This window comes from Hordeum vulgare, chromosome 1H (genome assembly GCF_904849725.1).
Source record: "Hordeum vulgare subsp. vulgare chromosome 1H, MorexV3_pseudomolecules_assembly, whole genome shotgun sequence".
NCBI classification, from domain to species: domain Eukaryota; kingdom Viridiplantae; phylum Streptophyta; class Magnoliopsida; order Poales; family Poaceae; genus Hordeum; species Hordeum vulgare.
The window spans coordinates 204,740,577-204,812,665 of NC_058518.1; the positions used below are offsets into that span (position 1 = coordinate 204,740,577).

The 72,089-nt window shown below is 45.3% G+C and overlaps 2 protein-coding genes and 1 long non-coding RNA gene across 3 annotated transcripts; all 3 read left to right on the forward strand.

Annotated features, from left to right (window-relative positions):
• The first annotated feature begins 8,454 nt into the window (after window positions 1-8,454).
• LOC123428791 (ubiquitin carboxyl-terminal hydrolase 9-like) lies at window positions 8,455-41,059 on the forward strand. Its single transcript, XM_045112936.1, has 13 exons — window positions 8,455-8,771; window positions 10,829-11,050; window positions 12,496-12,640; window positions 13,147-13,206; window positions 13,322-13,417; window positions 14,135-14,533; window positions 14,609-14,749; window positions 17,949-18,119; window positions 31,959-32,216; window positions 32,312-32,457; window positions 39,490-40,038; window positions 40,134-40,410; window positions 40,532-41,059. The coding sequence occupies exons 1-13, from the start codon at window positions 8,623-8,625 to the stop codon at window positions 40,709-40,711; spliced, it is 2,793 nt and encodes a 930-aa protein (XP_044968871.1). The 5' UTR covers window positions 8,455-8,622; the 3' UTR covers window positions 40,712-41,059.
• Window positions 24,777-31,082, forward strand: LOC123428801. Its single transcript, XR_006622600.1, has 2 exons — window positions 24,777-29,830; window positions 29,912-31,082. It is a non-coding gene; the product is annotated as an uncharacterized LOC123428801 (long non-coding RNA).
• Window positions 41,060-42,358: 1,299 nt separating the features above from the next.
• On the forward strand, window positions 42,359-45,135 carry LOC123428809 (protein FAR1-RELATED SEQUENCE 5-like). Its single transcript, XM_045112950.1, has 2 exons — window positions 42,359-44,271; window positions 44,354-45,135. Exons 1-2 carry the CDS (start codon window positions 43,302-43,304, stop codon window positions 44,410-44,412), a joined length of 1,029 nt encoding a protein of 342 aa, XP_044968885.1. The 5' UTR covers window positions 42,359-43,301; the 3' UTR covers window positions 44,413-45,135.
• The last annotated feature ends 26,954 nt before the right edge of the window (window positions 45,136-72,089 follow it).

The window sequence follows — 72,089 nt, forward strand, 5'->3', positions numbered from 1 at the left end:
CTCCACATATGAGTTATTTAGTTCTATCCCGATTAGATACACGACAATATTAAATGTGGTTAAACATGCCAAGAGGTGAAGCGTAATTAATCTACCTATCTAGGCATTTTAAATGAGGTCGGAAATGACTTATAGCACCTCCGAACGACCTCACATGTTAATTTACATTTCTATCCAGATCTGAACTAACACATTTAATTGGTTGTTAAACAGCAAAACAAATAGGTTCACATGATTCTACGCGTCGTGACAAGCAATTTACACATAGAGAACATCTCCAACGGAGCTACAGATCAAAAGATACGGTCACCGCAAGATATGATGGCATGAATGCAACATGTGTGCAACGACGGACACAAGCACTTCAAAACATACAACCAGCAAGATAAAATGGAACTACACGAGATTCTAAGCAAGTTTCATATAGGACACGATCAAATCGGAGCTACGGTTCAACAACTATGAGCAAAACAAGATATCACTACAATCTGCCAAAATCAGCCACATAGCATTTAATACACCCCACAACTATGAGCTACTCAACTCCAATATGCTCAACCAAGGCATGACACGATAGAGGGCAAGAAGCACTACAACATACAACCAACAACACCTACATGGCATCAAGGAACACTAGGAAAAGAAGGCACAAAATGGCTTCTCACACACAGTTTCAGACTTAGTGAAAGTAGAAGTTTATGAAGCTGCAATTTTCGATCTGAAGGCATATTGACAGCAGCAAAATCATAAGCTACATGACTTCAAATGGCATGAAAATTCACAACATGCTAGAGAATCACAAAGTCTGCAACTATCTCCATTGCACCAACCTCAAAAGAGCTAGAGATCACAAGATAGAAGCAAGACAAGACAACAACAAAATATAACAGATTCGAGACTTAGAAATATTTCAGCACCTCCAAATCAGCACTATTTCTAGCAACTTGAGAGCAAGCAAACCACACCTAAACATGCATTTCTATTGCAACCAAAAATACCAGGGGCACTACAGGAATCAGCTTCTTTGCCGTCTGCCATCACAGACGGCAAAGACAATATACCGAACGGCAAAGACAATATCACACACGACAAAGATTCTCACGGCCGGCAAAATTTCTGCGTCAGCCTACGACGGCATAGGACCTTGTTTGCCGTCTGCCCCCCCAAAGCGGACGGCAAAGCTCTTTGCCGTCAGCTTTCCTTAGGAGCAGTCGGCAAAGTGCTCGAGACGGCAGCCGACAGGCGTTGCCTCCGTTAGGGGTTAACGGAGGCTTTCCCGTCTGCCTCCCCCTCCATCTTTGCCGTCTGCCTCCCCGTCCATCTTTGTCGTCTGCCTTCTCCTCCCCTCCCCCTCCATCTTTGTCGTCTGCCTCCCCGTCCATCTTTGCCGTCTGCCTGCTCCTCCCTCCCCCCTCTCTCCACTCTTTGCCGTCTGCCTCCCCCTCCACCCCTCCTCTGTTCCCTCTTCTTTGCCGTCTGCCCATCCTGGAGGCTGACGGCAAAGAGACTACATAGACACCCGAGGATGCACAGCTGGGTGCCATGTGGCACCTTTGCCGTCTGGCAGCTGATGGCACAGGTCTTTGCCATCAGCTGGCAGACGACAAAGAGCCCATATAGTTCCTGTTTTTTTTGTTTTATATTATTTCACATCACATATATATATATATATATTTTACAGCACATTTATATAATTCACAACACATATATGATATATAGTTCACCCCACATATACTTGCCAACACATATATATAATTCACCACACATATATGATTCACCAATGTACATTCCCATATATCCAAAGAACCAACATACCAAGTATTGCACTTTTTATCCATATATACATATACATATAGTTCGACATTGTTCATCAACTCAAATGAAACTAGATGATATACATATAAAGTTCATCCATCGACATTGTTCAACTCCATGAATGCCAGCTTCCATGCATGTAGTATATCCAATCTGCAAAAATGTGAATAAGAAAGTTAGAAGAAGAACAAAATATGATGTTTTTCAGCTAATTATGTCATTTTTAGCGGAAAACAAGCTAAGTATATGTGTGGTGAACTATATCATTTGTTGGAGCTAAATTACCTAATTATGTCTTTTTGAGCTAAATGGGCTAATTATCCCATTTTAGAGGAAAACAAGCTAAGTATATAATATTAATGAGCTAACCAAGGTTCTTATGCCATTTTGAGCTTATTATGTATTTTGGAGCTAAATGGGCTAATTATGTCATTGTTGGGTTAATTAAAGCAAGGATAATATGAAAGAGGAGAAGAAATAGGAGGAGGAGGAGAAGAAGAAGAAATCAAGAAGAAGGAGGAGAAGGAGGAGGAGGAGAAGGACTAGAAGGTCATTGGCCTTCTCCTCCTCCTCCTCCTCCTTCTCCTTCTTCTCTTCTTCTTCTTCTCTTCTTCTTCTTCTTCTTTTTCTTTTCATTTTGCCTATTTCTTCTCCTCTTCTCCTCTTGTTGGAGCTAAATTACCTAATTATGTCTTTTTGAGCTAAATGGGCTAACTATCCCATTTTAGAGGAAAACAATCTAAGTATATAATATTAATGAGCTAACCAAGGTTCTTATGCCATTTTGAGCGTATTATGGTATTTTGGAGCTAAATGGGCTAATTATGTCATTGTTGGGTTAATTAAAGCAAGGATAATATGAAAGAGGAGAAGAAAGAGGAGGAGGAGGAGAAGAAGAAGAAATCAAGAAGAAGGAGGAGGAGGAGGAGAAGGCCCTTCTCCTCCTCCTCCTCCTTCTCCTTCTTCTTCTTCTTCTTTCTTTCCATTTTGCCTATTTCTTCTCCTCTTCTCCTCTTGTTGGAGCTAAATTACCTAATTATGTCTTTTTTGAGCTAAATGAGCTAATTATCCCATTTTAGAGGAAAACAAGCTAAGTATATAATATTAATGAGCTAACCAAGGTTCTTATGCCATTTTGAGCTTATTATGGTATTTTGGAGCTAAATGGGCTAATTATGTCATTGTTGGGTTAACTAAAGCAATGATAATATGAAAGAGGAGAATAAAGAGGAGGAGGAGGAGAAGAAAAAGAAATCAAGAAGAAGGAGGAGGAGAGGAGAAGGAGGAGGAGGAGAAGGATAGAAGGTCCTTGGCCTTCTCCTCCTCCTCCTTCTCCTTCTTCTCTTCTTCTTCTTCTTCTTTCTTTTCATTTTGCCTATTTCTTCTCCTCTTGTCCTCTAGTTGGAGCTAAATTACCTAATTATGTCTTTTTTGAGCTAAATGGGCTAATTATCCCATTTTAGAGGAAAACAAGCTAAGTATATAATATTAATGAGCTAACCAAGGTTCTTATGCCATTTTGAGCTTATTATGGTATTTTGGAGCTAAATGGACTAATTATGTCATTGTTGGGGAAATTAAAGCAAGGATAATATGAAAGAGGAGAAGAAAGAGGAGGAGGAGGAGAAGGAGAAGAAATCAAGGAGGAGAAGGAGGAGAAGGAGGAGGAGGAGAAGGACTAGAAGGTCCTTGGCCTTCTCCTCCTTCTCCTCCTCCTCCTTCTCCTTCTTCTCTTCTTCTTCTTCTTCTTTCTTTTCATTTTTCCTATTTCTTCTCCTCTTGTTGGAGCTAAATTACCTAATTATGTCTTCTTGGAGCTAATTATCTCATTTTAGAGGAAAACAAGCTAAGTTTGGAGGAGAAACTTACTGTAGTGGTCATCAAGGAGGATAAACACCACGGTTGCTCGCGCCGGCTTTGTTTGGAGACGGTTGCCCTGTAGAAGGGTCGTGCGATGCCGCTCGGGAGTTATTCTGCAGAAAAATAACAAAAACAGAATCTATCACTATAACAGAAACATAATCTACCACTAAGTAACTAAAAAAGAATCTAGCTACCACTAAATACCAAACAATAAAAAATCAACTTCTTCTTCTCCTTCTTATTTTTTTCTTATTCTCTTCTTCTCTTCTTCTTCTCTTCTTCTTTACTTCTTCTCCTTCTTATTTTTTTCTTCTCTTCTTCTTCTTTTTCTTCTTCTTCTCCTTCTTATTTTTTTCTTCTCCTCTTCTTCTTCTTCTTCTTCTTCTTCTTCTTCTTCTTCTTTTTCTTCTCCTCCTCCTCATCCTCCTACTCCTCTTCTTCTTATCCTCTTCTTGTCCTCCTCCTCCTCCTCTTCTCCTCTTCTCCTCCTCCACCTAACTAACCAAGCTAACTAACTAACCTAACTAAAACTACTAACCTAACTAAATCTACCACTAAAACTACTAACAATAACAACTACTAAAACTACTAAAAAATAATAAAACTACTAAAAAATAATGCGGGTGGGGGTGGGTGTGGGGGCTCACCGAGAGGGGCGGCTGTGGAGGGGCCGGGGTGTTGGGGGTGGCGGGGCGGCGCTGGGGGGTGCCAGGGGCGGCGGCGCGACGGTGGTGGGGCAGCGGCAGCGGGGCGAGGTGGGGAGAGAGAGAGGGGCGGCGGCGGGGGCGATAGGGGCGACATGGGCGACAGTGGGGCGACAGGGGCGGCGACAGGGGCGATAGGGGCGGCGGCGCGACGGTGGTGGCGGCGGCCGTTACAGAGAGAGGGCGCGCGGGGTGGGGAGAGAGAGAGAGGGGCGCGCGGGGTGACCATTACAGAGAGAGAGAGGGGCGGGGTGGGGGAAGGAGCCGTTAACGGTGTTAGAGCATTGTCGTCTGCCGGCGGACGGCAAAGAGTCTAGACTCTTTGTCGTCTGCCTCCGGACTCTTTGCCGTCCGCTAGCAGACGACAAAGGTCCGACTCCAGTTTTGACCTAGCCACCCCGCGGTCAGGTGGGCCTATCTATATCTTTGCCGTCTGCCTCTGGACTCTTTGCCATCCGCTAGCAGACGACAAAGATGTGACAGGATGGTAAAAAGACTTTATGCCATCAGCCTGTGCTTTGCCGTCTGTTTTGCTGAAGGTGACGGCAAAGACACTCTTTGCCATCAGCTAGCAGACGGCAAAGACTAGGCAGATGGCAAAAAAATGTTTTCCAGTAGTGGGGCTAGAGTAAACACCAAAGGGCAACTCTCTAGTTGACAACTCCTTCAAACGAAGCACATAATAAATCCTACGAAATAGACAAAAGGGCAACATGGCAAAATATCGCGCGAACTAACTTACTCAAAAGCTAAAACTAATTGCACCGAAAACATATAAAACATGTGAGGTTGCAACACAAAAATATTACCACACGTACATGCGAGATAATAACCTATACACGGAAAATAAACTAGCGGCAATCCCTACACGCAAAATACCAACGTCTACTCTAAAATACATGGAAAAGTGATTCCTAAAACATGGACATTTAATCTACGACATTCGAGCAATCCGGACACGCACGTAAAAATAACTACGGGCAAAAACATTATAGACATCACATGTTTCTAGGCATACGGCATGCTAAACGACGTCAAACAAATATGCAAGTTGCAAATTCGGATTCTATGCGAAATTCTACACCAAAACCATATACAATACGTCGCGAACCGACTTACAGAACTAAAGTTACGGGCATATTACTATACGTCTATAATCTGGAATTTTATCGAATTCGACAATCACCTAAATACTTAACGGGCCGGACAGGGGGCGCAAATTATTTATTCTATGCCTATGGCGCGACATAAGGCGGCATGGGGCGATTACCTCGGGTTGGGCCCGGTCCGAGGGGATGCTGGGCCGAAGGGCGAAGGCCACTGGTGGCGAGCTGGGCCGCAGCGGGGGGGGGGGGGGGAGGCCGAGGACGTGTTGCTGGAGCGGGCGTTGCCCCTCGTCGGCGCGGGTCAACGGGGAACGAGGAGGTCCCGACCTCGATCCGTTTCTGGATCCCACGGCGAGGCGGCTCTGAACGGCGGCCTAGTTGGATCTCCGGCGGGGGTGGCGGCTCTTGACGCGAGGGAGGACGGCGGCCTCGAGATCCGATGCGGGAGGAGCTTCCGCGCGGTGGCCGGAGGACCTGGCGGTGGAGGCAGCAGGATGTGCGGGGCACATGGCGGCCGGGCTGGAGGCGTCCTCCAGCGAGGGGCGAGTTGGCCGGCTCCTGCACAGGCGACGGGAGGCTGCGCGGGGCGCCACGGGAGGAGGAGCGACCGCCGGCACGCACGGGGAACCGAAGGGCGACGGGATCCAGCGGTGAAGGGAGAACGGGGCGGAGACGCGATGGGCTTGGGCGGGCCTGCGATGGGCTCCGCGGGCCCGCAGCATTGGGGAGAGAGAGGTTGCGGATCTGGCTAGGGTTAGGGGTAGGTGGCGCGGTTCCCGAGGCAGGGGGGTTGCTGTCCAAAATAATAGTAGGAGGGTCTATATATAGACAAATGGGGGGGACTAGGTTAATCGGAATTCCGTTCTGGATCCAACCGTGGGGTCGGATTCGAACGATTCCGCACGCGGGGAACGGGCGAGTGGCTGTGTAGAGTAGTTAACCGGAGACGAGAGGGAAAACAGGCGACGCGACAACGTATTTTAAAACACCAACAAACGTCCGACGGTAGACCGAATACGGTGCCGCTACGGTCGACCGTTCGGGTACCAGACGGACTCCGATCGCGACGATATTCGACAGGCGGCCTACCTATAACTAATCACGACCGCATGCCAAGTTTCACCCCGATCAGAGAAAGTTTTAAACACACTTTTAAAACAGGGTTTCGACGATGCCGCGGGCGCGTGCGTGTGAGAACGGGCTCACAACGAACAACGACGAGAACCGACAACTAACAACGGATGCAAGTTTTGAAAACTGCGGCAACGGAGATGCCGATGCAATGCAGATGATGCGCATGATGCGATGATGATGCGACAAAAGAAAATAGACACACGACGAAAACGGAAAGAAAAGGGGAATCTTCTGGAACGTCGGCATCGGGCTGTCACACACCATCACCGGAGCGCCGTCATGCTGTCGGAGAACTCATCTACTTCCCCGTCTCTCTTGCTGGATCAAGGAGGCGGAGATCGTCATCGAGCTGTACGTGTGCTGAACGCGGAGGTGCTGTCCGTTCGGTGCTAGATCGGGACGGATCGTGGGACGACGGTGATTTGAATCACGAAGCAGTTCCACTACATCAACCGCGATTCTTAATGCTTCCCGCTTAGCGATCTACAAGGGTATGTGGATCCGATCTCCCTCTCGTAGATGAACATCACCATGATAGGTCTGCATGTGCGTAGGCATTTTTTTTGTTTCGCATGCGACGTTTCCCAACAAACCCCACTTTCATCATTAAAGCTTTCCTCTTATATTCTCAATATCCAGATTGCAATTTCAATTTCTTGCTTGTTCTCCATTTGTATGCAGGAAACAGACCCTCGTGGTCATGTTGATCATGCTCCAGCATGGTGAATAACCTCCTGAAGTTGGTTTAGCAATTGCTAAGGCACGACGTCCTCACACGTTCGTATTCGGATCGTCAAAGTCTACCCCATCGAAAACGGTAGCCACCATCTCATCAAAAGATACGGACAACTTCGCCTCTATCATGTAGTGCGACATAGGTGGAGTAGATCCTCGTAGTGGTCGTAGATGACATAGAAGGAGCTTTCAGACAAGGTTTCAAGCGTCGACGAGCTCACTTGATGCTTGAAACCTTGTCTGACAGCCATAGAGTTCTTGGCGGTAAAACATAGATCATATTTAAGGTAATCAAACTCGCAAATAGAGTTCTTGGAAATACCTTTCAAATAACTGAAATCGTCAAACTGAACACGAGGACGGAGGAGGGCGGCCATGGGTGTTGCTGCTCTGCGCCCTTGTCATCGAATTGAGGGAGCATGTTGAGGGAAAGGTGGTCATGTCGGTGCCCTCGTTGGGGTGTGCTTCACTTGGTGGCACGAGTAGAAGGCAGGTGAGGGACCTTGTGACCAGAATTGTGCCAAACTGAGAGAGATGGGGAGGGACACATAGACCTGGCAATGGCACCCCCTTTAGTGCCTTCTCCAAGGCGCCACAATCCTCTTCTGCTGACGTTCATAACAAGATCGGGTATGGAGGGGACGACCTCGTTCAACGAAGACGTGCATACTCTCCCAAGACGAGACATCCCTCCTTGTGCCTCCTTCAATATAACGCGGCTCTGCTTCTGCCTCGCTCGTGACGAGATAGAGAATGGAGGCGACGACCCATCCAATGGAAGGCTGGGCCGCGACGATGGCCGGCGTGAAAAGAGGGCAGGAGCCGGGGAAATGAAGATTGTGGCAGCTAGGGGTTTCAAACGCGGGAGAAAGGTGAATGGGGCCGTGAATGTGAGGCTCAAATACCTAGAATGATTTTAGTCACCCAGTAGACGAATATGCCCCTTCGGGGGTATGAAATTACACGTGCTGCCACCGCCTCAATCCTGGCCACGGGCGAAACGATCCGACCGCCACAATTGCAATCGACCTGAGAAGCCCCTATTCCGGCACGAATCAAGAAATGAAATTATGGATTATGGATTATATAGACACACACTCTCTCCCGTTGTTGTCTCTTCTCCTTCCGTTGCCTCCGCAGCTCCGCTTCGCCTTTTCCCGTTCCGTCCAAATAAAACGCTCGAGGTACCAAACCCTAGGTAGGTAGGCTCGTTTCGATCCGATTCGACTCGATCTCAGTTGGGCGTGAGATTGGATTGGAGGGGGATGACGATACCTAGTGCCGAGGGATTACTCTCGTCTGCGAGCTGCCTGCCGTGCACAGCGGAGGAGGAAAGGGCGGCCGTCGACGCACTCACGCGGCAGGCCGACGCGAATGTCAAAGACGGCGATCTCCGCTATCTCATCTCACAAAGGTGGGCGCAGTGCAGGATAATCTTCCTACCCACCCTTTTAGTTTTGTCTGCGCATTTCTCCTTGCTCGTGGAATGGGTTCGAGTTTCCGGTTGATAAGGTGGATGCTGTGTGGATATTACGCCGGACAGCAATTTAGGGATTTGCAATTTAGGGCAGCGTCTTAGTCTGTGTTAAGGCCTCGCGATCGAATCTTTGTGTTTTCGGGGCTGTGTTGCGCAGTAGTAATAATCTAATCGTGATACCCCTCTCGATTTGCCTCTGTATCATTTGGAAACCGTAGGTTTTGTAGTGTATGGTCCTATATTATGATAAAGACAAATTCCCTTTTATGTTGGCGATTGCAGATTATTTGAGTGACTCGGTTCTATGCAGGTTGCAGTAACACTGCCTTGTTGTTATAAGGAAAACACTTGGCTTCAGCCGGCGGATGGCACACGAGCATCCGCCGTCTCATCCGCGTGACGCTTGTCGCTGCTTGCTGCTTCCTGCTCGCTTTGCGTTAGTGGGTTTCTGCAGCAATGTATTTGTTGCAAAAAAGTTGTAACAATACGTCTGTTGCAGAAAATAATAAATTGCAATGAGATCTCTATTGCATTTTTTTTTTGCAACAAGACCTCTGCTGTAATTTTTTTTGTAACAAGCCCTCCGTTGCAAACAAAAAATTTGCAACTTGATCTATGTTACAAAATTTTCTGCAACTTTACCCGTGTTAACGAAATTTCCTGCAACACGACCGGTGTCGGTGCGCCAAGTGACAGAGGTGGATGGAGTAAGCTGACGGCCGGTGTTGGCGCGCCGTCAGCGTCGGAGGAGCGTCCCGGTGGTCACCAGCAGGCCGGCGGCGGAGACGAACCCTAAAATCGCAAGAGGAGGGAGACGAGTAAAGAAGTGAGCGTTTTCTCTCGGATGAGACGGTGAATTGGTATTGGGAACTGACCCATCGAGTGGCAAAGGTGGTTAATATGACCGTAAATCCAGGGTTAAGTGCAAAGGGCCATGTATCCGAATCCTGGAAAGCATCTCTCAGGCCGCTGCCACTTGTCCGTGCTTTTTCAGCTAGCTGCGGTGGAATCGGCTGCGTTTATTTGGCCAGTTTGGTTACGATTCCGCTGCCATGCCGCGGAATCCGGTTATAAAATCTGAACCAAACGGGGCCATACTGTTATTCTGTTTGTACTGGATGTATAAAGCCGTACTGAAGGTTGTAGAGGAATGATACCAATGTTTGTTCCTTCTTACCTAACTATTAGTATAACAAGGAAGCAACCTCCCCAGCATACATGTACTTCAATCTAGTAATATGTTCATGAAAAACATGAAGCACATGTTTGGTTCGCTACAACATTGTGCGGACCTTAGGTAGGCAAGTTTTACTATCTGTGCCAGAGTTTTGCTTCATCGCACTTTTTTCTTACCTTGCAGCCAACGTGTCATAGGACAATGTTAGAGCAAAACTCGCCCAAGGCATGGCCAACAGTTTGTTAGCCCTATAAAGTGTGGCTTGTCGCATTTTATCACGACTACATGTGCCACTGTTTGGTAGCTAACCAAACAGGCCTGGAACCAACTGAGGGACTTTAAAGCCTTGAATTTCTGTTCCTGACTTCCTGTCCTTCATTCTAATTTCCATCAACTTGTCTGCATTGGAGAACACTTAGATGTTTGAGTTCACTCTTCAATGTGGATTGAGTAAATGAACTACGATGAGGACCATGTGTTTCAATATTATTGTCTGTGAACACATAAATTGACATCCTATCAATTGGCAGTGGAAATTGCAACTTCCGTTTAAAACCCGGCAAATTAATGTGTACATCAGTGTTTATATTTATGTTGTCAAACAATTCAATCCATATACCCTTCTTGCTCTTGGTTGCTTGTAATTATTACTACCTCTGGATTGCACTTGTGCCTGTAAATATCATATCTTCACTGGAGGTTGTATTGTCGGTTTGAAGTTAAAATATAGAGCTATCTGCTTTTCATTGAATTATTTACATGGACATTTCAATTCCATGCTTTGGCCATTCAACTACCTGCTGTGTAAATGTTGCAGCTGGTGGACCAACTGGCAATCATATGTTGGCTTACTCAGTTATGGGGAGAATGACACTGACATTCCTCTTCAACCTGCAAGTAGACCTGGAGAGATTGATAACAGGAAGCTTGTTTTGGAGGGAACTAGGAGTGGCAGTGATACAGAGCTCCAAAGAACCTTAAGAGAAGGGGAGGACTACACTTTGGTGCCACAAGATGTCTGGAGAAAACTATATGACTGGTATGCAGTTGCAATGGCACGTAATACATGTTTTTGTTTGTTTTTTAGCCCTGTTTACTGCACTTCGTAGCAGGAATTTTGCTAGACCAGTAATATCATCTCCGCCATCCTGCTTGTTGACATTAGTTGTTGGCGTTTATTTTAAACTCTCGCCTGCCACTAGTAGTTTTGGACCACATTATGTAAATACTTCTGTATATATATATATCCCACATATTTTGGTGTGTGTTTGCTCCTTGGTGGTGGGTTGTAACCCATGCACATGGATGCACAATCAATAAATACATGTTGATCAGTTCCATCTTTGAAAGTTGCAACTAGTAGTAGGTATAGGTTGCAGATACTAAATTTCTGATGCCAACGGCATGAATGAGAATGGGGTATATAAGGAAAAGGGGCAAGAAGAATGCTGTGCCAATGAACAAAATTTGGAGAGCTACAATAACTATTTAGTGAAAAAGGGGTAAAAATGCAGTGGGAAAGAACAAAATTTGGAAAACTAGAACAACACATATTGGGAACAGAAGAATTACTTGATGCATCTCTAGTTGACAAACAAATAAGTAATGTTATGGACAGTAACACGGTCTTCAAGGGGTAACTAGAAATTTATACTACTGGTTGATATTTATGAGAAAGAATAATAGTAGAGCCAGCAGCTAGCTATATAAAACTGCCATGTCATAAAAAAATCAGTCTTGTTAGAGCATCTCCAACAGATCCCGCAAAAGCTGGCTGGCCCGTAAGATTCTGTCCGCTTTGTAGGATCTCCGTTTTTTCGCCTGAACGGATTCTGGCCGCTTTGCAGGATGCCTCCAGCGCTATATGTACGGGTTTAGGGTTAGCAAACCCTATCCCCTTATTTAGGATGGGAATGGGCCGGGTCGGCCCGTCGGGTCGCTGACCCGACCCAAAAATTTGAGGCCAATGGGTCATGTGGGTCGGTCTCAAACGAGATTTGTATCAACAGACCCGACCCCGGGTGTCCCGCTGCACAAAAATAGCTGCAATCTTCGTCGAGCTGGTGTTGTCGTAGGACCCGATTTTGCGACACAGTCTGTCCTATAATTTCCGGCGAACGCTTACGTATATGAACAACAATTTTATTTTGATATGTCTTGGCTTGATTTTGCTAGTCGGATTCTATTAAACTGTGCCTAATTTTAACATCTTGTTTGTCCACAAGGCAATGTAAATCAAGAATTTGGGTCGACCTGAAATACTCATCGGGCTAACGAGGCCATTGATTAATTTTTATGTGGGTCGACCCGTGGCCTCTCAAATGTTATTGGTAACTTTTCAAGACAAATCTATCGATATGATACTCAAGCTTCTAGTTTTAAATGTTTAAAAGGATATTAGCGGCCAAAGTTTAGCGTCACTTGTTTGTTAACCGAGGAGTACTTGGATTATCTGTTACTTATGAGGTGGGTTGATATTTTCAGGTATAAAGGTGGACCAGAGATATCTAGGAAAGTAATATGTGAGGATCCAACTTCCAGGAGATACATAGTCGATGTCTATCCCCTTCATTTGACACTAATTGATGAAAGAGACAACTCTGCCCGGACCATCAAACTAAGTAGGAAGGTGAATTGACACTAACATTTTCTTGTTAGAATATGATGATCATGTGTAACTATCTATCAACATACAAATTAAGGCTGTTATGATATCTTTATGACATGTGATAGATGATCTGCTGACCAGTAGGTTACACCACTAAGTTTCGCTAGTGGTAGTTGTAAACATCTTTTTTATTGTATGCATTGAAGATGATAAGTAAAACCCTGACCTTTTCCTTTGGGATGGTAGTGCCAAAAAAGAAAAGAAAAAGAGAAAGAGGCGCAATTGGGCTGGTCTTTCTTTCCTTATTCCTCCTTTTGTTCTGTGGAACACTATCCTGTGTATTCATACTTCTTGTTTGCTGTTGGTGAAAGCACAAATGTTTGCTACAAGATGATGCTACATACTAATGTGGCATGTTTTTTTATTGTAACTACTTTGGATTGGAAGTGCATGAAATAAGATGAATTTTATGAGCAATTTTATTCTCAGTCATTTATTTGTTGACACCTGCATTCTGATGCTTCCAGGCCAAAGTTAATGAGCTTTATAGATTGGTTTGCTCACTTTTGTCTGTGGAGCGGTCCAAGGTATACTCACTACGACCTATGTATCTCACATATTGTGCCTTGTATCTTCAGTAGAGCTGCAGCATTAGTTTGCTTGTACTATCCAGCCTTTGATCCTTGTGTTTTAATGGTTCAGATTCACATCTGGGATCATTACCAAAAGACGAAGAACAAAAAGTTGACCAATCTCAATGAGACACTTGAGGAAGCTCAACTTATGATGGATCAAGAGGTATCGTGTTTCTGTTCATGCACTCCTTTCTTTGCTGAAACATGTGAACGTACCTGTTATGCTCAGCAACAGCATGGCTCCTGTTCATGGTCTGCTGTTGCATGCCACCTGTTTATAGATGAATATAGTGTCCACAATCAAGTAGTGACGAACCCTTAAGTTTGCTTCTCCTCTAACGTTTGTGCACATTTAGTAGGCTATCATATGGTATAAGGCCCTGTTTGGTTTCAATAAGTCAGGTGACTTAAAACCAGTGACTTATAAGTCACGTTTATTTGGTTGTCATCTGACTTATAAGTCACCTTTTCATGTAAAAGTGGGTGACTTATAAGTTTTAAGTTGGGGTGGAGCAACTTATGACTTATAAGTTGGGGTGACTTATAAGTCGGGTCTGTTTGGCAAAATAAGTCACTTTTACACTTTTCAACTTATAAGTTGGTGACTTATTTGGAACCAAACAGGGCCTAACTCCTTTCGTAACACTGGTATGAAGTTGCGAGATGAATATCTATTTTGAGTATTGGTGCTATATGTAAATGTAATAATCGGTTGGGTTGAAACTTACAACCCTTTCTATTTATGCAAGAATGCTTGTGGCCTTCTCAAATTATATACTTTCGTTGTGCTTGATTGCTTGTGTTAACTACAGGCCCGTAACTTCTTTGCTATTTTCTCTAGCTTGGCTGAAAGTCCTTCGTTCTTGCTTTATGCTTACAGATTCTCTTGGAGGTTAGTGCAGATGATATCTGGTCTTCCGATCTTCGTACAAGATCTACCAGCAATGAATTAGCATTACTTCCACTGGAACCCACCACATCATCATTCTCAATTGCTGGAGGCCCTAACTTATCAAATGGCTATTCATCTGGAACTAGTTCCAGTCTTTCACAAGATAATAGCCTTAATCCTTTAGTAAGGGACAGAGAAGATGGGTATAGTAATTTCAGAAATGGAACGAAAGATGACATCCATGGATTGACTGGGTTACATAACCTGGGTAATACATGCTTTATGAATAGCGCCATACAGTCCTTGGTCCATACGCCTCCACTGGTGGAGTATTTCTTGAAGGAGTACACTCAGGAGATTAACACGGAAAATCCGCTTGGGCTGCAGGTACGAGCTCATTTTTACCCATTTGGGCTACATGATGATGTCATTCATGAGATTTGAGGAATTTTGATGGTGCAGGGTGAACTTGCAGTAGCATTTGCTGAACTACTGAGAAAACTTTGGTCCGCTGGTCGCACTTCTGTACCTCCACGCACATTTAAGTCAAAACTTTCTCGTTTTGCTCCTCAGTTTAGTGGATATAATCAGCATGATTCTCAGGTTCGTGTTGTTCAGAATGCATTGGTCCGCATTGGCCCTTCGGATGTTTATGCTATTTCAACTTGGAAAAACTAAACGCATTTATCCAAGTTTATTATAGTATTGGTTCGTTTTTTACTGTGGAATACTAATAAACTTGGATAGTAATGTAGGGTATTTTTTCTTTGGTGCATTTTCTAATGGATCTAATGAATTTTGTCTGTAGCATTTTTTTCTTTGGTACATTTTCTATTGGATCTAATGAATTTCTTGTACAGCTAGGTATATTTTAGATTTACATAGAATCTAATTCATGATGCCCTGTTTATTTTTCTTTTGTTGTTGAGATGTGATATCCTATCTTCTGTGCAAAGTATATTAGCTTTCCAACCTTTTCCCTGCTTTGATCAAGCATGCATCCTTATGGCATTGATACCATATGTCCATATTGCCCTTAGGATTACTTGGTATCATTTGTGACCCTCAGTTCCTGAAACATTGACTATATAATCTCAGTTCTGCCTATTCAAAATACATGCCTTCCATCTCCACAGCTCGTTTCATTCATACCCATTTACTGTCATTGCCTTCTCTTTTGTAATTGTTACCAACTTGGTTTAAAAATATGAAATACGGGGTGCATCTTAAATGTATGGCGGATTTTATAATCTTATGCAAAGTGTGTTGTTCCCTCTATACCTGTGTTATGTATCCTGCTTTATCTTGTATTATCTACATGCATGCGTTGTCTATAGCTCTTTAGATATAGCAATAGTGGTTGCTTAGCCACTTCTGTTTTTGACAGAATAGGTTAGCCACAATCTTGTCTCATTGGTGTAAGTGCAAAACAGAATGCACCCTATATTTTGTATGGATTATTATCTCCTTCCGCAGTTAAATTGATATTCGCCGATGTATGCTTCTAATCTATTCCACTGGGCCACTCTTGCTTCTAATCAGTGTCCTATATAGGACAAATGTTTCCTACGACCGGGTGTAGTTACTCCCACTTTTGTTTAGTATGTTCTAGGTAGTATCTATCATACCGGAGTGTATCTATGCGTAGTATGTAGTATATAAGAACGTTTAGGTAGTATATATACTACTTTGTAGGTAGTATGTACCATATTTTTAGCATACTCCTTTTTATGGACAAATATGTACGTATTTCACAAAAATAATAAAAACTATGGATCAACTTGCAATTTTTTCATGTGACTCACTTCGGAGTATCTTATATTTAGTATATGAACATACTCAAAATGATAAATTGGTATATATACTACCACATGGTAGTATATAAGACATGTGTGTAGTTACACCCGGTAGTAGGATGTATTTTCCCTATATATATATATTTATATATACTATGCTCTTTGTAAGCAGAGCATGTTTCTTTTGAATCTGCCCATCACAAGTTCTCAGTGATTTTAGATGTTATATGTCACTATTAATATTGCATGCACAGTGTGTGCCTATAAATCAGGTCAAACTTATTACAAGCACAACAAAAATAGAAAATCACAAATCACAATGCACTATAAAAAACTTGGAAAACATTTCTACGATGCGAAATTATTTACTTGCACACATAAAAGATAGAATGTTTACACATGATTTTCTTATCCAATATCATGCCAATTCTATCATACGAAGTCAATTTAACCAACCAATGAGAAGTTACTCCAGGATTGTTATTCATCTTGCTACTGACATTAGCATATACTACCTCCGTCTCAACATATAAGACCTTTTTTGCAGTTCAATTTGAACTGCAAAAAACATCGTATATTTTCAGATGGAGGTAGTACTTCCAACTTCCAAGTTTCAAGCAAAAACTGGAACTCACTCATGTCACATCAAGATGCAATTCATTCCGTGTTACTACTCCCCAGGAATGCACAGAGGGTATTTAGGCGAATTTGGAAACATAAGTAGAACTTTACGTTCAGAAGATGCAAGTCAAATGGTTAAGAGTCATATACTGTAACATTCAGGAGTGAAATCATGGTTTTTAAGGCGTCCCCAAAGCGTCGCCTAGTCGACGCCTAGGCGTCAGAGCGCCCGGAGACAGCAAGGCGTCGGGCTCGCCTTAGGCCATCGTCCAAGGCGTCCAGATTCGCCTATTGAGGCGGGGGAGGCGTCGCTCTGGTCCAATTTGGACGCCCTGGCCCAGGTCGAGGGGGAACTGGTGAGGGGTGGGGCTGGAAACAGAAATTGGACGGGATTGGAAAGAAATTGGGGGGCAATCTGAGGTGAAATAGATGCGAGAGAGAGTGGGGAACACACCCGTGACAGGAATCGATCAGAGAAAGCCCTTCCCCCCCTCCCCCAGATCCCGTCCGCCGGCCAAGTTTCCTCCCTCGTCCAGCTTCCTCTCCATCGTCGGCCAAGCTTCCAGGCCTCTCCTCCCTGGCGCATCCCTCCCCCAGCAGGGCAACAAAGTACGACTGCTCTGCTGCCCATGGTCTCTTTCCTCTCCGCCCCTCACTGCTTTGCTGCTGTGCTCTGCTGCTTCAAAAGTGAACTAAGGCGTCGCCTCGCCTCGCGCTTTAAGCGCCTAGGCGTTCAGCCCCCCCTCCCCCCCCCCCCCCCCCCCCCCCAACGGCTGGACGGCTTAAAAACCATGAGTGAAATACCTAATTATATGATTGGAGACCACATTCAGGAGCGTACATATAAGTTTCCTGCACAGATAACAAAGCAAATAAACGGCTATGATAACATCAACCACTTTGTTGCTCCGTAGAAAAAGTTTGTCCTTTATACTTTTCAACATTTTTCGGTCTCATCTCATTTAGCTATAACTCTATTCCTCAATATGTTGTTGTTAGAGGCGTTGATCTCATCCCTTAGTCCACTAGAGATAATTATAGTGGCTTACTTAGTAAGGGTATCTATTTAGTTAGGAAGAGATTGGTTTAGTTAGGAAGATAAAGATATGATTTGTTAGGAAACTCAAGATCAGATTATATTCTTAGGCATCAAGTCGAGTCTTCCCTGTAAAAGCGACATGATAGCACCATGGCACGCCAACCTTCACTCCTCGGAGCTGTACCCCCAACCTTGTTACTTTCATCGGTCTCAGGATCGGTACAAATCCTTGCACATGACACAGTTGTACATACCGACTTGCATTCTGTTTTTGTTTTGCTACATTTTGTCAAACATTAAATATGCCCTTTTTTTCTTATGTAAGAATTGCCTCTTTTTTCTTCAGGAGTTGCTTGCATTTCTGTTGGATGGTCTACATGAAGATCTCAACCGCGTGAAGAAGAAACCGTATATTGAAGCAAAGGATGCTGATGATCGTCCTGATGAAGAATTCGCTGAAGAATGCTGGAATTACCATAAAGCTCGAAATGACTCCATAATAGTCGATAAGTTCCAGGTAAATAATTTTCAGTCTTGAATTATTACATAATCGTGCTTACCTGGAGAAACTATTCTGTTTGAATCCTACTTTATTTTGGATCCTTTCCAAATTATTGGATGCGTGTTACTGTTATTTAGGCATTTTATAATAATGAGAACTCATCAAAGCTAATTTATCTATAATCGGATGTACTAGTGAAAATTAACCACTGCTAGGTGACACAAGGAACTTGTCCATGATGTGAACTGATGCTGTTGATGTTTTTTTTTTCTCATGGTTTGTCCATATATATTAGTTACTACTGGAGTTTATGTGTTTGTAAATGTTTTTTTTTCGAAATGAGAAAAACAGGAACTAGTGAACATCCCAGGTTAGCGGCATGACCACCCCAAGGCCAGTTGCCCCAGCCCTAACCCAAAGGGCTGCCTCCTCTCTGATCCTAGTCGTTAGCAGGGCAATGGAAGGCTGCTCGCCATCGAACACACAAGAGTTGCGGTGCTTCCAGAGCAGCCATGCCGTCAGGTGAGTGATCGTGGCCAGCCCCTTGCGCATGGGCTTTGGCGTCTCCAGCTTGGCGTGCGTCCATCGGTCGTTCGGCGTGGCCTCCTAGTCTTGCGGCCGACATGTCAGCTGTAGCCAGGAGAGCGCCTCATGCCAAACCTGTCGTGAGAAGGGGCAGGTGACGAGCAGGTGGCGCATCGTCTCAGGCTCCTGGTCACACATGACGCAACGCGGGTGGTGCTGCAGGTCGCGGCGGCGCAATCTGTCCGCTGTCCAGCACCTGTCCAGACTAACGAGCCAGAGGAAGAATTTCACGCGCGGCGGAGCCCAACTCCTCCATGTCAGTTGCCATGAGTCGCAGCTAGCGGAGCCGTGGAAGGTTGCCAGGTAGGCGCTGTGCGTAGAGTAAGAGTCGATCGAGGTCCACCTCCAGATAAGCTGGTCTGGCTGGTCGTTGAGGGCAGCGCCTTCTATTTCACGCCACAACACCAGGTATTGACCGATTTCGTGGATGCCCATGTCTCCGTGAATGTCTTGAGTCCATGCATAGTTCTGGAGGCCCTCCGCAATGGTGCGCTGCTTGCGCCGATGTTTGGGGATGCAAGCATAAAGTTGCGGTGCGATCTCACGGACGGAGCGGCCATTGATCCAGCGGTCCTCCCAAAACTTGCCCGTTCTGCCGTCTCCCACGACAAGCGAGGTGGAGGCAAAGAACAGGGCATGCTCCTCCTTGGAGAACTGGAGGTCAAGGCCGTGCCAAGCGCGACCGCCAAGCGCGACCCTCGTCAGTGCGGCCGAGCCAGAGCCACCGCAGCCGTAGGGCGAGCCCAACACGTTCCATGTCCTGGACGCCAAGGCCGCCAAGGGGAAGGGGCCGACAGATACGACGCCAGTTGACGTGGCCATAAGAATCCTCTCGATTTTCTCAATGAGCCTGATCGTCTTCTTCGGAGGGACGAAGACGGGGATTTGGTGAATGGGGATTGCGCAGAGCACGGACCTGACATGTGCTAGGCGACCCGCTTTGTTCACGAGTCTCGACTTCCAGTTGGGGAGCATGCCGCCAACCGTGTCGACCAGGGGCTGCAGATGGGCGCTCGTGGGCCGTCGAATGTTGAGGGGGATCCCAAGGTGCGTGAGCGGCAGGTTCGTGATCTTGCACCCAAGGAGCTCCGAGATCAGCGCAGTGTCACCTGGAGCGCAGTTGAGCATGGTGGTTGAGCTCTTGCCGTAGTTGACATGGAGGCCCGTGGCTCGCCCAAAAAGCTCCAGGATCGCCTTGATCGCGGCGAGGTCGCTCAGGGAGGGGTGGCAAAACAGTACCACGTCATTCGCGTAGAGCGAGATGACCGGGATGGGGCGGCGTGGGTGCAGGTGCTCCAGGATGCCCAGGGACGCGGCCCGCTGAAAAAGGTGTCCCAACGTGTCCACGGCGAGGACGAACAGTTGGGGAGACAAAGGGTCGCCCTGCCGCAGCCCTTGGCGGTGCCAAATGGGGGGGGCTCGTCGTTGATCAGCACCCGCGAGCAAGCGGACGACAGCAAGATGGCCAGCCAGTCCAGGAATCTGCTCCCGAAGCCATACTGACGGAGCACCTCGAACAGGAAGGGCCATGAGATGGTGTCGAAAGCACGCGCGAGGTCGAGTTTGAGCAAGACTTGGGGGGCGCGCGCAGCTGGTGCAGGAGGCGCATCGATTGCCGGACGAGCACGAAATTGTCGTGGAGGGAATGACCGGCGATGAAGGCGTTCTGGTTCTTGCTGACTAGCCTGTCCAGCTTTGGTGCCAGGCGCAGGGAGAGCGTCTTGGCAAACTGGTGGAAGACAGGTGGATGAGGCTGATGGGTCGGAAGTCGCCGATCGCTTGAGCATCCGAGCGCTTGGGGAGGAGAGAAACCATGGCCTGGTTGAGGCGGTGGAATCCTCTGCCCCTCAGCTGGTACAGCTGGTGTAAGACAGCGATGACGTCGTGCTTAATGGTGCCCCCGCAGGCATGGAGAAACTCCGCGGTGAAGCCATTCGGTCCCGGCGCCTTGCACTCCGGCATGCGCGTGATCGTGCCCCAGATCTCCTCCTCCGTGAACGGAGCGTCAAGATCCTGGAGGTCATCGCCGGGGTCGATTAGGTGCTCCAGGTTGAGCATGCACTCACGGTCGGGGGCCGTGCCAATGAGGTCGTCGAAGTGAACGAATGCAGCCTTTGCCATCTCGCTCTGCTCGGTGAGGATCTGGTCCTCCGTGGACAGGCTGAAGATCGTGTTTTTTGCCGTCGGTAGGAGCATTGCCGGTTGAAGAATGCGGTGTGGCGTCCCCGTCCTTAAGCGAGGCGATGCGCGCTCGCTGTCGGGCGATGGTGCGCTCAAGCGAAGCGAAACCCAAGAAGGCGAGCTTCAGGCTCCTGTGCAACCAAGCCTCATGCGGCGATAGCATCCGATCCTCCTGAGCTTTATCAAAGCTGAGGATGAGCACCCTGCAGAGTGCGAGCTTGTGCTTGACGCTACCAACCGATTTCGTGCTCCAGCTGGTGAGTCTCCTGGCGGTGGCCTGCAGGCAAAGCAGGAGGCGGCGGAAAGGGTCGGCACCACCCACCGACGCCCATGCCCGTGCGACTGTCTCCTGGAACCCGTCAAGGCGCAGCCAAAACTCCTCGAAGCGGAAGCGACGGTGGGCTGGGGGCGTGGGGAAGCAATCCAGCAGGAGGGGGCTGTGGTCGGATACCACAGAAGCGAGGCAGTGCAGGTGGCACTTGCCGACGACCTCCTCCTAGTCCGACGAGAAGAGGACACGGTCCGGGCGAACCAGCTTGGGCGGGGATTGCACGTTAGACCACGTGTACCGGCGGCCGTTGAGATACAACTCCCTCAGGGCGAGGTCGTTAACGCAGCGCCGGAAGCGGCCCATCATCCATCCGTTCAAGTTCTCGTTGTTCTTGTCCTCGCCGCGCAGGATCAGGTTAAAATCACCGCAGATCATCCACGGGCCCGTGCAGTCGCGACGCACGTCCCGGATCTCCTGGAGGAACGCGATCTTGCCGTCGTCATCCTGGGGGGCCATATACTATGGAGATCCACCACGGAGTGCCCTCGGATGTGGCTACCCTAGCGGTGAGGGCATTGGTGGTGAACAATGGGTCGGAAATAGTCACGACCCTGCTCTTCCCTCGGATGTGGCTACCCTAGCGGTGAGGGCATTGGTGGTGAACAATGGGTCGGAAATAGTCACGACCCTGCTCTTCCACGCTAGGAGGATGCCCCCGCGCGTGCCCTCCGCGGGCAGGAGCAGGAAGTCGTCAAAGTTGAGGCCCGGGGCCTCCAAGACTATCGAGGGGTCGATAAGTTCCATCTTCGTTTCCTGTAGGCATACTACCGACGTGTCGGCCGTAGCAATGAGCGAGCGAATCGCCAGGCGTCACGCCCGCGCGTTCAGTCCGTGCACATTCCAGATCACAAACTTGAGGTTGTAAGCCATAAAGCAACTAGTTCGACGACCGGATTACAACAGCGGGCTAAACCTCCGCGAGGCAGCCATCACGCACAGGCGTGCAAGGAGCCGAGGTAGTGCTTGCGGGCAGCTCGCGATCAACCAGTTTGGCGATGGCAGCGAGTACGTCAATCGAGATTTCCGTCGCGAACACCCCGTCATAGGCCTTCATCGCATCAGCAGTGATCATCTGGTTGGCGTCGATGATTCCCAGGGTGCGCAGGACCTGCACGCGAGCCCGCCGCTCCGCGGTGGGTGGCATCGAGGCCTCAACCTTCGAAGTAGCAGAGCGGCCACGGCGTGGTGAGAAACATAAGGCGGGGCGACGAGGGCGCTTCCCAGGGGTCGGCAGGGCAGCCTTAAGCTGGCCAGTGGCAGCCGCGAGGAAATCCCCCAACGTCTAGGAGGTTGGACGCGTTTCTGTTCTCGGGCGTGATCTCCGCAGCGTAATAGGCGGCGAGGCGAAGCGGCATGCAGTGGGGCGTGATGTTTCCGCGGTGTAGGGGCTGGCCGGCCTCAACTCAGAGCGGGGCTCAATGGTGGTGCCGAGGCCCAGCCTAGCCGAGAGGCCGCCAAGGCCCAGCCCGAGGGGGGAGGGTGTCTCGAGTGTCAGCCGCGATGGGTCCAGCCTAAGGGGAGTGGGATTTGAATCCGGCTCCGAGCCGAAAGATCGGGCTGGCATGACCGCGAATCGGTCCAAGCACGGGCTGGCAGCAGGTGACGCCGCCAAGGTTCCGCTTTGCCCCGACAGGGCATCCTCCTCGGGCACCGCAGGTGGCAGGGGCTGCAAATCGGGGACCATCTCGTCGTGTGGCGAATTAGGGACGGCCTCGCGATCGTCCCGCCTCGGATCTGGGGTCGATGGGGTCAGTGCGTCGGGCGTGCCTGGCGAGGAGCAGGACGGATCCTGCTCGTGCGCGGAAGGCGACAATCGCGGCTGGTTAGTGGCGGGCCCCGTGCCTGGCGAGGAAGGGCGGTTGGGCAATCGGGAGGCGCCAGCTGTCTCTGCCAAAAGCTGACCCGGTCGCATCTTGGACCGTGGAGGGCCCGGCCCTGCATCGTCTGGCTGTCGGTCCTTCCTTTGCCAGACGCCCTTTCCCTTTTTAGGACGGTGACGATGGCAATGGGCTCCGGCCTGCCCAGGCCACAACGACATCCTCTTCGCGCTGGCAGTGGTCTCCACCGGCGGTGGCGGCGGCGCCGTACGGAAGCAGTGATCGGCGGAGCGCCAGTTGGCATCCATGGCGACACCGTCGGAACGACGCGAGCCTCCAGCGGCGGACCAGGTCAGGGAGTCGAGCGCGGCCAGCGGACGCGTTGGGGCGGCGGCGCTTGCGGCCACGGCGACGTCCTGGGCCGCGACCATCGTTGCGCCCAGGAGGGGGATCTCCATCGGGGCCACCATGGCCGTCAGCGTGGATCTCTAGCGGTGGCGCAGGCCGGCCCAACTCCTCGCGCACCACCTTGATGGAAACCTGGTACGTCAGGGTGCGCACCGTAGGCACCTGGGAGGGGGCGCGCGACGGGATGCACTCGACGATCTCGAGGACGACATGGCGATGGATGGACGTCGGGTCACGTGCGCGGCCTGAGAGCCTGAAGGTGGCGAGGTCGGCTCTGGACCGTGTCTCCGGATGGAGGCGCTCCACCCAACATGAGTCTCCGAGGAGGCGCTCGACCGTGCTCAGGTTCCAAGCCTGCGCCGGGATGGCGCGGAGCTCGAGCTCGACGCAGTGCTCCAGGCTATCGCAGCCGGCGTGGGCGAGCTTGCTCCAGGGGCGGAGAGACAGCGAGAAGTAGGGGCCCTCGATGTGGTGATCGCCACAGATCCTGTCCTTGATTGCCTGCGAGGCGCAGATGATGAGGAAATCCTCAGGGTGGTGGAGGTGGACCGAGAAATCGCCGGGGTGAAGCTCGAGGTTGTTGAAGAGCGCGTCTGCGACCTTGTCGGCAGCGACGGGTGGCCTGGAGCCAGTGATGGTGGCCAGCATCCCGCGCTGCAGCACCGCCTCAGCCTCCTCGATCTCGACGGAGCGAGGGATGAGGACGCGCGCCGGACCCGAGGGGCCGACAACAGGTGTTGTGGCGCGAGGCGGGGGGGGGGGGGTCGGAGTTGCGCGGCGCTGGGGAGGAGCGGACGCCGTCAGAAGGGCACGATCACGGGCCCGACGCGCAGGCGTGCAGTTCCTGGACTCGTGGCCGAGGAGAAGGCAGCGCCGGCACCGCAGCCTGTTAGTGCAGTTGCGGACGGCGTGGCCCGGGTCGAGGCAACGGAAGCAGAGGCCTGCCGACTCCTTCGGCGTAGGGCTGCGGCGGAGCCGCGGCGTGGGAGCGTCCGCGCGGCGGACGTTGCGGCGTTTTCCTGCTCCTCGCAACTCCCAGGCACCACCTAGCGTCCGCTGCGGGCGCCGTCGCATCCTCCACGCGGTGGACCTTCGAGTGGGGGCCAGGCGGGTCGATGCAGGTGCGCGCAGGGGCGGGGCGGGAGCCGCCTGCAGCGGAGGAGGGGTGCGGGCGACGTCGCGGTAGGCGAGCATGCCGGAGGAGGAGCTGTCTGAATCCTTCCAGCGATCCTCGCGGTGGTGGTGGCTTGCGTTGCGGCCGTCGTCGAAGGGGGCCGTGGCGCGGGGGAGGCGGGGGCAGCCGGCGGGCGGGACGGCGGCGGGGGTGCTCGACTAGGCTAGGGGCGCGGGAGCTGGGAGGAGCGGCATCCTTCAATTGTTTCCACGACTTGAACCCGTCGTGTTTATAAATGTAGTTTGCAGAATGTATGAAATTTCAGTTTTCTTTCAACGAGAAAGCCTATCTGTATTTATCACATGATGTTTATCTTAATTTTGGCTGCTGATTGTAAACACTGCATTGTTGTTTGTCTGGGTATCATTTAGTTGTCAATGGGAGAATCAAAGTTGCCAGCACGGTGTTAGGCCACATCGTAGGTTGAATTGGGCTAGGATTGTGGTCTTCTAGTTTGACTATCGACTGTTAAGAGTTGTACCGTTGATCTCTAAACCTGCAGAGATGGTTCAAGTAGGTCCCTCAACTTGATATTTTGGTCCTTCAGTGTCAGAACTTGTTTTGCTTGCTCTTATGGAGATAGTAGCTATCTCATGGCCAAGATAAAAGTTGCCCTACAGTTGCTTACCTTGTTGCTCCTCACAATGTGATAAGAAAAGACACATAAAAGTACAGGGCCCTCATATAAACGTCTGATAGAAGTAAAAAAATTGGTTAGTTAAATTTGGTTTATTTGCAAATTTAGTTAGTGATAAATGCTAACCGAAAATGGCAACATAAAACAACACACTGAAAATTTGATTAACCGACTAATTCGGTTTGGTTTTCAGTTCATACCTAATGCATTGTTTGCTTTATACCCACCATGAAACTATGTGCCTTTCACCACATACACCTCTCCCTCATATAGGCCAGGTCTCTGCCCCCTTCTGATTAGCTAGGCGAGGTGGCGCCATGGTTTTCGAGTCGATGAGTTAGTTGTTCTTGGATAGCGACTCGTGAAGAGGCGAGCTTGGCAAATCAACTAGTCGCGACTAGTCGAGGGGTTTGAGTCAATCCTGGCTGTGCGACTTGTTGATTAGTCGACGACTAGTCGCGCGACTCAGAAAACCATGGGCGGGACTTAATTCTACTGCAGCTGCACACTGCCAAGAAGGCCAAGTATTGCGTTTTGTTTGGTTTGGGCCTTACTGCAGCTGGTTGGCCCATAGGAGAATCAGGCTTTTGGACGTTTGTTCCTGGTCGGATAATCGAGATAAAATACCAAACTGACCGATTTTAACTCGGTTATTGAAAGTAACAAGCTTGGGTAAATGATGAGGGTTGTGATAGGCTTGGCGAGCCAACGTTAAATCTCAGCCACTCTTGTGGAGATGAAAGCAACACAAGGAAGGACCAAGTCCGGAATGATGATATACGAGATAGAGTTGGGGTAGTACCAATTGAGGAGAAGCTTGTCCAACATCGTCTGAGATGGTTTGGGCATATTCAGCGTAGTCCTCCAGAAGCTCCAGTGCATAGTGGACGTCTGAAGCATTGGGTTGAGCGGATTTGACATGGGAGGAGTCCGTATAGAGAGAGCTGAAGGACTGGAGTATCACCAAAGAACTAGCCATGGACAAGGGTGGTTGGAAGCTTGCTATCCATGTATGTGTGCCCGAACCATGAGTTGGTTGCGAGACATTATGGGTTTCATCTCTAGCCTACCTAACTTGTTTTTGACTTAAGGCTTTGTTGTTGTTGTATTGAAAGTAACAACCGAATATATTAGTGCCATGATACAAACCAAAAGAGAGTTTTTTTCGTTGTCGGGGTCGGTTCGGTTTTTTGGTTGGGCGGTTTTTATTCCCACCCCTACTTGTGATCACCTTCTAAGTTTGTGGAACATCCAAGAGACCCTAGGTTCCAGGTATTCGCCATGTTGTTGGGTGGAGGTGCTTCGAGGTTGATTGGTTTCTATAGATACTCTAGTTATCACTGTTAAGTATATTATATCTCCTCTTCCATGGGTTGATAACTTGAGAACGAAAACTAAAAATACATTTGACATGTTATATTTGATTATGTAGAGCTGCAAAATATTTATTGAATATAAGTAGAATAATTGAATGGAAAACAATTTTCCATGCATGATTGAATGTTGTGGTGGGTCTTTCTCCATGCATGGTGGCATGTTGAGATGGGTTTTCCTATTGTCCTGTTTTCGCCTGGGTTTTCGTATTGTTTTCTTTAGTTGCTTCTCTATGTTCCATATTTGCTTCACTTTCCTGCCCCAGCTCTGGCTTGTTAGCAGTTGCTTCTTTGGGTGCATGATCCATTATCATTTTCTCCTCCTTTAGATCAGATGTTTTTGATTTGTCCTCCGACAGCAAGTTTTTTCCTTCACTAGTCCTACTTTGGTAATTCTGGATAGTCTTCCAAGGGCTTGTAACTCCTTTCTCCTCTCCTTTCCTTATTCTATTTTCCTCTGCTTCTGACTGGGTGTTTTTCCTCCATGATGAACTGTCGCTTCCCTGCTTACTATCTCGATTTCCAGTGCTGTTTGTAAGCCAAAAGTTACCTCTATCACTCGAACTCCTGCTCTTTTCTTCACTAAAGCTTCCCTTATAGATGACTGCCCGCAACTCTGGCCCAAATTGTCTTGCTCCTTCCCTTCTGGTTGTGGGTGGGCATGCTCTCTGTGTGTGATGCCGCAACAGTAAGAAAAGTCTGGAAGATGTTCGTATTTGAAATCAACAATCTTCCTCCCTTTCGTTCTTTTATTTTCTTCCTCCGCATCAGTGCCCGTCAACTCCTCGTACATGTCCTCTTGCTCTTCCTCGTCATTTTCAATTTCTAACGTAAAAAATCTTGTTATTGGCACTGTGATATCCATCCGGACCTTGATTCTCATAAACTTGCCCATCGCAGTTCCATCATGATCCAGGTCAATGTCAAGTACTTCTCCAATATTCTTCCCAATCAATTCTCCTGTTTCGGAACTCATCATGCCAATGGGAATACCATAAACTCTGACTCAGATAGGAATAAATTTGAATTCATACTCATCAATTGTTTTACTGGGCACAAATTTTTCCATCACTATCCGATCCTTGTTGAAACTCCATGGCCCACTATCCAGAGCTTTCTTCTTGCTACTCTCATCATGGAAAGTGAATAGAAAGCGATTTCTACCAAGATCTTTGCAGTCCAGCCGAGTAAAAGGGTACCACAAATTTTCTAAAGTTCTACCCACATACTCTGCTTTTGCTGGCCTCTGCGACAGAAGCTTACTGACAGCCCGATGCTTGCCAATCGTCGGGGAGCAGGCCTGCCTTCTACCGATTTTGACACTCTTCTTTTCTGCCCCTGAGAGCCTCAGATCTCTCATTTTGCCCTCCACCCCGTCCAGGGCAAGGTTCCTCTTGTCTCCATTGCTAGATGTCCTCGCTGAATCCTGGGGGAATACCCAGTAGCTGTCTCCAAGCTCACCTCCGCACGCCGGGGACCAGGGTTATCCGGTGCTTACAATCGCCCGAGACCAGAGAAGAGAGGCTTTTGTTTGGGGATTTCTTGATGGATTTGCTTCTCGTTCTTGGTCTGGGAATTTTTTTTTGGACAATCAAATCTCGAGCAGCAGCTGTTGATTGGGTTGGAAGATGATGGGGAACTGGTCTAGGATCTCTCCATTGCTCCCAGCAAATGAGAAAACCAAGTATGGATCTGGAATCTCGATGGATTTGGATCACGCTTTGGGCGGCAGTGTTGCCGAAACAGAGTGGTTGTGAAGTCGCACGAAGTTGCCCGAACAGGCACGAATCGTCACGAGCGGACGTACTACGAGGAGATCGAGCACAAGCTTTGGAGGAGTTGAGTTATTAAATCTGTCTTTCTGGATAGATGGTTAAATGACTATCTCAACAATCACCACTCGGAAGCTACGATTCTGCGTGGAGCAGTGCAACTAGGCAACAGCAGATATGCCACCCTTGTTAGATTGTGTGCGTAGCTGACGGGGTTGTCTTGATTCGTTGCCCACCGCTATTAAGAGCCACATTTCTCATATTGTTGTAGGAGAGAGTCAGGAGGTACATCAGGTGCTGTTAACTCATAGTTAGCTCCACAAAGAGGAAACAAGTAGAAGCCACACACAGCCTGTTCCATGAGCGTAGTTGTGTTTTCTTTGCTTTCAGCAATAGTGTCCAGAGGGACAGTTTCATCAATAAAGGTTATCACCTGTCCTTGTGTGTTTGAAATTTTCAGTTCCATCTTAACAAAATCCATTTGAACCGGACTGTATTTCTTCAACCAATCCACTCCTAGAATCATATCATAACCAGTTAACTTAAGGACTCTGAAACTGTCACAAAATGCACTGCCCTGAATCTCATAAGGGCAATTCCTGACTGTAAACTCATTCCACAAGATTTCCCCACTTGCTACCACTACCTTTACTTTGGTATTAGCCACAGGTGCAATGGGCATTTTACCAGCCATTTCAGGGCACACAAATGTAGCAGTGCTTCCACTATCCACTAAAGCAGTAGCTGTAACCTCTTCAATCTTTACTGACATAATAAATGTGTTCTTGGCAGAACTGAGACCATTGGCAGCATGTACTGAAACTTGTAGCACTGTCTCTGGTGATGGTGCTTCCTGTGTTTCCAAATCAGGATCTTCAAAATCTGTAACATAAATTATATATGAAAAATCTCCTGAGCTTGTAGAGCTTGAATCTGTGCCTTTTGGCTCATTTTACACACTTGCCTATGTCCTGGAACCCATGGTTCTCTGCACTTGTAACATACTTGGTTTTGCTTAGCTTGCTGGATAATTGTGCTCTTTGTAAGAGTAGATGTGCCACTCTGAACATTTGACTGATCAAAGTTCACCTGCCTCTTAGCTTGTGGAAAATAAGGCTTTGTTTGAACCACTACTGGTGGTGGCTGGGCCTTTTCCATTCTCCTAGCATACCACACAGCAGTTTGCATATCTTTAGGTTTGAAACACTCTACATGACTTTTGATGTAAGGATTCAGGCCAGCTATAAAACCAGTAACATAGTAATCATTTGGAATTCCAGGGTTTTCCCTCCTCATGATATTCATCAGGCGTTCAAACTGCTCTACATACCCTGCTACAGTTGTAGTTTGTTGGACAGCATGAAAAGATGTTACAATATCACAGACAGACTGGACAGAAAATCTTTCAGATAACAGGGAACAAAATTTGTGCCAAGCAATGTTACTAGGTGCATATCCAGTGCCCCTCCACCACTGCACAGCAGGTCCTTTCAAATATGAAATTGCTAATTCAGTTCTGTGCTCAATAGGTGTTCTAGCAGCAGCAAAATACTGCTCCAAATTTTGTATCCAAGACTCTGGGTCCTCACCTTCAAACTCAACCATGTTCAATTTAGCAGGCTTAACAGTGAGAGGACTTCTTCTGTTATCCATTGGAGTGCCCACTCTTCTTTTGCAATTGTTGTCATACCCCTCTACTTCCTGTAAATCTTCTATCTGAGCATTGTTCATTGCCACTGCAGTTTGGCCCATTGCCTCTGTTTTGTTGTTTCCAAAGTTGGTGTGCCTATAAGGTTGTTTCAGAGTACCATCCAGATTCAACTCTCTCCCATTCTGATCTCTCAAAACTGCAGTGCCCACTACTCCAGTAACACTTTTTCAGGCATAGTAACAGATGGTGGAGTATTTGGAATTAACTGCTTTGGACGCCCCGGAGCTGCTTGAGGGGAAAAAACAGGGTTTTCTTTCTGCAAAACATCACCTTGAACCGAGCCATTATCACCCTCATCTACTCTTCCCGGATCTGGGTCCAGTAACAACCTTCTAAAGTTCTCCTGAATTTTATCAAAATTCTTCTGCATAGTAATGAAGTTCTTGTTTACCGTAGTTTGGAACTGATGAAACTCCTTACGATCTTCTTCTCTTTCCTGCCTCAAAGTCTTCAGATCTGCTGTTGTTGCTGATTCTGCTGCTCCTGTCATGATGTGCACCACCCGGCTGCTCTGTAGGGAGGGAAGGGAGGGAGTTTTCAACTGCTCAATCGCTCGCCGCCGCTAACACCGCCACCAGCCAACACCGCCACCAGCAACCGCCTCCACTGGCACACGGTCAGATCCTCGACCCTGGGGTTTTACCACCAAAGCAATAAGCTTCAGCAACCAGGTAGAAGGCCCGACTGCACCCGAATTTCGCCACTCCGGCCGCCTCCTACACACCGCGCCGATCTGAGATCTGGAGATAATTTCTCTGCCTCAACCAGCTTCTTCTCCTGCCCGTCCTTGCCGAGGAAAGACTGGGCCTCTGATACCATTTGTCAAGAACTAACTACTCTGACAGCCTTAAGTGGACGCTAGAACACTGAAGAACACGCGAATTTCAGAGAATTTGAGCTAGGGATTTCATTGCATAGAAGGGAAAGTAGTTTTGCTCACCACCGGCGGCTAGGGTTCACACCCAATACATAATCATCATGAACCAAAAGAGAGGAAAAACATGGCTTTATACCCAGCGCGGCGACAGACGCGCGAGACGGACGCGCGACTGAACGACGAGGGCATTGTCGGAACTTAACAGTAGCTTCAGCTGCTCCTAGCCGTTAGATGCGAGATCCTCCGCTGTGGTTGCATCCGACACACCGCAACAGTACACGTCGCCTCTACCTTCAGTTCAGCAGCCTGACACATTGACTTCCACCATCAAGCATAATTTGTTTTGTCTAATTCACATGGTGTCCAAATCAGATGTGTTAGTGATCTGTGTGCTGATTTATTGAATAGGATAATTTATATCTCATAAAACAAAAAAGAGAAAAACCCATTGTTGAACATGGCAAAGTTGCTGCTCTGGTTCAACAACATGGTGGCCATGGTTTGGTTGGTGGCATTTAGATGAGGCTGGTGGGTCACTGGCAGCTGGGCTCACAATGAAGAGGTGTTAAGTGTATGGGAGCGATGTTTTTGTCTCCAGGTGTTGGTTGAAATGTTCTAAGGAGAGGAGGGAAGATGTGCGCTACATCAGCCAGTAAAATTTTCTGTAGATCTCACTTGACCAGTCTGTCGAATGTAGAGGACCTAAATGCCTAGTTAGCAAGTCTAGGGATCTACTCGAACCATCCATGTAAATTTAGGGGCACACACTGATATTAATAACTCTGTAAATGTTGTAAGTACTTGTGTTCTCTAGAAATAGAGAACAGAAATAAAGCTAACTATAAATATGTAATTAGCGCTCTTTGTTTGAATTATATAGCAGTTATCTTACCATTTTTCTTGCTTCATATGCGGGGACTGTCTGCCAACAAGATTTATTTTTTTATGTTCTCTGCCATAACTATAATTTCTTTGTTTAATGTTTCAGGGGCAATACAAGTCCACCTTAGTCTGTCCAGAATGCAACAAAATCTCTGTTACCTTTGACCCATTCATGTATTTATCCCTACCATTACCCTCAACTGTTACTCGAATGATGACTGTGACTGTATTTAGTGGTACTGGGGATTCTCTTCCCATGCCTTTCACTGTTACAGTACCGAAAAATGGAGTTTGCAGAGATCTTTGCAAAGCCCTGAGTGATGCGTGCTGCTTAAAAGAGTCCGAGACATTGTTACTTGCAGAGGTAAAATACTTGTCTGGTTTTACTTGCCTAGTCATTCATGAAACTCGAGTGTAGGTCTTTTCAGCAAATAACTAACTAAAGGTGACGTTTGTCAGGTATATGATTATAGGATTTACCGTTATTTCAGTCCATTGGAGCTACTTCATATTATAAAAGATGGCGATCAGCTTGTTGCTTATAAGCTTCCTGTTGGCCATGAAAAACTTTTGAGGATTGAGATCCTACATCGGAATGTGGATAGGTGAGAGTCATGCGAATGTTATATTTTCATATCTTGGGCGCAGTTTTTGGTTTATGTGCTGTGCTGCCCCAAATGCTGGAATGTAGCTACTTCAGTGAATTTTACTAAATTCTAGTAAGTTCTTTTCTTACCCCTAAAAAATATGCTTGCAAGTTCCAACTAACAAAAAATATAGAAACACGAGAGGCATCACAATGCCAAACAGAACCCTTTTATCATTTTACTGATATTTGTTACTCCCTCCATCCCAAAATAAGTGTAGCTAATTTAGTATCGAGTTGTAACTTTCTACTGAATCAGCGACACTTATTTTGGGTCGGAGGGAGTATAAGACACTTGAGTGCTAAGTGGCCCTACTCTGCATCCATTGCATAGATGTGTTCATTACAATGATCGCACCATTTTCAAAACAACAACAAAGCGTTCTTTCCCAAGCAAGACAACAAAAACCCAAAAAGGAAGAGAGAAAGTACAAGTAAACAGATTGAAGGGAAACAAATTAAGGTTCTGGTACATGTATCATTGATTTCCATACAGTTCTGTCAAGCGCCAAATCCCTGGGCACATTCCAATCCTTCAAGCCTCTTTTTACCATATTAGCCGACCCCTACCCCTCGTATTTTTGCTACCTTTTAGACTACCGTTATTCATTCACTAGTGCTTCTGCTGCCCTCTGATGAATATGTCCAAACCACCTTAGCCGGTGTTGGACAAGCTTCTGTTCAATCGGTGTCATCCTTACCTTATTACGTATTCCATGTTAGCTTTTGAACGTGCGTATGCAGCTGTACAGGCGTGCCTACGTGATTCTTGCTTCGGCCGGCTACTTGACGGAACTTGCGTAACTAGCGACACGAATAAAACTGATCGATGGATTTGATGGCTAAAGGCCCGTGTCGTGCCTTTGCTTTGTATTGCTTTTCGTTTTTCTGGTGTTACAATCAACACCCTTAGGGTGTCTTTTATACACGTCCACAAGGGACTATGAAAATAGACTAGGACTAGGAATCCTAATACTACTAGGACTCGGTTTGGCTTTCTTTCCTAATCCTAAAGAAACAACATGATTAACTTCTACATTCACCTCCTTAATCTTGTTGCTTGACTTCACTTCTTGCACTCCGACTTTCCTCCTCATCTCGATGAACTTCTGTCGACCGAGGGACTTGGTGAAAATATCGGCAAGTTGGTCTTTTGTGTTCACATGTTGAACCTCGATCAACCCTTCTTCAATGCACTCCCGGATATGGTGGAACCGGGTATCTATGTGCTTGCTCCTTTCGTGATGAACCGGATTTTTGCACAACGTGATTGCAGCTTGGTTATCGATCTTCACTGACACCTTCTGCACCTCCCGCTTTGCAAGAATAGCTAGGAGCCTTCTCAGCCACACTGCTTGACAAGCCGCCGTGCTTGTCGCTATGTATTTTGCCTCGCATGAAGACAGTGCCACCACCTTTTGCTTCTGAGAATTCCAGCTAATCGGATTCGGGCCAAGGTAGAAAACCATGCCCGTTGTGCTCTTTCGGTCATCAACATCACCTGCCATGTCACTATCTGAATATCCACGAAGGATCAATCCTTCCTTTCCCTTTCTGTACGTGCAACCAATATTAATGGTGCCTTTCACATAGCGCAAGATTTGATTGACCGCGCTCATGTGCTCGGTTGTCGGATTCTCCATGAAACGACTCGATCCCGACTGAATAAGCCAAGTCAGGTCGGGTATGCACCAAATATCTTAGGCTACCCACAACGCTTCGATACATTGTGGTGTCCACCGGCGGATATGAGCTACGCTTGCTCAACTTGTGACGTTGGTTCATTGGAACTTGTGTCGCGTAGCAATCTGACATGCCACACTTGTCCAATAACTTGACCGCGTAAGCCGATTGACATAGGGAAATCTCCCCGGAGCTTTGCTTCACTTCGATGCCCAAGTAATAGCTGAGTAATCCCAGATCTTCATTTGCGCCTTGAAATGTTCAATTTCTTGTATGCTATCTCCGGTGATAATCAGATCGTCGACATAAACTCCAACTAGCAGGTTTGAGCCTTTGGAGTTCTTTGTATAGACTGCGTGCTCGAGGGGACATCTCTTGAACCCGAGCGAGACCAGACTTCGGTCTAACTTTGAGTTCCAAGCTCTTGGCGCTTGCTTCAACCCGTAAAGTGCCTTCTTGAGCTTGTAAACTTTCCCTTCTTCGCCTTTCTTCTCGTAGTCGAGGGGTTGTTCCACGTACACTTCTTCTTTGAGATCGTTGTTGAGGAAAGCGGATTTAACATCCATATGATGAACCTTCCAATCCTCTTGTGCTGCCAAAGCTAGGAGCACTCTCACCGTCTCGATTCGAGCAACCGGTGCAAACACCTCATCATAGTCAACTCCTTAACGTTGAACGTAGCCCTTTGCAACGAGTCTTGCCTTGTACTTCAGAATGGCACCCTCCGTGTCCTTTCACTTGTAAACCCACTTCAAACCTATCGTCTTTTGGTTTGGAGGTCGGGTTACCAAAGTCCACGTGCCATTGCTCTCAATTGCCTTCATCTCCTCATCCATGGCGTGCGTCCAGCTAGGACTTTTGCTCGCCTCTACGAAGTTCGCCGGCTCCTCAACTCCGAACAGACATAGTCCGGGGTACTCGAGCGTAACTGGCTTTGTGTACTTGTAGATTTTCTTGAGGGTCTTGTAGCGACGAGGCCTTGAGGAATCCGTTGTGGCTTGCGAAGGAGGCGACACAAATTGTGTTGGTGTTGATGCACTTGAGGAAGACGGCTGAGACCCTGGTGTGTCATCGACATCCGTGTCGTCGGCGTAGTCGTCATGACCGTGACCATCATCTTGATTGTCGTCGTCACTATGCGCCTCGTTGTCGATGTTGTCGTCGAGATCTCCGCCTGTGTCGTGCGCGGCGTTGTCGTTATCTCTTTGCGACCTATGCACGTCGTTGTCGGTGTCGGCACCATGATGATCACTACCATTGTGGTCACCTTGGTTGGGCGTCTTGCCAACCACCTGGACATCCTCCCCTGCATCATCATCGGTTGGAAATTCAACTGCAAATATGTTACTGTTTGGAGCATCGTCTGCTGCGGCGCTCCAATTCCACGCTTGGTTTTCTTCAAACACGACGTCGCGTGAAATCTGTAGACGCTTGGTTTGTGGATCGTACAAACGGTATGCCTTGGTGCCAGAACTGCTCTCGTATCCGATGAACACCATCTTGGTGCTACGATCGGCAAGCTTTGAGAGGTGCGGCTGCGCCGTCTTCACATGTGCCACGCACCCGAATGTCCATAGATGAGACACATTCGGCTTACGTCCGTAAATTGCTTCATACGGAGTCTTGCCGATCACCGCCTTCGTTGGAGCCCGGTTGAGAAGATAGACCGCCGTCGAGACAGCTTCTCCACAAAAAGTCCCCGGCAGGTTCTTGCTCTTGAGTAAACTCCTTGCCATGTCAACGATGGTTCGATTGCGCCTTTCAACGACCCCATTCTGCTGTGGCGTGTAAGGTGCCGTGAGGAACCTCTTTATGCCAATCTTCTCGGTTGAATTCGTTCGACGTAAACTCTCTGCCGCGATCTGTCCGTAGAGCGCGAACCTTCAACTTGTGTTCCATCTCTGTTGCAGCCTTCAGCTTCTTGAATGCTTCAAACGCCTCATCTTTAGACCGTAGGAGAATGACCCACATATATCTCGAGTAGTCGTCTACCACAAGCAAGAAATACTTCTTTCCAGCGTGAGTTGCCGGGGTGATAGGGCCACATAGATCACCATGGAGCAGCTCGAGTGCATCACTTGCACGATAGGTAGACTGAGCAGGGAATGGCCTGCGGTGCTGTTTTCCAACCAAGCACCCGTCACATACTCGATCAACATGGTCGATAACTGGCATCCTGGATACCATCTCCATCTTTGACATCTTCTTCAAGGCGTAGAAGTTAACGTGTCCAAATCTAGCATGCCATAACCACGAATCATCATCACTCTTGGCGAGCCAACACTCCGGTTGAGATTGATCAAGGTTGAGGATATAGAGCCTGTTCCGTGTGCGACTAACACGAGTTAGCACGTTTCGGAGGTTGTCGAAGATCGTCATCACTCCGTTCTCGATATCCACCTTGCATCCATTCTCGTCAAGCTTCCCGATAGAGATGATGTTGTTGCGAAGCCGTGGGATGTAGTACACTCCGGTGAGTATGCGATGTTCGCCTGTGAGACCCTCAAAGAGGACAGATCCTTGCCCGCAAATCTCCACAGCTGAACCATCACTGAACTTGACCGAGCCTTCAACATCGTATTCCAGCTCGAGGAATTTCTCCTTGCACCCTGTCATGTGGTTACTGGCACCCGTGTCAAGATACCACGACACGTTCTGATCACCGGATAACTTTGGTGTCACTTTTTCCTCATGAAGTAGCACCTTCCGGCTTGGTTTCACAACCACCGTTTCAGCGAGATCACAAACTTCGGCCATCAGAAGACCTGGACCTTCGTCTTCCTGCTTTGCCAAATTTGCCTTGATCTCCCGCTTGTTAGGCTTTGGACAATCCTTCGCAAAGTGACCCATCTTATTGCAGTTATAGCACTTGACCTCGGACAAGTCCAAGTTCCGTGGTTTCTGCTCTTTAGATTGGCCCGCCTTACCATGACCTTGTGGTTTGCCTTTTCCTTTGCCTTTTCCGGTTTGTCCATCGCCCTTCGTGTTGCTTGAGCCTTCGCCACCGTCACGCCTTCCTTTGCTACTTGGGGCCTCCCAATCTGCGCGCGAGTACATGAGTTGGTCACTACCTCCTCCTTTGCCTTTTCGACAGCCACGAGCATTCTCTTCCCACGTCCGCAAGCGTCTGATCGCCTCCGTTATGGTCATGTCGTCGATGTCGTAAAGCTGCTTGAGCGTGCCGATGATGTACGTGAATTTGTCAGTCACTGAACTGAAAAATTTCTCCACAATCTCGGTCTCCTCGAGCTTTGCACCAAGCGCGAGGATCTCTCCCACCAAAGTAGTAAGACGCATGGCATAGTCGTTCACCGATTCAGTTTCCTCCATCTGCAACTTGTGAAATTGGCGCTTCAGCACTTGTGCCCGTGCCTTGGTGACGCGATCTTCTCCGATCCTCATCTCCTTGAGTGCGTTCCACGCCTCTCTTGCCGTCTCGAACTCCGCCAATGTCATCAGCACGGAATCCGGCACAGACTGGGCTATGGCGGCCATGGCACCTTCGTCGCGCTCCTCGTCGACGTCGTCGTCCGTGATGGCCTCTCACACTCGAAGAGATCGGAGAATAATCTTCATCTTCACCGCCCACACGCCGTAGTTGGCGTTGGTGAGCATCGGGTACTGGATGGGGATGTTGCGATGCGCCTGGACGTTGGCGCCGCTCGTTCCTCCACCACTGGTTGCTGACTTGACGCCCTTCTTCACCTTGTCGCCGTTCTTGTTCGCCTTGGCACCGCCGCTGCCGGACTTGACCGACTCAGCGTCGCTGTCTGTTATCGTAGATCGTAGATCGTCGAGGCTCTAGATACCAATTGTTAGCTTTTGAACGTGCGTATGCAGCTGTACAGGCGTGCCTACGTGATTCTTGCTTCGGCCGGCTACTTGACGGAACTTGCGTAACTAGCGACACGATTAAAACTGATCGATGGATTTGATGGCTAAAGGCCCGTGTCGTGCCTTTGCTTTGTATTGCTTTTCATTTTTCCGGTGTTACAATCAACACCCCTAGGGTGTCTTTTATACACGTCCACAAGGGACTATGAAAATAGACTAGGACTAGGAATCCTAATACTACTAGGACTCGGTTTGGCTTTCTTTCCTAATCCTAAAGAAACAACATGATTAACTTCTACATTCCATCATTCCTAATTCGGTCCTTTGTTACATGGCCACACATCCACCTTAGCATGCACATTGTTGTGTACGTTTGTCTCTTAGTAGGCCAACACTCTTGCTCCATATAGCATCGCAGGTCTGATCGCTGTCCTATAGAACTTACCTTTGAGCTTTTGTGTGACCTTGCCATGGATGGTGTCAGATGCTTGCTGCCACTGCATCCAACCTGCTTTGATTCTATTGCAAACATCCTCGTCGATACCACCGTTGCTTTGTAGCATTGATCCTATTGAGATATGGATTGGGTCCAATGATGTGGAGGTGGTGGCAGCCACTCGGATCTAGCTCTGCAGTAGAGACCACGAGATTGGGATGGGACATATTCTACATTTTGTTGTCAGAGAATGCCCTTATGATTTACGATCTGCCTGCCCTTATGATTTACGATTTACCACAATAAATGTTTTTTAATGGTTCATGCTTTTATGCTACACCACTTTACTTGATAGATATTTCCTTCTGTAGTAGTACAATTTATGCATTATTTTTAGGGGACTGCTACGCGTCCACTGATCGACATATGGTATATGTCAGTCACCTTGATGGCCGTTGGATCGATTTCTTGTCACGCCCCGTTTATCCTCTCCGCCACTCATTAATTCCTGCAACAATGACTTTGTTGCAGAAACATATACTTTATCGTGTTGCGGAAGCACCTGTGAAATATTTTTTGAAACAGAGTTTGTTATACAATATTTTGCAACTGAGTGTTTGCTGTAGATTTTTTTCTGCAACAGTAGAATTTTTTTTGCAACAAAAGTCATGTTGCAGATTTTTTTTTGCAGTCTTCACTTTTTTGCAACACATGTGTTGTTGCGGAAATAAGTTTAGCAGTAGCGCCTCGTGTGAATGTAGCGCCTCGTCTGTTCGAGAAGGAAAAATGTGTGAGCACACAGGACACGTGTCGTGCGCATGAGGAGGCGGACGCGGACGGGAATTGTGTGATCCGCCGGATGATTAGCATCGTTTCCCTTAATTTTATTTGCAGATAGCACAGAAAACTGAGATCACCTGTACCTCATTTTATGTCTCATCTTCTTTGATGCTGTATTTTTTTATAATTCTGTTAGTATGGATGCGGAATTACTTTGCAAATTAGGCTTATGTTGGTATGTGCTTGTTAACCACCCAGATATACTCCAGAGCCCCAATTTAATCCTCGGAAGCTCATTGGGAGCCCACTTGTGACTTGTATTCCCAATGACTCAACTAGAAAAGCTGACATCTATGCAGCTGTCTCTGCGGTTCTGGCTCCATTTGTACGAGCAAAAGTGCATGCTCCAGGTGAGTCTCTGTTGAATGGCTGCGGGCCAAGTCTGGATGGTATTGTACTAAGGGATAACGGTGCTTCATGTGAGAAGGGTCTTTCTACATCGGATGTGGATGAAGCAACGAGTGATGCTGAGTTTTTGCCATTTAAGCTTTACTTGAGTGATGATAAAGGTCATATAAGAAATCCTGTAGAAGAAGATTCTGATCATGTTTTTGGTTTGCCCATGAGGTTATTGATGGGTTGGTCTGATAAAGAACATGAAGTATACAACCTTAAATATATGGATGATCTTCCTGATGTTTTCAAGCCAGGATTCTTGTCAAAGAAAACACGGCAAGAAGCAGTCAACTTATTTTCATGCTTGGATGCTTTTCTGAAGGACGAACCTCTAGGCCCTGATGACATGTGGTCAGTATCTGTTTCTTTTGACTGATAGTCCAGCTATTGGTACCAACTTTCTTCAGTCTGATGGTTTCCACTGGTGCCTTGCCTATTTGCAACAGGTACTGTCCTTGCTGCAAGGAGCACAGACAGGCTAGTAAGAAACTCGACTTGTGGAGGTTGCCTGAGATATTGGTGGTCCACTTAAAGAGGTTTTCATACAGCCGTTATATGAAAAATAAGCTTGATACCTTTGTGAACTTTCCAATCCATGATCTCGATATGAGCAAATACGCAAAGCACACATCAGGAGGCGACCAGCCGCACATCTATGAACTCTATGCGGTGATAAATCATTATGGTGGTTTGGGAGGTGGTCACTATTCTGCCTATGCGAAGGTGCTTGGGCTTGGCCCATCTTTTGTGCTATATTCTTATCCATCAATGTCTTGCATACTGTTTGTAGAAGTTCACCTGTGGGTTGCCTGAAATTCATTTGCTGTCCATTTTACACTTGCAGTTAATAGAAGAAGATAGCTGGTATCATTTTGATGATAGTCATGTCTCCTCTGTCAATGAAGAGGAAACAAGGACATCTGCTGCTTATCTGCTGTTCTATCGACGTGTTGATGGCAATTCCTGTGCAATGTCTGAAGTTGTTCCAGATGACACCCATATGGTTGATTCACTTGAGGCATAAATTTAAGTTCTAACATCAGTATCATGTGGTTTTGTGCATGGTGCTCGTTTTACGAGTATTGTTTGACTGCAATTTTGCCGGTTTTGGGGCACTATTGGTGTATGCTCGTTGAACAATTGAAGATTAGGGTTTCCGGTATCTCCAATCTTGTTGTTTTAAAAGTAGGATTCATCTTGGCAAGTAAATCCTGACCTGTAGCTGGCTACAGGTAGTATGTCGAAGTTCCTTCCGAGGATGCCTTTTGGGCTCGCTATTGGTGTGGATGAGGTTGGTAAATTGCTATTGTATCCAACTCACTGGAAACTATTGAAACTGATATGATGTACTAGTACAAAGTTGGGTAACTTATTTTGGGGCGGAGGGAATATGTATTTTTCATCTTTTAAAGAGTATAGTAACTTCCCAACAAGGAGCGTGAAAAGAGGTTTTGTCTTTGGACCTTTTCTCTCCACCCCTAGAGATCTTAGCATAGTCTCATTTAAGGCACCAATGATGCTGCTAAATTTGTCTTCTGGAGTGCTCAATTGTACTTGAGGTGTTTGGTTTCAGAAGTGTAACGTAAACACAATGAGTTTACATCAGTAGCCATCCGATGCGTCGAGCCTCCACCGTCCCACCTGAGCAGCAGCGTAATCGTTAATGTAATGGCGATTGTTACAAATCTGTCGTCTGATTTGTACCAGTTGTAAGCCCCCGCCATTTGATGTGTTAGCTCCCATCGTCCCATCTAAGTAGCAGCGCATTGACGCCCTTCGTAGCATTTGGCTTGCTGCATTGAAATGTTGCGAAAACAAAACAAAACAAACCAATCTGACACCGCCTCACCTGAATCTCCGTGGATCATGGGTGGCGACGCGACCGGTGACCCGCGGCGACTTTGCCCTCCCCACCCACCCTCCAGCCTGCCATCCTCTGTCGCCGTTACACCCCCACCCTCGCTCCACCTGTAGATCTTGCTTGATGCAGGCGAATTGCAGTACCAGAGCCACCGGCGACTGCCCTCCTCACCCATTGTTTGGACCATCATGACGCAACACATCTACAAAGACATGGCTGCTTCAACTTTTGCTCGAAGCTCAGATGGATCCAGCTATAGAAATCCAGCCATGTTCTTCCCAGAAAATCCGACCTACGGTTCCTCTGCAAATTGGATGAGTTCCTGTGTAAAAAAACACCCTGTGTTGCAATGTCACTATGCTAAAAAAACCTACTGTCAAAATATGAAGCAATGCTTGTGATTCCCTGGTTTTTTGAGTTGAGCATGGTAGTCTTTGCTCAGAAAAGAAATTAGCATGGTTGCTGCGCAAAAAATGTTGTATCCTTGTCCAACAATGTTCATAAAAATGTGTGTTTAAAACTGGTAAAGCCATGGTAAAAAACTGGTAATGCTGTAAACTGCTGTGAACTGGTAATGTGTATCCTTATCCTACAATGTCCAGAAAATGTTGGTGTGAACTGTTGTGAAAAAATGTTGTATCCTTGTCCTACAATTTTTTTTTTGAAAAAATGACTTTTGTAAAAACTGGTAATGCCATGCTTCAAACTGTTTATGTCATGTAACAAAAAATAATTAGTGCTACGGAGCATTTGCAAGTTGTTAAAAAACTACTGATGTGTGTATGTACTTTTGATGTTTTTTTGTAGGATGCTCATGATGGAACAACAACTCAACATAGCTATGCGAGCATGACTTTGTAGCAAATACAAGAACGAATTCACATGCTGGACTCAACTCAACCGCTGCAATGTATGACTGTGATGATGAGGAAGAAGATATTTCATCGCAGCCACTTTTACCATTTGTTGGCATGCAATTTGGCAATGTTGATGATGCTAGAACATTCTACAATGAATATGCTTTCAAGGCTGGATTTGGAATACACATAGGCGCTTGTTGAAACAACCAAAAGAAAGGTCATACGACACTTATCAAGAGGGTTTTTGAGTGTGTCCACACAGGGAAGCCAGGAAGCAAAGCTGACAATAACACTGCTTCAGAGGGTCTATCAATTGGTGCAGCCTCGTCTAGCAAAGATAGTTGCTTCAAAATGAATGTTACAAACAAGCGTCAAAAGAATAGGTTGCTGCGACATGATTGCAAAGCTAAGATGATAGTTGGAATCACGGGAAACAAGTGGCTTGTATCACACTTTGTTGCGAAGCACACACACCCCTTAATGCCACAACCAGAGCTTGTACGGTACTACCGCTCACATGCAACATTCCGAAAGAAGGTATGGATCTCATAATGGCCATGCATAATGTAAACTTCTCAACTTCATCGTGCATGGGGATGCTCTCAAGGGTGCGCGGCGGAGACCGCATGATACTACCATATGTGAAGAGGGATGTTCCAAATGTCTGGTCAAAGCTACGCCAAAACCTAAGCCTTCAAGACATGGATTTGACAGTTGAGTATTTTAAGAGGCGGGTAGCTGAGAACCCTTAGTTCTACTATGTAAAAATTATTGATAAGGATACAAACTCTGTTACAGGGCTCTCTTGGGTGGATGGTAGGACAAGGGCATTGTACTCTAAGTACAAAGACTGTATTTTCTTTGATACACCATTTTGTACAAATAGATACAACATGCCATTTGCTCCGATTGTCACAATGAACAAACATTTGCAAACGGTGTTGCTCGGTTGTGCCTTGCTACCAAATGAACAGATTGAAACTTTCAAGTGGGTCTTCGAGAACATTCTGCTTGCAATGAACAATGAACACCCATTAAACATTATGACAGACCATGACAAGGCCATGGAAACTGCCATATCTCAAGTCTTCCCCAACACGATGCACATATGCTGCAAATGGCATGTCCATAGAAAAGCTCATGAGAAGCTTGGCAGGATAATGAGCAGGGATGAGGTTTTTGAGCAGGCTTTCTACACGTGCATCAACGATTCTGACACCGTTGATGAATTGGAGGAGAACTGGCAGCATATGATACATTGCTTCGAATTAGTTGAGAATAGACATCTTTGCAACATGTGGCGCACCCTTCACACGTGGGTCCGAGCGTTCTTTCGGAAGTGCTTCTTCCTATTTACAAGCACTACTGGGAGGTCAAAGGGGCTAAACTCCTACTTCAAGACACTTCTGAACCCTCAAGATTCAGTGTGGAGGTTTGTGCAACAATATGAGATGCTACAGGAGACTATGCTAGACCGTGAGGACAATCAAGCTTTCGTTGGTGCAGCAACCACAACCCCGCTTTACTCTAGATACAACATTGAACGTCAGTCAGTTGGTTTCTACACTCAAAGCGTGTTTTCCAAGTTTCAAGCAGAAGGTGCTGCATCCACAGGCTTTGTGCTAAACCAAGTTCCTTCTCTTGTCATTAGAGGTGTGAAATTTGAGCTCTTTTCAAATTACTATGAAGAACCCAAGATATTTACAGTAAATGTTGAGATGGAACAAGAGATATTTGAGTGCAGGTGCAATTGTTTCGAAATGAATGGCATCGTATGTGCGCATATCATTAGAGTCATGGTCCACCTAAATGTCCAAGCTATACCACAACGCTACTTGCTAGAACGTTGGTCGGAACAAGCAGGTACACCGACCGGCAATAGTGCTCATCTACTGTATTTTGCGCTCCCTTCCAACAATACACTCAAGTACAACTCATTATGCAGGAAGTTCACATGGATGGCTTCACAAGCTTGTAGCAATGATGCTGCCTACAAAATACTAAATGATGCAGCTCATACGGCATCAGCAGCAAAAACATCAGCAGCAGACCCAACAACAAAACACGACACAAGGTGAGCAACAACCAGCAACAATGCATGAGCAGGAGGTGCCACATCAACCAAGGAAACAACAACCAAAACAACCAAGGCAACAACAGCCAAACCCGCCAATCCAACAACCAGAAGCACCCAAACCACCGGTTGCACAAGATACCGGGGAGGGTGTCATGCTTCAAAACACAACACTGTCCCGAAGAAAGGTCGACCGTCGGAAAAATCAAGAAGGAGAATGACTTTGCTTGAGCAAAGAGAGGATGCCGCGAAGAATAAGGCAAAAATAGAGGAGAAGAAGAAAGAAACAAAACCGAGAGGAAAACCTGGACCAAAGAAGAAAAAAGACATATGCTCTTACTACAAAGAAGATGGTCACAGCGCCCAAGTGTGCGAGCAGTTAAAACTTGCGATGGCTGTCCAGAAATGCAACTATTGCACTAAGGATGGTAATGTAGTGAATACATGTCCCTACCTGAGGGCTGCAATGTCAAATGGAGGGGTTGCTGTGTCACTGTAAATTTCTCCATGCTAGATTTTGGTCACATGAGAAAGTCTCCTTAATAATGTAAAGAGCTTATTTTTGAGCAGCAAAAACATGGTTACATTTGTGTGCTGGACGAAAGTGAAGCTGTCTATTTAGTATAAATTTACAGTTGTTACATTTGTGCTTATTTCTTCAAAATATATGATTTTCAATGTCACTTTAAAATTTCTCCATATTCGCTTAGGCTTTGAGAAGAAAAAAAGACATGAAGAGCATATTTGCTTGCGTCATACAAAATTCAATGGATGGCTGCTGTGTCAGTGTAAATTTCTCCATGCTAGTTTTTGGTCACATGAGAAAGTCTCCTTAAAAATGTAAAGAGCTTATTTTTGCAGCAGCAAAAACATGGTTACATTTGTGTGCTGGAAAAAGTCTATTTAGTATAAATTTACAGTTGTTACATTTGTGCTTATTTCTTCAAAATATATGATTTTCAGTGTCTACATGTGTCTGTTGGAAAAAACTGGTGATGTTTGATTCTGTTTGAAAGCTTCCTTACAATTATGCTCCATTTTTGAGACAAAAAGCCAACTATAAAATGGATACATGGTAAAAACTATCCTATGTCTTCTGAGCATAAAATTAAAAAAATTACTTGATAAAAACATCTATGCATCACCTTGCATTTTTAGGATATAAACAACTTGCGGTGATAAGCAAAAAGAAACTAAAAATGTAGGATGTCTCCCGAGAGCATTTCAAAGAAAAAAAAATGCAAATATGGGGGCCGTGTATATAGACCCTCAGGAGAACGTGACACTAAATTTCAAACAATGACAACTATATAAAATGGTACACACAATTATCGTATATTCATCGTAGGGAAAAATGAGTTGTTGCATTCATCCAAACAAAGAAAGAGAAAAAGGGACCAACAAAGATACATGTGAGGGGACTGATAATAATTTCATTCGAACACACTGTACTAACATCCAAACAAAAGTACCTACACAATTTCATTGAACAAAATAAACACCGTCGAAGCGTGAAAGTACCTCCAACACGGAGTTGCAACATTCCCAAACACTTACAGAAAAAAGAAAGGTTACATCTTGGTTACATCAAAATGTAAAGCACAAAATCCATCACAAAAGTTCGCACGATTTAGCCGCCACCAGGAAAACTAGTTCGACCTCCACCATTTGTCTTTATTCAAACTTCCAACAACTTCCTCAGCTACTCTGCAGGGTCCAAATTGTTGCTCGGATGCTTCAAAAGATTTGCTGCAATTCATTTCCGAAGGTTGGGGATGTAAGTCTGACAACAAAAATAACAAGAACACAAAAGAGGTTTAATGTATAGAAAAGGGCCATAGAAAAAAATGTACGCAACTATTACAAACAGGTAAAACAAGTGTGTGTTACATCGTCAAAAATTGAACAAATGGACCAAACCACAACAGAATAAAGGACTAACAAAAACTTGTTTCATTAGGTGAACTGAACAATGTCACGCACACCATTTTTAGGCACAATCATAAAACTATAATAGGCAAGTAATCATCACAAGTTAAGCAAATATTACGTACCCTATTTTCATCAAAAATCTGAAATCATATCAAAAGCAACTAATTGACACTACTTAGGCAACTAACTAAAGCATGAAGGGGCATAGAAAAACAAGTAAATATGTTGCTTTCATTTGTGCAACATAAATAAATTTTGGTACCTCATCGAAACGCGTCATGACAACACCATTGTAGTTTTCCAAGTATAGAATTGCATTGAAGCCACAATTATAACTTAAAGCATTAAAAAACAAAACATAAGTATTTTCAAATAAGATTCATGCCCAACTGTTGGAGCATATATCTCCATATGTGGTTTTGGTACTTGATGACAATTCCTATGGACTAATGGTTGCCTTAAGTTACATTTATAGGATTTGTCCATAGGCACTTCTTGAAGTCCATCTGTTGGGTTCAAGGAGTTTATATGATGACCAAGATGGTATTCAAGGTATTATCCAAAGAATGGTCATAGAGACACATGGTTGATCAAGATCTCAGACAAAGAGTAAATCAAGATGATCAACACACAAAGCGTACAAGATGTACCGAGAGGGATCAAGTGATCCCATGGTATGGTAAGCATTGTCCATTACGTGTTTGTGTACTAACCCATGGTCTTCGTGAGAGTTCTATGTGGGGGTTAGGTGTGTTTACATGGGCTTGCGTCAAAGGGAAGATCTCATACAACCCATGGAGTATGACGTCAAGTTGTGATCATCATCAATGGTTGATCAAGATCTCAGACAAAGAGTAAACCAAGATGATCAACACACAAAGCGTACAAGATGTACCGAGAGGGATCAAGTGATCCCATGGTATGGTAAGCATTGTCCATTACGTGTTTGTGTACTAACCCATGGTCTTCGTGAGAGTTCTATGTGGGGGTTAGGTGTGTTTCCATGGGTTTGCGTCAAAGGGAAGATCTCATACAACCCATGGAGTATGATGTCAAGTTGTGATCGTCATCAAGATTGCGATGTGCAAGTTCAAGTGGATCAGCACGAAGATAGCATGCTTGAAGCTTGCCGTCCATTGTGGTGGCAATGGACTTGTGAAGATATGCTGAAGAGTGGCTCACCCATAGTGAGTATGGGGGAGCAATCAACTAGTCTTCATCAAGCCAACACAATCAAGAAAGGTGGTCCATCTTGAGGAAGCCAAGATCATCATCATCTAGCTCAAGAGGACGAGGTGCAGGGTATAGGTTTGCCCTTGATAGGTTTTCTGGTTAGGATAGATTGCTGTTCTATCAAGGGGGGGGGGGGCTCTCAAGTGAGTAGCTTGATCGTATCGTTCGTTGAGAGCTCAAACCGTTTGGATCCTTGCATCATACTTCTTGGTTCTTGTTTGGTGTTTCTCTTTGTGAGTTTTAGAGCTTATGGTCATCTTCGTGACAAGCTCGAGTTCATCGAAAACGGTTTTTGATGTTGGAGTTTTTGCCGGTTCTTCATTCATAGAGATCTCACATCTCTATATCTTTGGCATATTCATAACCGCATGGTCTTCATTCATAGGCGACATCCACGTCCTTTTCACCAACATTATCAATGCACCCATCCTTGTTACACACAAGGAAAACATTGATTTACAAAATATTAGACAAAAGGCTGTTAAATTTAAGCACAAGTAGTTGGCACCACAACGTGGAGACTAACTCTAGAAAAAACATCTATATATCGACATACCAGCAGGCCAAACCCAGTTTCTTTGTTGGCAGTTAAAAATAGTTTAAGCACAAGTATAATCAGTTGCATCACACCAGGAGGCTAATCCAGGCCCTGAACCACTCACACCATTCCTAAATGGAAGGAAAAACTTATGTATCTAAGCAGCAGCATCCTCTCGTAGAAGGAAGTGCAACAACACCACCGGCATGCTTTCATTCTCATAGTGTCAAATACTTGATGGTTTGTATAAAACTAATACAAAAGTAAGTTTACGACATATATAAGTAGTTCCAACTTTTGATAAAATACCACACCAGGTGTCTAAACCGGCAACAGCTAAACTAGTCGGCAACTTTTTATCAATTTGAAAACTATCAATCAATCCCTTATCTACATCAAATAAACCTTATTGAGCCTCTTGTTACAAATCCTACAACCAAATAGAAGGTAATCTGGTTATTTTCACAAGCCCTTCGGAACTCTCTTTCGCAACTTTTGGGATTGAACAAGCCAACATCCACTGCCAATTGAGTCTGAGAAACGAGAACGAAATGGATATTCATTACCACTAACTGTGTTTATTGTGTGCAAAAACAAGTGAAAAATATATAAGAAAAGCAATATGTGGGAAACACTAACGCCCATGAATACATAGAATGCAAACTTCTTTGGCTTCTTCCTGTTGTACATTTGCTCCAGGTTGAATGTTTTTAGATAGATTGTCATTATCTCGGAGTCAATCTCGGCTCGTGGCTTTCAGGAAGCATGGAAGTTCTCAAGTGATGTGTGAAAACCCTCTATATCAATGAAATCAGGACTGCAAAAAATAAAAAAAATGAAATATGTTGTAATGAAAATATTTTACTACTTTTGACAACCCAACGATGACACCATATGTTGCGATGAAAATGAAAAAAATACAAGGGATAAAGGAGTCGGTTTGCCGAGTTTTGTTTTTGGTATCTTGTACCTGCTCAAAAGATATTGCTAGTACAATGCATCATCTTTTGGCTCAATCTTAATCTTCTTCATCTTTTGAGCACCAACATGGGGCTAGGCCGTTCTCTTCTTTACTACCTTCTTCACATGGCTGCTTTGCGGGCTGCTGTCATTAACAATCTTCACAAGGCGATCATGCAACTTTGCAGCAGTCTGGCCTTGTTGCACGGGCACAAGGACTAAAACAATATGAAGAGAGAAAAAACATAAGTAACTCCGAATCAGCTACATGATACATGGTAGTCAAATAAAGCTTCAAGCAGAATATATGGCCCAAAAAAAGGGACAAACCTGGAGATACAAGTGGATCTGCAAATGCAATTGGAGATGATTGTCTCGGTATATCAGTGGGCCTTGGAAGCTTTGGTTCAGTGTCAAAGCAAGGACCGTCTCCATCGTTTTGCGCTAGAAGCTTTGGGCTGTTGCCCTACATTGCACGCTTTGGAGTGTTGTCATATGTAGGTCCTGCTGAAACATGGGTGGGAGTCTCCATACCCTTATTTGCTTCCTTACACTTCCTTGCCGTGTCAGCATCCATATTGAGCCATTCGAAATCTTTAGTTCCCTCTTTAAACAGGCTCATTGTTGGACCATCATCAAATTCCAGGGCAAGTCCTTGCAATGCATCCACCATGCCCTATGACAGAATAACACTCTCACCCTCATTATCAACATATCGATCTTGCAAATCTCCCAGCACAACTTCAACACCTACCGGCTTCTCACGTTCTCCAATATCAGGTCTTTGCTGCACATCTTCCATCCCTTGAAAACCGCAACTCTGCATTTTCTCCAAACCAATGTCCCGCTGTGCTTCGTTGTGGTTGGTGTTGGTACAACCTGCAACTTCCCTGTCAACATCCACTTCTTGTGCTGTAGGAATCTTGTGAGCTTCAGGGCTAGTGTGGATGGGAGCCCTGGTGTGATCTACATCTGCTGCATTGCCGACTGGAGCATGAAATGTAACATCTTCGGGCATACGATCATAGCTTCTTGTTGAAGTGGCATTAGCCTCGACCAAAATAGATGCCACGCGCTTGCAGAACATTGCTTCCAGAACCTGGCCAAATGATTTCAAAACCTTCTTAACTTCTGTTGCATGCAACTTCTTGTGCTTATCGTATATTTGTATCATGTGGCTTGGGATCTGCTTCAAGGAAAAAACAAATGAAGATAGAGGAAACTATTTTAGTTTGCGCTCAACAATGAAAAGCAGGCACACACAACAAAAAGAATAAAAAAAATAAAGCATCACAACAACTATTTGCTGAAAAATAAAATGATGAGAAGCTCATGAAAAAAGTGCTTACCTCCAATTCTTCACTTGAAGGCAGTGGATGTAGCCACTCATCTAGAGAGCCACAGACATCACCGCCAACCTCACATCCATCCATGGGTGGGTTGCTTGGTATATCGGGGATGTGTGCATCTATCCCAACAAATTTGTTGTTCTGATGTCGAGTTTCATTGAAGCCCTCTAGCCATAAGTTCGGCGTCTCCGCCAAACGACGAAGCTGTGAAAACCAGTGCATAAAGCGTTAAAACCGCAACCAACTAAAAAAAGAACAAACAATATGAAAGAATAGGAGAATGAGCTCTTACATCCCGTTTTCCAAAATCAATCTTATCAAGGCTTAGCTTATTCTTATCAATTTCTTCTTTCAACTTAAAGTCGTCATTGCAAACGAAGCAAGAACTTGGGAGAGAGTAATCAATTCTATGCTCGAAAGCCAGCAAACGAGGCACCTCGACAAAGTCCATGTAAATAATCTAAAAAAACATAAAAAAATATTGTGAGACAACCTGTCATAGATGGATACTGTAGTACAAAGAAATGAAACAAAATAAAGACAAGCAAAAATCTCAAGGGCCATACCGCAAACATTGGTAGACATCCATCGATCTAGAAGGCAGCTTTCCCTTCATTCCTCTTCTTTTGATACTTCTTGACCTCATTCAACGCAATAGCCAAGAAACGCTCATCCCAAGCAAACTCATTGATACTGTCCATGTCAACCAAGCTCGCAAGATACTCTAGAGGAACCATGTTGCCAGTACCAGGAGAAAGCACAAGAGCAATACACAACAACACCCATGCCCTCTTTACAGTAACAACATCAAGAGCGTTTGCACCTTCAAGCACTTCGATAGTGCGCCTTGTTGGGGCCCTCGACCCAACTCGATAGGGTTCACGCAACACATGTGGCTCGTTCCTCCTCAACAACTCGACTGTCCTTGACCTAGAAGGTACATTGAATTTTTTTCGCACCATGTCTTTTGTAAACAATATGGACTTCTGTGTGTGACTGCAGCAAGTAGAGTAAACACATGAGGTTATAAGAAACAAAACCTATTGCAACAAAAATGTAGGAAAAAAGATGATATTCAAGAGGGATATGTTTGAAAAATGCATACCTAAACAATGGCTTCTCTGGATCAATTTTCATGACTACCCAATCCAGAAGACCAGCGAGTATAGAAAAAGAGTTGATATTCAAGAGGGAACCAAAACTGCATACGCGTATACCATCCTTGTTTTTTTGGGCTGATGATCCGCAATCTGGCACAAGCGGGTGGCTGAGAAACACGTTGAAAATGACCGATAAACAACAGGGCATTCGTGGTCGTCCATTCTGCAAAAACAGAAGGAATAACACACAACTAAGTTATAAAAAGAGAGAAACTGAAAAAAACATAATAAGAGTTAGTATTTAGTAGCCAATACATATTTCAACTTTCAGGGCAAGTCCACATTTATGAGCCTCTATTTTCTCAGTTCTAAGCTTGTATTAATTGATATACCTTTCCATCTAAAGGTTCTGCTATCAGATCGTGTAAACAGAATGTAAAAAAAAAGATCCTGTAAACACTTGTAGATTGACTTTCTACTTGTTTGAAATTAAAAAAGATTTTCTTCTGGTCATGCATGCATGGTTTCGAACCCATCTTCCTCTCTTTTGAACATCTATACATATTCAACACTCGTGCATGATATAGGCTAACATATATGTTGCATATAAGTTTTAAAGTGTCGTGGTTAAGATTTCTAGGTCCTCCCTCCGTTCAATAGTTTAATATGTGTTCTCACAATATATGAACCCGAGTACCGCATGGTCTATGTAACTGGAGGCCGCATGTCCATTTTGTCTCCAAAGGTATGTCCCTCTGAAACTCCTACTTTATATGGTATAAATCTAGTTATGAGGCTAAGGAGTTATGCCTAGCTGGAAACATTTTCGATCCTATGCTGTAACAGCGAGAGTAGCATTTTTTCGAGATGATGCGGCGCACAAATCTTTCAGTTATGTGGATGCTCTATTGTTAATTACCCTATTTAGGTGAATGTGGGGTGTAATAATCACAAACTCATAATATGCAATACCTAAGATGTTCTTTATGGGCTGAAGTGCTGTGAGACAGGGGACGAAGGAAACAGAGGGAAGCAGAGGTCCAGGAAAAATAGATGAGCTGATCTTTTTGTCACTGATGCGTGCTGGCAACAATATCTGACGAGAAAACGTCTCGCTCGAGGAAGTTTAAATTGTATCCTGTGAAAATGACTACATCTCTTTAGAGATTGCACATATCTTGTTGTCCCAAGCTGGTGTCCATGCCTGCAATTCTTGGGAGCATAAAAAAATTATGACAACTCTCCGGGTTTGTGTGCAATGGCTGATGATATTTCAAGATGAAATGTATGAAGTCACTTTTAGAGTATATATAATATAGCCATATACCCCTTCGTATTTATCCCATTTTATAAGGGGTTCTATGCATATAGTCCACACCTGTACATGTATATATATCGGCCTATGGCCTCATGGGAATACAAGTTGCATATTCCTAACATGGTATTAGAGCCTAGGTTTTTTTAGCACGCACAACTCGTGCTTGATCCTCTTGTGCTTCCTCCTGCGCTTCCATCCCGATTGGATCGCTCCACTCTCGAAGCCCCCGGTCTCGATCTCGAGCACAACCGATCTCCCGTCACGATCCACTCACCGGTCGCCGCTCCGATCTCGCAATTGGATCGCTCTGCTCTCGATCTCGAGCACAACCGGACCCCCTCTGTCTCGCAACCGATCCAGCTCGCCACGCCACCGGATCCCGCCGCCGTCTCGCTGTCTCCTCGCCCCCGACTGCCGGACCCCTCGTCTCGCCGGATTCTCGCCCCCGACCGCCGGATTCCGCCGCGTCTCGCCGGATCCTCGCACCAATCTGCCGGATCCCATTGTTGCTTGATCCCATGGCCGCCTCTGCTGTTGCGTGATCCCGTCGCCCGCTCTGTTGTTGCGTGATCCCGTGTCCCTCTGTGTTGCCGGCTGGTCAACTGCTGGTGCCTTTGTTTGCTGCCTATCCCCCCCAAATAAGAAAAAAATGTCTGCTGCATCGGGCTATGTTGCTGTTCCTCGTTGTCCGGTGATTTTTGATGGCACTAACTACACCGAGTTCATTGGCTTCATGCGCATTCACATGCGTGGCATCCGTCTATGGGGTGTTCTTTCTGGTGAGGTCCGTTGTGTGCCACGTACGGTTCCTCATGTGCCCCCACTCCGCCGACGCCACCGGTTCTCCCTGCGAATGCTAATCAAGCTACAAAGGATGCAACTAAGCTTGCTGATGAGGCCGCTGTTCGTACTTATGATTAGCAGGTTTTGATTTATGAGGAGGCTCTTCAGGCGTATCATGATGCTCTGTCTGTTTACAGCTAGTGGCTTGATGATGATGCTCATGTTGCAACTGTTGTCACTGCTAGTGTTCTTCCCCAGTTTGCCTCTGAGTTTCTGGGTCCTCCTACTGTCTTTGAGATGTGGACCTATCTTCATCAGCGTTATGAGCCCTCTGGTGATGCCTTATACCTCTCTGTGGTCCGTCAGGATCATGCTCTTCAGCAGGGTGACTCCACTGTTGATGATTTCTATGCACAAAGTTATGCTATCTGGCGTCAGCTTGATTCTCTCCGTAGTGCTGGTTGTCATACTTGCCCCTGTTGCCAGGCTGTAGAGGCCAATTTGGAGTTTCATCATGTCTACTAGTTTTTGTCTCGGCTCCGTAAGGAGTTTGAGCCTCGGCGTGCTCAATTGTTTTCTCGTGGTCGTATTTCTCTCATGGAGGTACTTTCTGAGATTCGTGTCGAGGAGACTCGCTTGCGTGGTGCTCTTTAACTAGAGATTTCCTCTGTGCTCGCTGCTCGAGCCCCTGCTACGCCACATGCTGCACCGACTTTGTCTCGCTTGAGTGCTTCGCCGCTCTTGCCCACTCCTCCTGGCAGCTCGGGCCGCCCCCGTCCACATTGCGTCTACCGCAACCTGGATGGTCATGTTGAGTCTCAGTGCTTCCGGAAAAAGAAACACCTGCGTCAGGTGCGATCATCATCTTCAGGGACTTCGTCTACTACCTCGACATCTTCACCCACCGCTCTGACTGAGCAGGATATTTTGAGACTTAAGCGTCTTCTCGCTGCTTCAGGTTCTTCCTCGACACGTACTGCTGGTTCTATGATTGATGCTTCTCGCACCGAGCAACCACCTTCTACACAGTCAGGTACATCCCCATGGGTTCTGGACTCTGGAGCTTCTTTTCATATGTCTTCTCATTCTTCCACTCTGTCCTCTCTTCGATCGCTTGTTTCTCCCGTTCATGTCCTCACTGCTGATGGTAGTCCTCTTTCTGTCGTTAGTAGAGGCAATCTTACCACTCCTTATTCTGCCTCTGATGTTGCTCATGTTCCCCGACTTACCATGAATCTGTTTTCTGCTCGTCAACTTACTGATTCTGGTTGTCGCGTCATCCTTAACGTTGACTCTTGTTCTGTCCAGGACCGTCACATGCATACTATGGTTGGGGCCGGCCCTCGCCGCCGTGATTCTCGGGGTCTTTGGGAGTTAGACTGGCTTGATGTTCCTTCCGCTGCCACCACTATCACCAGTTCCTCCGCTTCGGTCGCCTCTGCTACCGGTTCCTTCCAGCAGTGGCATCATCGACTTGGTCATCTTTGTGGTTCTTGTTTGTCATCTTTAGTTTGTCGAGGTCTTCTGGGGTATGTCTCTTTACAATTTCAGGGTTGTCGTCTTGGCAAGCAGATTCAGTTACCATATTCACATAGTGAGTCAGTGTCTAAGCGTCCTTTTGATTTAGTCCATTCTGATGTATGGGGTCCGGCTCCCTTCGCTTCGAAAGGGAGTCATAAATACTATATTATTTTCATAGATGATTTCTCTCGTTACACATGGCTTTATTTCATGACTTTTTGTAGTGAGGTGTTGTCTATTTAAAAGCGTTTTGCTGCCAAGGTTCACACTCAGTTCTCTTCGCCCATTCATGTGTTTCGTGCTGACTCCGCTCGCGAGTATATTTCTAAGATGTTGCTTGGTCTTCTTGGTGAGCAAGGGACTCTTTCTCAGTTCTCTTGTCCTGGTGCCCGCGCTCAGAATGGCGTGGTTAAGCTCATCTTCTTGAGACGGCTTGTGCATTGATGATTGCTGCCTCTCTCCTGTCTCATTTTTGGGCTGAGGCTGTCTCCACCTCCACCTATCTCATCAATCTACAACCTTCCGCTGCTCTACAGGGTGGTGTTCCTTTCTAGCGTATTTTTTATCATTCTCTTGATTATTCGATGCTTCACTTGTTTGGTTGTGTTTGCTATGTTCTTCTTGCCCCTCGCGAACGCACCAAACTGACCGCTCAGTATGTTGAGTGTGTCTTCTTAGGCTATAGTGATGAGCATAATGGCTATTGTTGCTGGGATCCTATCGGTCGTCGGATGCGTATCTCTCGGGATGTGGCTTTTGATGAGTCTCGTCCCATCTACCCATGCCCATCTTCCTCGACCTTCTCAGTGGAGGATATCTCTTTCCTCACCTTTCCTGATACACATCTCACCCCGTCGAGCCTTTGACTATTCGTTCTACTACCTCTGCTTCTCCACCTCATGCCGTTTTGCCACCACCATCTCCCACGGTTTCCTCCCCTAGCATGTCACCGGATTCTGCACCTTCATCTCTGGTGACTTCTTTGTCTTCACCTCCCGATTCTACCTTGGCGATCCTTCCTTGCATTGTTCCATCTTTTCCTTAGTGTTACACTCGTCGTTCACATCATGTGAATGCTTCTGCGGATGTGTTGTCATCCTCATCTCAGCCTCCCTAAGCCTTGTGTTCTCACCCTCATCCGCGTGTTGATCGCCTTGGATTTTCCACCGCTGGTGCTACTGTTCTTGAGCCGACTTCCTATCGTCAAACTGTTGTTCATCCTGAATGGTAGTTTGCAATGGCAGAGGAGATTGCCGCTCTTGAATGCACTGGTACATGGGATCTTGCTTCCCTTCCCCCCGGTGTCCGTCCCATCACTTGTAAGTGGGTCTACAAGGTTAAGACTCGCTCTGATGGTTCTCTTGAGCGTTATAAAGCTCGTCTTGTGGCTCGTGGCTTTCAGCAGGAGCATGGTCATGATTACCATGAGACTTTTGCTCCTGTGGCGCATATGACCACTATTCGTACACTTCTTGTCATGGCCTCTGCACGCCACTGGTCTGTATCTTAGCTTGATGTTAAGAATGCCTTTCTTAATGGTGAGTTGTGTGAGGAGGTGTACATGCAGCCACCACCTGGGTATTCTGTTCCTGATGGCATGGTATGTTGTCTTTGTCGCTCTCTCTATGGCCTTAAGCAAGCCCCCCGCGCCTTGTTTGAGCGATTTGCCTCTGTGGTAACCGTTGCTAGTTTTTCAGCCAGTGCTCATGATCGAGCATTATTTGTCCACCTTTCTCCTCGTGGTCGGACTCTTCTTCTTCTCTATGTTGATGACATGATCATCACTTGTGATGACCCCGAGTATATTGACTTTGTAAAGGCCCATCTTAGTGAGCAGTTTCTTATGTCTGATCTTGGACCTCTTCGTTACTTTCTTGGGTTGAAGTCTCATCTACCTATGATGGCTTTTTTATATCCTAGGAAAAGTATATCCAGGATCTTCTTGATCGTGCTTCTCTTACTGACGAGCGCATTGTTGAGACTCCCATGGAGCTCAATGTTCACCTTCATGATACTGATGGTGACCCCTGCCCGACTCGACGCGTTATCGTCATCTTGTTGGCAGTCTTGTCTATCTAGCTATCACTCGTCCGGATATCTCTTATCCTGTTCATATGCTGAGTCAGTTTGTCTCCGCTCCCACCTCGGTTCACTATAGTCACCTCCTTCATGTTCTCCCATATCTTCGGGGCACGATCTCTCACCGTCTATTCTTTCCTCGCTCCAGTTCTTTACAGCTTCAGGCCTATTCGGATGCTACGTGGTCTAGTGATCTTTCCGATCGCCGTTCACTTTTTGCTTACTGTGTTTTTCTTGGTGGTTCTCTCATTGCGTGGAAGACGAAGAAACAGACCGCAGTTTCACATTCGAGTGCAGAGGCTGAGTTGCGAGCGATGGCTCTTTTGACGGCAAAGGTGACTTGGTTACGGTGGTTACTTCAGGATTTTGGTGTTTCTGTCACTACACCTACTATGCTCTTATCTGACAGTACAAGTGCTATCAGCATTGCAAGCGATCCTGTGAAGCATGAGCTCACCAATCACATTGGTGTTGATGCTTTTTATGTGCGTGCTGGTGTGCAGGATCAGGTTATTGCTCTTCAGTATGTACCTTCCGAGTTACAGTTGGCGGATTTCCTGACGAAGGCCTAGACTAGAGCGCAACATGGCTTCTATCTCTCCAAACTCAGTGTTGTTCATCCACCATTAGTTTGAGGGGGGGGGGGGGGGTGTTAGAGTATATATAATATAACCATGTACCCCTTCGTATTTATCCCATTATACAAGGGTTTCTCTGCATCCACATCTGTACATTTATATATATCGGCCTATGGCCTCATGGGAATACAACTTGCATATTCCTAACAATCACCACTCTCAAGGAGCTGCAGATGGTGGCGTGCCCAAGAGTAGAGACACTACCAGAGGTACTCCCGACCCTCGCCTCCTACCTCTCAAGCTCCAGTACTGTCGCCGGCAAGCTTGCAGACAGCTCTAGCAGTCCTGTTGTGGTGCTCCTCAGACCTCTCCCACCCACCACCCCCAAGCCTAGAACCAATAGCTACATCCATCGCCGCCACAGTGAAGCCACCACGGAGGGCAGGACGCCGACAATCCCAACCCCAACCCCCGTAGCAACTCCTCCTACACAAAAGTACTCAGATCCATGAGTACCATCCCCATCCTACACCTACCCAAGGTCCTCCACCGTCCACCCCTCTCAAAATGCTCCGATTACTACCACACATATACGAGATATAGAAAAACTGACCTCGGCTCTGGGTCGTCGTCGGCCATGGAGCGCGAAGAAGATGCACGAGTAGTCGCGCTCTCTCTGCCCGCCGACGCCACCGGTCCCTTGCCCAGCTGCCGTGCCGACCGTCGCATCCGCCAGTTCTAGACTCAACTCGGAGCAGGAGGGGAGAAGGGAGGGGAGGAAGAGGGGGAGGGAATGTGTAATGCTCAGGGTTGAGCTGTAATGTATCGGGGTGGACTGGTGGACCAAACCACCTGGTCGGGGTGGCTCGTGCGCGAGGAGTTACAATGCTACAACCTGGTCGGGGCAACACATTGTTCGGATGGAGGCAATTTGAGCCGTCCAATTTTGTGCGATCTGACGACACAAGAGGCGGTTTACGGGCTGAAGAGATCAGCCAGATGATTTAAAGGATTTTCCTAATGTAATGGGTTTACACCGTTAATTTAAACGGTATTGGTCAGAATCAATTCTTGTTTGGCTAATTGCTGTAATACTAATGCATACCAAAAAGTGGGACCCCACTTCTAGGCAGCTAGCTAGCTCCAACCGCTACTTTGGTTTACGCTGGGGAGTTGGTGTTGAGGATTGGGATTGGAACTGGAAGAGTCGCTCGACTTGGCTTGCCAGATTGGGGCCAGAAGAGTCGGTCGACTCGGCTTGCTCTAGCTGTAACGTAACTTGTTAGTTACGGTGGTGTGCGGGCGAAATCAGACTAAGGGTCAATTCTTTTGACTCAATGTTGAAGAATTATTGCCTCGAAAATTACAATCGCAAAAGATTTCGTTTTTTCTCCAGGAATTATCTGAGAATTATCAGAATTACTAGTGCATTTAGAATTATGAGAACCTCGTAATTCTAGCCAGCCCCTCAAAAGAAAACTTTTTTATTTAAAATGCTACCCTTATTGGATGATGATATTACTTTCAAATTGCCACTCCACAACAGGGCCAAAATAGAGCCTCCTGTTTCATTCCCCCCACTCTAGTGCCGCCGCCAGCCGTCAGATCCCCGCCACCCCGCACCACCGCCTCCCCACACATGCCACCCTAGTCCTGCGCCGTCGGGTCGCGACCTTGTGCAGCCGTCGCCCCTTATCCTCCTCTCCATCCCGCCGGGCCACCACATCTCGATGCCAACCCACCCAACCACCCCGCTCTTGCTTCGTGGGACCGCTACCTTGTGCCGCCGCCACCCCTTCTCCATTTCAATCCAGGAGCATTTCAAACATTTCAACAGACAACTCATACAACAATTACATGCTAGAATTACAGAAAAGAACTGGATAGAAAATTCTATGACCACACGATTCTGTGGGTAGTTTCCCAGAATTATGATCATGAAGAATTATGAGGTGAAAAGAACTGCCCGTAAAACATGGGGAGTGCTAGGCGCTAGCGCGCCAGCCGAAAGTTTTCAGCCGGTCATGCACGAGCCGCTAGATCGAACCATGTTAGACCATCAGATCGAACCATGTAGTACAAAATTGTCGGTTGTAGCAAAATTTGGTCACAGATGCAGCAAAAATATGATTGTAGCAAAATATCAACGTGGTTGTAGCAAAATAAAGACGCTGATGGTGCGTGGTAGCAAAACAAAATGTGGGTTGTAGCAAAAAGCGGACGTCGTTGTAGCAAGATGACACCGGCGATGCATTCTAACAAAAACCCGGCGTGGTTGTAGCAAAATGAGATGCAGATTGTAGCATCACAAACAATGCTTGTAGTAGGGAAATGTTGGTTGGAATAGCATCGTCATGCTTGAACTGTCAACGTCGGTGGTGCGTTGTAGCAAAAAAAAGTGCCGATTGTAGCAAAAGCTAGCATGGTTGTAGCAAAAAATCAACGTAGGCTATGTCTTGTAGCAGAACGAGACGCCGGCAAATTGCTATGCCGGTTGTAGCAAAAGCTAGCATGGTTGCAGAAAAAAAAACACGGTTGTAACAAAAACGGTTGCTGGTCCGAGCAAAAAAAAACTTAATGTAGCAAAAACACATGACATCCACCGCCTGTCCTCGCCCCAACACTATCCTAGCCTATGCAGCAATTCGAAAAGACTGGTTGTAGCACGACATGACACCAATTGTAGCAAAAATTCCCGACATTGGTTTATGCAATGAAGAAAAAAAATGCAAACATAGCCGGCCCACACAACGTTTAAGGCCCATGCAACGCACCTTGCCCAGTCGCTTCCGCGTACAGAGGCGAGCGAGCGAAGGGCGGCCGGCCGAGCACTCGGCCGGTCGTTCGTCGGGAAATGTTTCCCCTAAAATAGCGATGTGATCTGTTTACGCGGGTTCTATTTTTAGGCGAAGCAAAGCAAACATTCCAAACTATTACTAATTCTATAAAAACTCATTCCATAAAAAGGGACCACTGCCTCTCAGATCCACCCATGACCTTCCCCCTCCATTCTAAACTGCCGAGATCAACCCCTTCTCCACAAAAACCATGCTCTAATGGAGGAAGAACAACAGATCACCATGGAAGGAAGGTGTTGAAATCTGAAGCAAATTCAAAGAGGAGAGAACAATATAAATACCTGTGAGTTATCCTTCTCTTGCCTACCTCGTGCTCTTTAGATCTTGCAGCAGCTCTCTCTACCCTACCTCTTCTTTAGCTCCGTAAAAGAACCACTATTAAATGTGCAAAAAACTACTGAATTTCATCCACTTTTGATTGTGCTAAACCAAGTAGTATTGGTACAATTTTACTAGTGAAACTGTGCAACCAAATAAGTTGGGCTGGCCAACTTTTGTACAAGCAAGTGCAAGGGATTACAACGCTAATACAATGCAACCGAAGTAGGTGTGCTAACCAACTTTTGTAGTAATAAGTGCAACATACTAAAAAAGGTAAGACCTTGTGCGACAACTAGCTAATTTCCTTCCAATTTTTCCTGTGCCTGAACCAATAAGACCATCTTCTACGGTAAAGAATATTTTCAGAGCCTGTGCAGTTTATGTGGTAAAACCGTGCAACCAAACAATCTGTGCTAACCAACTCTGCAAAGTGCAACACACATTACAAACAGTGATCCCGCATATGTAAATGGTTCCACACACAATCTCTCCCTAAAAAGAAAGAAAATAGGGTTTCTCGTCATCCGTCATAAAAATTACCCTTAAAGTTTGCATAAATTACCCACCATGCCACCGGTAAATAATAGAAAACGTTTCACAAAGCAAAAAATCTAGGACTGGGCCGGCCCATGTAAAAACCTCCTATATTACGCTCTGCACGCTGGGAGAATATCCAGCACACCGTATGGGCCTGCCCATGCACATGCGTCTGCTTTTAGTTCCGTTTATTTATTTATTTTCAGTTTCGTTTTATTTTTTTATTTTAAATAATTTAGAACTTCAAATAATCTTTAAATTTTCAATAAACTAAAAATTATAAATCAACATATTTAAAAAATAAAATGTTTGTGACTTCAAAAACTGCCCGGAGTTTTGTATAAAATGCTCGCATATACAATAAAAATGTTGCAATTTTAGAAAAATATTTATACAATAAGAAAAGTCCATGATTTCAAATACAATTCCATGTATTCAAAATTATTAAAGGCATTTAACAAAATGCTTTCTAATTGAAAATATGTTAATGCATTTAAGAAATGTCCTAAAATTTTAAAAATAGCTAATGCCTGTTTTGATAGTTTCTTTTTTTATTTAAAATTTTCCATTCCATTTTTGTTTATTTGTAGTTTAAATAATTTAGAACTACATAAACTTTTGCATATTAAAAAATAGGAATTTTGAAATAAAATACTGACGAAAACATAATGTCCATGAATTTAATAAATATATAACTGATTTATAACAATGTCCATGAATTTAATAAATATATTACTGATTTATAAAAATGTTTCTTTATTTAGAGAAACTTCATGCGTTTCAAAAAATGTTTGTGAATTTAAAATAAAATCCTTCAACATAAAAAATTATGTTCGTCTTTTCTTGAATTGGTCGCCAATTCAAAAGAAAATATTTAAACCCGTTCGAAAAATAAAAAATATTCACGATTTTCAGTAAATGTTTGTAAATTGTAAAAAATGTTCTCGATTTTAAAATTGTTCCCATATTTGTAAAATTATTCACGAAAGATCTAATGTATGTAGTTAAACATTAATGCTTTTAAATCTTTGTGACAATATAACTGTGTGAATTTTGAAGAATTAACTGTTGGATGGATCGAATTATTATTGTATGTTTTCTAAAAACAATTATTGAAATTCAGAATAAATCTTTGAGTGACCAAGATTTTTGACAACCATGATATATATTTTTTGAAAATGTAAAGATTGCTTCAACTTGTGAATAAATTTAAAAGAAGAAACATTTTCTTGCATTTGTGCATAAAATTTCAAAATCAAGCGATGATATATGAACATAATGTGGTCACCATCATTGAAGATTATATTTTTTTCCGTGGCAACGCATGGGCCATTTTGCTAGTTTACACAAAAGGAACATATTTTAACTACCGAAGTAGAAAACGACAAGGCTATGGAAGGAACTAATTACATCTAGTTAACTACTATACAAAATCCAAACTTGAATTGTTCATCATTGGGAGACTAGCAAGCTTTCATTGTATCTGCTTGTGAAGCTTGAATGATATGTGTTGAAATTCGAGAGCAGCTTGATCAGAAATATCTCTATTCAAGATTCAAACAAAGAAAATCCTGTGAGTAAGTTGGAAAACACTGTTTGTGTTTTCTCCTGTGCAAATTGTAGTGTAAAAATTTAACAAGTGGAACAACAAACTATATGTAATAGGGATAAGTAATTAATGTGGAAAGTAACTTGTGCAGCTAGGTTAACTCACTATGCAACTTTGTTACAGTCCTCTGCAACTAACAAGTGTATACTCTCCAACTTGAACAATTGATTGTAGTGATGGTTCGAGAAACTAATGTATAACAACATAGACGATGTTAATTAAAAAATTAAGTTAAGGTGTACACTTATTGTAATAGCTTTTTGTATGTGTGCATCTATAAAGCTATAACTTGTGCAACTATCTTGCCTACTACATGCAATTGTCGTGCACTATCGTGCAACTTATGATGAGAACAACTAATCTGGCATTGGTTTGAATTTCATCTACTTATGGAGCTTTCGTTCAGGGTGCGCTAAGGCATGTTAGATCTCAATGAATTGCCTCCCGATCTCAATGAGTTTCCACCTGAACCCAATGGTGCTACATATGATATTGGTGCATGACATGTACAATCTGCCAGTTGTAGTCACGATGGGTTTCCTAAAGCTTCTGTTGACATCATAGGACAACCACCAATAACTAATAACCGTGTAGTCGTCTTTTTAGAGTCCGAGGGTCATACTCTAACTAATACGAACACTGAGGTGGCTGCTGCTGATCCAACTGGCACTGAACGGAGAGTAGGAGGAGGTGATGCTACTGTGCGTGCAAAAGGAGATGATGAAGCTGGTTCCCAGCAAATGGAGCCCCATCTTGGCATGAGATTTGACAGCTTGAAGTTTCAAGGGAACACTACAACAGATATGCCCTCAGGGTTGTGTTTTCTATCAAAATGAACACTTCAAAGAGGAAATCTTGTACAAACATCTTGGAAAAACACCAGTTTGTTTGCAACAAATAAAGGAAGCCAAAAATTGATGATGGGGGAGCAGAGAGTGTCCCTATATCCTTGATCCCATGCCAGATCCCAAACCAAACAAATGGTGATGAAGATATAGATGATGAGCCACCAGTTTTTAAAGAAGAAGAAACTGAAGGTAAGAAGAAGAAGAAGAAGAGGAAACATGAGACAACCAAGCATACTGAATGCAAGGCAAAAATGTTGGTCAAACTGATAGATGGATGGTGGGAGGTAATTCACTTTGTTCATGATCACAACCATCCACTAGTCAACAAGCCATCATTGCACAAATATTTGAGGTCTCATTGAGGCATACCTCTGGAAGATTGCAAAGTTTGTACAACTGCAACCTAAGTAACGGTGAGTTATTGTTGTCTCTTCAATTTTTTGTTCTTTGAAAAGAATTTCAGTTCTATCGTATGTGTTTGTGCAATTGCATAATTAAAGGCTGTGCAACTGAAATTTGCATAGTGTGCAAGTTAGTTATGGTAGTGTGCAACTAATGTAAATAAAGTAAAGAAATCAGAAATTTGTGAGAATTTTTTTAGCAAGGACTAATTTGCACTAAACTTAGTATCTACTTTTACGTGTTTTTTAGAAAGACAGAAAAAGTTTCGGGTCTAACACGACATGAAACAGCTTATATACCGTCTACATAGCGGATGCCAAAGGGGCAGTTCACGGACGGCGAAGGGCTTCGCCGTCAGCCTCTTGTTGGCAAAACTTCTATGGCTACTTTCATCGATAAAGGCCCTTCTTTGTCGTGTGCATGTAAAAAGCGGACGACAAAAGGGCTTTGCCGCCAGCCTACCGTGGCAAGCAGACGGCAAAGCCCTTTAGGCTGGAGCCGACATGCAACTACTCCGTTAGGTGGCTAACGGAGTATTTGCCGTTTGCCTTCTGTGGTGCTCCTTTGCCGTCTGCTTTTTGTGTGACTTTGCCGTCTGCTAGCCGTCAACATGGGCAGCCACCTGCTCGCACCAGGTGGCGGCTCTTTGCCATCCGCCATGGCGGCCCTTTGTCATCTCCTCGCACGGGAAGCAAACGGCAAAGTGACCATATGGGTCAGCTGCCGGTTGCCGCAGGTTGCACAACTGGCTGGCACGTGTCACCTTTGCCGTCGGCTGGCAGACGGCAATGTGCCCATATCTTCACTGTTTTGTTTATTTTCTGTTATTTCCGTGCAAAGTTTTACACATATATGATATATAGTTCACATCACACATATATATATAGTTCACAACACATATATGATATACATATAAAGTTCATCAATGCAAGTTGTTTATCAATCACAACACATAGATCGAAAGAACCAACATACAAAGTTTTACATTGTTCATCTATATATACATACGTATAGTTCCACATTGTTCATCAACACAAATCAAAACAAAAACTAAAGCACTCCATCAATGCCAACTTCCATGTAGTAAATCTAATCTGCAAAATGGGAATAAGAAAGTTAGAAGAAGAAGAACAATATATGACATTTTTGAGCTTATTATGTCATTTTGGAGGAAAATAAGCTAAGTATATGACCTTTTTGAGCTAACCAAGGTTATTATGCCACTTTTGACCTAACTAAGCTAATTATGTCATTTTGTATGGAAATAAGCTAAGGATCTGACATTTATGAGGTAACCAAGGTTATTATGCCATTTTTGACCTAACTAAGCTAATTATGTCATTTTAGAGGAAAACAAGCTAAATGTATAACATTTATGAGTTAACCAAGGTTCTTATGCCATTTTTGATCTAACTAAGCAAATTATGTCATAAATGAACTACATAAGCTAATTATGTCATTTTGGAGGATAATTAGCTAAGAAGAACAAGAAGAAGGAGAAGAAAGAGGAGAAGAAGAAGGAGAAGTTAAAGAACAAGGAGAAGAAGAAGAAGAAGAAGAAGAAGGAGGAGGAGGAGGAGGAGAAGAAGAAGGAGAAGGAGGAGAAGGAGAAGAATGAGAAGAAGGAGCAGGAGGAGAAGGAGGAGGGGAAGAAGAAGAATAAGAAGAAGAAGGAGGAGGGGGAGGAGGAGGAGGGGGAGAAGGAGAAGAAGGAGAAGAAGGAGGAGGAGAAGAGGAAGAAGAAGGAGAAGAATAAGGAGAAGGAGGAGGATGAGAAGAAGAAGAATAAGAAGGAGAGGAATAGGATAAGGATGATTACAATACTTTTCTTATTTTGAGCTTATTATGTCATTTAGGAGGACGATACACTAAGTTATGAGCTAACCAAGGTTCGTGTGATGTTATTTTACCTAACTAAGCTAATTATGTCATAAATGACCTAAATTAGCTAATTATGTCAATTTGGAGGATAATTAGCTAAATATGTCTTTCTTGGGGAAAATAATCTAAGGAGAAGAAGAAAGAGGAGAAGAAAGAGGAGAAGAAGAAGGAGGAGAAGAAAAAGACGAAGAAGAAGAACACGGAGGAGAAGAAGAAGAAGAATGAGAAGAAGGAGAATAATAATAATAAGAATAAGAAGGAGAGGAAGAGGAAGATGATGATTACAATACTTTTCTTATTTTGAGCTTATTATGTCATTTAGGAGGAAGATACACTAAGTTTTGAGCTAACCAATGTTCTTGTGTTCTTTTTACCTAATTAAGCTAATTATGTCATAAATGAACTAAATTATCTAATTATGTTATTTTGGAGGATAATTATCTAAGTATGCCTTTCTTGGGGAAAATAAGGTAAGGAGAAGAAAAAAGAGGAGAAGAAGGAGAAGAAGAAGGAGAAGAAGAAGAAGAAGGAGGAGGAGGAGGGGGAGAAGAAGAAGAAGAAGGAGAATAAAGAGAAGAAGAAGAAGAAGGAGAGGAAGAGGAAGAGGATGATTACAATACTTTTTTTATTTTGAGCTTATTATGTCATTTAGAAGGAATATACACTAAGTTATGAGCTAGCCAAGGTTCTTGTGATGTTTTTTTACCTAAATAAGCTGATTATGTCATAAATGAACTAAATTAGCTAATTATGTCATTTTGGAGGATAATTAGCCAAGTGTGTCTTTCATGGGGAAAATAAGTTAAGGAGAAGAAGAAAGAGGAGAAGAAGAAGGAGAAGAAGAAGAAGGAGAAGAAGGAGGAGGAGGAGAACAACAAGAAGAAGGAGAAGAAGACGAAGAGGACGATTACAATACTTTTCTTTTTTGAGCTTATTATGTCATTTAGGAGGAAGCTACGCTAAGTTATGAGCTAACCAGGTTCTTGTGATGTTTTTACCTAACTAAGGTAATTATGTCATAAATGAACTAAATTAGCTACTTATGTCATAAATGAACTAAATAAGCTAATTATGTCATAAATGAACTAGAGAAAACTTACGTGTTGGAAATATGCCTTAGAGGCAATAATAAAATAGTTATATTTCCTGTTTCAAGATAATCGTTTATTATCCATGCTATAGTTCAGTTGAATGGAAATATAAATACATGTCTGGATGTATAGACAAAACAATGTCCCTAGTGAGCCTCTAGTTGACTAGCTCGTTGATCAAAGATGGTTAAGGTTTCCTAGCCATAGACAAGTATTGTCACTTGATGACAGGATCACATCATTAGGAGAATGATGTGATGGAGAGGACCCAAACTATAAACGTAGCATATGATATTGTCATTTTGTTGCTATTGTTTTCTGCATGTCAAGTATACATTCCTATGACCATGAGATCATGGGACTCACTTACACCGGAGGAATACCTTGTGTGTATCAAACGTCGCAACATTACTCGGTGATTACAAAGGTGCTCTACAGGTGCTCTACAGGCTGGGATTTGTCACTCCGTGTGACAGAGTGATATCTCGGGGTCCCACTCGGTAATACAACATCACAAACAAGCCTTGCAAGCAATGTGACTAAAGAGTTAGCCACGAGATCTTGTATTGCGGAATGAGTAAATAGACTTGCCAGTAACGAGATTGAAATAGGTATGTCGATACCACGATCAAATCTCGGGCAAGTAACACACCGAAGGATAAAGGGAATGATATACGGGATTGATTGAATCCTTGACATAGAGGTTCAAACGATAAGATCTTCGTATAATATGTAGGATCCGATATGTACCTCCAGGTCCCGCAATTGGATATTGACCGGAGGGTGTCTCAGTCATGTCTACATAGTTCTCGAACCCGCAGGGTCTGCACACTTAAGGTTCGGTGACATTTTCGGTATAGTTGAATTATTGATGTTGGTAACCGAATGTTGTTTGGAGTCCCGGATGTTATCCCAAACGTCACGAGGGTCTCAGGAATGGTCCGGATATGAAGATTGATATATAGGATTGTTGCATTTGGCTTCCAGAAAGATTTCGGGCATTACCGGTAAAGTACCGGGAGTGATGAATGGGTTTCGGGGTTTTACCGGGAGGGGCCACCCACCCAGGAGAGTACCTAATAGGCCCATGGGTGGAGCACCAGCCCTTAGTGTGCAGGTGAGGCCATCCCAATAAGCCTATTGCAGCCAAAGCAAAAATAAGAAGGAAAAAGAAAAAAAAGAAGAAGGAAGGAGGTGGACAAGATGGGAAGGAGTCCTCCACCAAACCGAATTGGAGGAGGACTCCTCCCTATTGGCTCGTCCGACTCCTCCTAGTTGGAGTAGGAGGCAAGCCCCCTCCCTCTTGTTCCTCCTATATATAGTGGACGTTTGAGAGGCTTTTTGCACCCAAGCCTTTGTGCAGCCCTCTCTCCCTCCACTACCCCGTGACACTCCGTAGCTAGTTCGGTACGGCACGACGAAGCCCTGCCGGAGTAGTTCCACCATCATCACCGCTTACCGTCATGCTGCTGGAGAATTCAGCTACCTCTCCGTCTCTCTTGCTGGATCAAGAAGGCGGATATCATGATGGAGCTGTACGTGTGCTGAACGCGGGGCTGGCGTCCGTTCGGTGCTAGATCGGGACGGATCGTGGGATGGTGGCGATTTGGATCGCGAAGACGGTCCACTACATCAACCACATTTCTTAACGCTTCCCGCTTAGCGATCTACAAGGGTATGTGGATCCGATCTCCCTCTCGTAGATGATCATCATCATGATAGGTCTTCGTGTGCGCAAGAATTTTTTTGTTTCCCACGCAACGTTCCCCAACAGTGGCATCATGAGCTTGGTTCATGCGTAGATGATATCTCGAGTAGAACACAAACGAGTTTGTGGGTGTTGATGTTCAATTTGCTGCCCTCCTTAGTCTTTTCTTGATTCAATGACATTGTTGGATTGAAGCGGCCTGGACCAACTTTACTCATACGCTTACGAGAGACCGATTTCATCGACTGACATGCAACTTGTTGCATAAAGATGACTGGCGGGTGTCTGTTTCTTAAACTTTAGTTGAATCGGATTTGACCGAGGCGGTCCTTGGAGAAGGTTAAATAGCAATTTGCATATCAACATTGTGGCTTTGCCTAAGTAAGATGTGATCATATTAGATACCCATAACAACCACGTAAAACATGCAACAACAAATTAGAGGACGTCTACCTTGTTTTTGCATAGTATGCTTGTGATGTGATATGGCCAATGACACATATTGGATGTATGAGATGATCAGGTTGTAATAGTTAAATATCGACTTGCACGTCGATGCTACAACAACCGGCATGAGCCATAGGGCTGTCTTTAAATTTATTTTGCGCTTGCAGATGCTCTTTCTATATCGCTAGGCAGTAGCTTTAGTAGTAACACCATAGATAGCGCGACAACCTCGATGGCAACACAGTTATGGAGATCATGATGATGGAGATCACAGTGTGGTGCCGATGACGATGGAGATCATGCCGGTGCTTTGGTGATGGAGATCAAGAAGCACAAGTTCATGGCCATATCATGTCTCTTTTTGATTTGGATGTGATGTTAACCCTTTTCTACACGTTATTTTGCTTAGAACGATGGTAGCATTATAAGATGACCCCTCACTAAAATTTCAAGATAAAATTGTGTTCTCCCCGACTGTGCACCGTTGTGACGGTTCGTCATTTCGATACACCACGTGATGATCGGGTGTGATAGACTCAATGTTCACATACAACGGGTGCAAAACAGTTGCACACGCCGAACACTCGGCTTAAACTTGATGAGCCTAGCCTGTACAGACATGGCCTCGGAACACAAGAGACCGAAAGGTCGAGCATGAATCATATAGTTGACATGATCAACATGGAGATGTTCACCATTGAAAACTAATCTCAAATCATGTGATGATCGGACTTGAGTTAGTGGATTTGGATCATGCCACACTCGAATGACTAGAGGGATGTCTATTTGAGTGGGAGTTTATTGGTAATATGATTAGCTAAACTCAATTGTCTTGAACATAGTCTTAGTAGTCTTTGCAAAATTTATGTTGTAGATCAATGGCTCGCGCAGTAGGAACCCTGAATTTTAATACGTTCCTAGAGAAAGCTAAGCTGAAAGATGATGGAAGCAACTTTGTTGACTGGGCCCGTAATCTGAGGCTTATCCTCATGGCTGGCCAAAAGCAATATGTCCTTGATGCCGCGCTAGGTGATGCACCACCCGCTACGGCGACCCAAGATGTTTTGAACGCTTGGCAGTACCATAAGGATGACTACTCATTTGTTCAATGTGCAATTCTGTATGGTTTATAACCGAGACTTCAAAGACGTTTTGAACATCATGGAGCATATGAGATGTTCAAGGAGTGGAAGTTTATCTTTGAGAAGAATGCCCGGATCGAGAGGTATGAGACCTCCAATAAATTCTATGCTTGCAAAATGGAGGAGAACAGGTCTGTTAGTGAACACATACTCAGATGTCTTGGTACTCTCGCCATCTAGCTGAGCTGGGGATTGAACTCCCGCAAGAGGCTATAACTGACAGAGTTCTTCAATCACTGCCACCTAGCTATAAGAGCTTCGTGTTGAACTATAACATGCAAGGGATGAATAAGTCAGTTGCCGAGCTCTTTGCGATGCTGAAAGTCGCAGAGTCAGAAATCCAGAAAGAGCATCAAGTGTTGATGGTCAATAAGACCACCAGTTTCAAGAAAAACGACAAAGGAAAGAAGGGTAACTCCAAGAAGAGTGGTAAACCTGTTGCCCCTCCGACGAAGAAACCCAAGGCTGGACCTAAGCCGGAAATTGAGTGTTATTATTGCAAGGGAACTGATCACTGGTAACGTAACTGCCCCAAGTATCTGGCCGATAAGAAGGCAACCAACGCCAAACAAGGTATATTTGATATACATGTTATTGATGTGTACCTCACTAGCTCTCATAGTAGTGCCTGGGTATTTGATACCGGTTCTGTTGCTCACATTTGCAACTCGAAACAGGAACTGTGGAATAAACAAAGGGTGGCGAAGGATGAATGATGATGCGCGTGGGAAATGGTTCCAAGATTGATGCGATCGCCGTCGGCACGCTCTCACTTCAGTTACCATCGGGATTAGTGATGAACTTAAATAATTATTATTTAGTGCATGCGTTGAGCATGAACATTTTATCTGGATCTTGTTTATTGCGAGATGATTACTCATTTAAGTCAGAGAATAAAGGTTGTTCTATTTATATGAGTAATATCTTTTATGGTCATGCACCCAATTTGAGGGGTTTGTTCATATTGAATCTCGATTGTGATGACACTCATGTCCATAACATTGAGACCAAAAGATGCAGAGTTAATAATGATAGCACCACTTTCTTGTGGCATTACCGCTTAGGTTATATTGGTGTAAAGCGCATGAACAAAGACCATGTTGATGGACTTTTGGAGTCACTTGATTTTGAATCACTTGACACATGCGGACCATGTATCATGGGCAAGATGACTAAAACTCCATTCTGCGGAACAATGGAGCATGCAAGTGACTTGTTGGAGATCATACATACTGATGTGTGCGGACCGATGAGCATAAGGCGTGCTGTGGATATGTTATTTTCTCACCTTCACTGACGATTTGAGTAGGTATGTCTATATCTACTTGATGAAGACAAGTCTGAAACGTTTGAAAAGTTCAAGCAATTTGAG

Excerpts from the sequence above, each read along its gene's own strand:
- LOC123428791 (XM_045112936.1), top strand. The coding sequence starts at position 8,623 with ATGACGATACCTAGTGCCGAGGGATTACTCTCGTCTGCGAGCTGCCTG. Across the intron at positions 13,207-13,321 it reads TGTCTGTGGAGCGGTCCAAG|ATTCACATCTGGGATCATTA; the intron begins GTATACTCACTA and ends TTAATGGTTCAG. Across the intron at positions 14,534-14,608 it reads AAAATCCGCTTGGGCTGCAG|GGTGAACTTGCAGTAGCATT; the intron begins GTACGAGCTCAT and ends TTGATGGTGCAG.
- LOC123428809 (XM_045112950.1), top strand. The coding sequence starts at position 43,302 with ATGCCATTTGCTCCGATTGTCACAATGAACAAACATTTGCAAACGGTG. Across the intron at positions 44,272-44,353 it reads ACGTTGGTCGGAACAAGCAG|GAAGTTCACATGGATGGCTT; the intron begins GTACACCGACCG and ends CTCATTATGCAG.